Below are 72,089 nucleotides of genomic sequence, written 5' to 3'. Positions count from 1 at the left end.
CATATATTCTCATCTCATCTCTTTTTTAGAATCTAACTTCTTTTTCAGCATTGCCCAGCATGGTTTTCGTAAGTCTTTTTCATGCGAAACTCAGCTTATATGTTTCACACATGACCTTCATTGCATCCTTGACCACGGGTTTCAGGCAGATTGCATAGTTTTGGACTTCTCGAAAGCGTTTGACACTGTTTCACATGAGCTTCTCTTTCTTAAATTAAGCAATCTTAACATAGACCCTAATGTCCTTGCATGGCTACAATGCTTTCTTTCTAACCGTTCACAATTCGTAACAGCGAACAATATAAACTCTCATTCTTTGCCTGGCAGTTCCGGCGTGCCTCAGGGGTCAGTTCTTGGGCCCCTCCTTTTTCTCATCTATATAAATGACTTACCGGCTAACATTTCTTCTTCAATTAATCTTTTTGCCGATGATTGTGTTATTTACCGCGAAATTAAAGATGGTAATGATGTCTCTTGTCTTCAATCCGATATTAACAAGGTTCTTGACTGGTGTTTTACTTGGAACATGCAACTAAACATTAATAAGTGTAAACATGTACGCATTTCTCGTCTCTCTAATGCCCCTTCTTCTTATCACATTAACAACGTGTCATGTTATAAATATCTGGGTGTTTACGTTTCTTGTAACCTGTCTTGGAAAACTCACGTTGAATACATAATAAATAACGCTGATCGCATGCTTGGGTACCTTCGCAGAAATTTCTCACGTTCATCTACTTCAATAAAATTATTACTTTATAAAACATTGGTTCGGTCCAAGTTAGAATATGCTGCATCTGTCTGGAGCCCTGGCATCGATTCACTCGTTTCAGATTTGGAAGCTGTACAGAACCGCGCATGCCGTTTCATTCTTTCTAATTATCACCCAACAAGCAGTGTAACCGCCATGAAATCAAGTTTCTCCCTTCCACTTCTTTCCCACCGCAGATCAATAGCCTCATTGTGTCTCTTTCATAAAATTTACCACAACAGCTTTCTCAATCCTAAGTTACTGTCTAGACCATGTTACATATCAGCACGCGTTGATCACCGTCATAAAGTTGGAATCCCATCTTGTCACACCAAATGTTTTCATGACTCATTCATACCCCGAACTTGTGTCAGCTGGAATCACCTTCCCCACGACATCGCAGGTATTTCCGATAACAATGCATTTCGTAAAGTCCTTAATGCTTCTTTCTGAGTATGTGTCGTTTATTACTGTATAAAAATTGCCTTTTTACTGTCTACACACTGTTTTAATATATCCCCACTGCATTCTAATCTTATTGCCTTCCTGTGTTTTCACTTTTTATGTATTCCTGGTTTATTTTTGTTTTCCATCCTTGTTGTTGCTGTTTAGGCTGAATTTTTATGTATTCCCACTCCCCTCTGTAATGCCTTCGGGCCCTGAGGGTACAATAAATAAATAAATAACTGCTCAAAAAGGACGGGACAAGGGAGAAGAACCACGCGGGACAAAAAGCGTTTGTCCCGTGTGGTTCTTCTCTCTTGTCCCGTCTTTTTGCGCAGTTATTCATTGTTCTCATTATGTCGCACAAACTAGCCCCTCACCGCACTCTTCTTGATTGCAATTTTCAGGCCTTCATTTCGATCTGGGCGTCACCGCAGACTTCAGAGCATCCCTACTGCGCAAGAGCAGATTGAGTAGAGAGAGGGGGAGAAGTGGTAGAGGAATGGCTGGGAGGTTAACGAGTGAAATGTTCCTGTTGGCTACCCTGCACGGGGGAAGAGGGATGAGGGGGGCGTGAATGAATAAGAAAAAGTACAGGAAAGCTGTCCATAGCAAGCACGACTGGCAATGACGCAAGCACTGTAAGTCTCAGGCCGCCGCAACGACCTGACTAGAAGAGATCGAGGGCCCTCCATCACAAGGCAGCGCAGACGTTTCAGTGTCAAGAAAGGCTGCATCCCGTTGCGGCTGTTAATGTTGATGACAACGTACGCATCAGACTTCTCGGAAGGATGTGACTGGAGGATGCGTTGTGCCAGCTATTGGACAGCTGCAATAACTGGATTCAACAAATCCAGCATCTGCAGTGCATTCTGTGCAGCTGGCATGTGCATTCTGGAAAGCAGCACACGCATGGCATTCACGATTGGCTTCTGCATTGCAATCACTTGCTTTTCCGCGACCTGGTCTGATTTTTGACCTACAACCCGACCAGCAGTTGGATCAACGCACTTGGTGCGCGGTGTCTGTTCTATCATTGAGGGTGTGCAATGCTTCGGGAGAGACGGTCAAGTCACTTGCCGGTCCCGGTCTTGGGCCGGAGTTGTGACTTGTGCTTCATTAGCAATAGGCTCGGGACACTGAGTACGCAATACCTGCTTGGTCACTGCGGGTGTGACGGGGTGCGTCATTACCGTTACCTTTAGCGGAACATTAGGAGCCCGTCCACTGCCAGTGCGCGCACTGAGTTGTCCCGATGCGACAGGCTCACGATCAGCTGCCGGGTATGTGGCGCCATCTGGTATCCTCACGCCGATCTGCGCATGCGTGACGACGCGCGGGTTCCCGGTACTCCGGTGGAACGCTACACGTTATGCTGAAGGTTTCTATTGCGCCGCAAAACAAGCGCTCCTTTCAAGGAGCGAGGTAAAAAAACATGGTCTGCGTTTTGTCTACCTTAAGAAAAGGACGCTCGAAGAAAGGTCTCACTAAGGGCTTCTTATTGAGGCGTATTTAAAAGTTCACCGCAAGAAGGCGGACCGCTAATTTGGCACAGTCATTGAAGGAAGGAGGGTTCTATTTTTTGGTTCGTAGTATTAACTCGACAGCGTTAAGGAGGCCTTGTTGCAGAACAGTCGGTGTCATCATCGGCGTTGTTGGGCGTAGGCGAAAAATTTGGGAAAAAATCCTCAGAGAAGCGCCGTAGGTTGCAAGTGGGCCACCTATGTCCCGTGACATTGTTGCGTCATCGCAACCTGCCCAGCGGATTGTGCCCACCATGACAGGTTACAGTTAAATTAATGAGTGGTGGCGAGAAGTTCTTCGGGAAGGGCAACATGCGTCTTGCAAGCCCCATCGGTGACAGGACCTGCCATCGCAGGGCAGTAGCGTATCGCTTAACCGCTGCACCACTGCTCCAGGGGTGCTATGATGACTCATATTGAACTATGAATGCAGATAATACCAATTTCGCCTCTATGGGCATTAATAGATTAACGCTATCGCGTCGTACGCTTTAAGTTGAGGATAAGTGTGTGTGCATTTTTAAAAGAGAAAGAATAACAATATATCCTTGGTTATTTTTGTACACCATCTCCCTGAAGGGAGCACGGGCATGTCCTATTAGGAAATAAGGCAATCAGGGCCAGTTAACAATTATATCAAATGGATGCTTTCTGCGTTCTTTAAGGTCCGCGAAAGCTGCAAAGTGTTCCAATGGTTCCTTGGCGTGAAGAGCCGAAGTCTGCGACGAGAGCCGGACACGCTGCTTTGGCTGCGCCTGCTGAAAACTTTCGCAGTTCTTTTAAGGGTTGATGCTAGGCTGAACTGGCAACCTTTGAAGTACTGCACCAAATGTGATAAAATTTTCGCGGATGGTGTATCTTCTCATTAGACAATATTCTAAATTTCAGCTCCGTCGCTCAAACAGAAAAAAAATGTGTATAGCTGCCATATTGAACAATTAGGTGCGTCAGATTAGAGAAACTATCATTTCAAAAATAATGGCGATATACTAATTGTTTTGAAGCTTGGAAAAAATCCACCTTGGCGCAAATAAATTCACACAGAAAAAACAAAAGAAACAAGGGCGCCTGTCCGTTGTCTACTTGTTTCTTTTGTTTTGTCTGTGTGAATTTATTTGCGCCAAGGTGGATTTTTTTCTAAGCTTCAAAAAATGCTAAACCAACTAGCTCAGCAGCATGCCTTACTGAGATACTAATTGTTCGTGATTAGATATATACTACTAGATGGCTTATAGTGCAGGATAAGCCAGGTCGCATTTTTTTTACCATTTCTGTGAAAATTTCTACACTAAAAAAGAAGTTCAATTTTTTACCGTCATAACTTGTGAGACATGTCAAAATACTGTGTATTACAAAATATTTAGCGACCTGAAAAATACCTTACCTTGTTCCTGAGAAAATTGCAGTCGAGGAACCACCTTGAAAGTAGTTTTTGGCGGTGCTGTTTGAAAATGATAGTTTCCCTGTTTTCTTTTGCCAAAAAGTGCAAACAGAGAAATGAGTGCAAAGAGTTCACAAGTTGCTATTTTATTTTGGGGTAGAAAAAAAATATTTAAAGCGCCCTGCTCGATATGCTGGGTCCTCCTCTTCAATACGATGCTGCTCTGTTGAAAATGCTTCGTGTTTTTCTTTTTTTTTTCAGCTGTAGAGCTGTCCGTCGCCATTGCGTTTGCTCGTGAAATACTTTGATGGGTTGCTTGCTGGACGTGCTTCATTGTCTGGACTTCACGTTCTAGTTACAGCTTATCAAAACTCTCTTGATGCCACGGGTGCCCTCATTATATGCTAGTACAGCCAAGGCTGCCGTAGTCCCCACGGTTCTTATAGAGATGCAGCTTCGGTCTTCGAGTGATGACCCATCATCGCACTTGTTTTAACCACTTGTTTTAATCTCTCAATTTCCAATAAATTGCTTTACCAGGTTTTTAAACCTCAACTTCATCTTATATTCTAGTCATATTTGCTGGGCCTACCAGCCTCGTAGTAACAAGCATATATTACCCTATCATTCTGCACACTCCAAGCTAGTAAAAAGAACCATCGTCAACATGTGTTTTAGATCCCTGAGAAAATCATGTACGCACAGGATAAAGTTTTAAGGAGCACACCAAAAGGCCGACTGATGCTGGGTACCCCGACGATGTCCAGGTGTCTATTGCCGAGTAGCTTCTAAGAAAACTGAATGAAGATCAATGCCAACCGGCCCCGATGCTCACTGAAACGAAGCGCTTTGTTGTATTGCCAAATTTGCATCAGATTTCTCACAATCTGAAAAGAACTGGACAGCGCGCAAACGCAACTGCCGTGTTTTCGGCACCAAAGAAACTTGTCTCATTGTGCAAGATTGAGGGGCCTGCTTCACTGTAATATTCGCAAAGGGCATCCTGCAGTTACATTCAAATCATTTTGGTCACTCTGCGCTTGAGGAGTCCAGCTTACATGTTAGATGTGTCCTCTAAGTCATGACTAAATTTGTAAAACGGCTAAATGCGTGTTCAGCCAAAACCTTTGAAGTACTTGTAAACCTTGGATTCCACAGAATTTGCATACGACGTTACAAGGCTGGGATATGAATTATAAAGTGCACTTTCCTGTTTCTGACAGCAAAATATGTCGCAAAGAAAATGGATGCACATTCCAGGGAGGCTGACATTCAACCACAAATCAGACGTCACCATTTTTAACAAGAGACCTTTTGTGTCAAGAATCTGAAATCTGTTCGCGTCCCATCCTTTCATAGTACTTCTTGATACGTTGTGCGTCAAAGTTATTTCTTGAGGTAACTCATTTTAGTATGCTTGCACTGCCGTGACAACTCAAACGATGGCATAACTTACAGCTACTCGTGTCGCCATTGAACATATACGTGAAGAAACACGCCAGCAATGGTCTGTTTTCACGGATTCAAAGGCAGCACTCCAAGACACAATTTGCTCTTCGTCATGGGTGCCATAAACGACTGGTCGCGGAAATCCGAGAGCGCCGACACACCGCCATCAATAAAGGGAACGATATTGTTTACCAATGGCTGTCAAGACACAGCGGCATCGCAGGCAACCACCGCGCGGACCAGGCCGCGCGAACTGCTCACCATGAGGGCGATTGTGTGTCCATTCTCGTCTCGAGAGCCGACGCAGCGGGTAGTCTTAGACATCTGTCCTGGAACATCACGCTTGCCGCGTGGAATTCAGGCGAATTCTCGCATTCGCGTTTAAAAACCTTGGACCCAGATTTGAAGCTTCGACTTCCATCCGGCCTACCACGTCGTGAAGCAACGTTATTTGTCGCCTGTGGCTTGGTGTAGCTTTCGCCAAACATATATATTTTTTTAATCGGCATGGCGAATCCCTGCATGTGCCATCTGCGGGTGTGATGAGACTATAGCCCACATTCTTTGTAAATGCCCTGCCTACAGCACCGAAAGGCAGTCGCTCTTCCGTGCACTGGACCGTCAAGATACACGCCCACTGACGGAAGTGAAGATTCTCGGCCACTGACCGCGGCTATCGTCGGCGGTGAAGACCTCCAAGGCACTGCTCCGCTTTTTGAAGACTTCTTGTCTGCACGACAGGCTGTGTGTGACCGAACGCTGTGACTTTGCATAGTGACTTCAATTTCCTGCTACTCTCTTTTCTCCTTCATCTTTTTATCCCCTCACTCCTTTCCCCCCGTGCAGGGTAGCAAACCGGTTATTCTTCCGGTTAACCTCCCGCCTTTCCTCCTCTTCCTCTTGCCAGTCAGTGCATCAGTGTATTCACATGCGGCAGGCATGCGGCAGACGGACTTTTATGAATTACAAAACGAACTTGTAGCAAAAAGCAATGCTTTCAGTATTCAGAGCATTTTGAATTTTGTCAGAGCTGTATTTGAACACCGACGAATTATAATAGGTGTCTTCATTACCGCAGCTGTATCTGCGGAACTGCCATACCTTGCCGCAGAAAGTAAAACTGCGCACACAGGACAGGGAATAGAGAACCAAAAACAAACAATCAAAACCAACTCCAAGGGTGCCGTTTTCTTTTTTCGTTTCTTTTCTCCCGTGCTCTGATAGTTTAAGCAGTTTTAATTTCTGTAACCATGAACGAATTTGCCCGCAACAATGTTTTACACTTGTCGGGTGCTTTTCTTTTATGTTCCTCATAACTCTTCTGTTTCTTCGCTGTATGTAAACAGTTTTTACAGACATTTTTTTTAAAGTACGCTTGCCATTAGTAGACTTCACAAGGCGCTAGGACCAGTTTGAACGGAAACAAAGAAATGGTCTAGTTCACAGAGATAGAAGGCCAGTCAACTGCTACTAATTGTAGGATTCAGCATGCACACTAAAAAGTAAACATGTTGACAGATTGGCCTGTCTGGTTGGGTTTGATGACCTCTAATAAACCCTGACGTATCTCCAACGAAAAACTTCAACTTAGAACCCAAAGTTTCGAAGCCGGCTCGGCTCCATTTTCAGGGGTGATTGGGAGTGTGCTAGCGCCTTTAAGTTTGCATGGAGGTAAGCAGGAGGCCCAAAGAAGGAAAACAGTAATGTCAAAGGGGCGGGGGAGTGGGATATGGGGGGGGGGGGGGGGGGGAGGGCGCTCTGTAGCTTAAAGAAAAAAGTCGCTATTGACCGCCTCCGCCTAGTCCGATAACGTGACTCATAGCCTTAAAGGGACACTGAGGAGAACTCTATCATTTTTTTTTCTGTTAGCAAAATCTGATAGTTCGGCATTTCATGGCTTTGTTGCCGCTTGTCCGGGCGCGAAATATGCATTTATTTCAAATAAATTTGGAATCGAAGATGAAAACGTTTTTCCCGCCGCTCTGATTCAAACTCAGGGAAATCTTATGACGCCACGGCAACTCTTATGACGTCTCAGAACAGAGTGACGTGATACGTGACGTAAACGCAGACTCCGTGATTTCTGACGGCTAGTGGTGCGGTGCGCAACCTTCCTTTGCCAGCCTCAGAGATTGGTGCTTTTCATGAAGTAAGGAAAATTCCTCCAAGGTGGCGCCTCTTGTCCTAGGAAGTCATCACGCTTGTACTTGCGAGATTGGTCTGTGGCGGCGACGCCTATATTTTGGTTCTTGCTATTTGCTGCATTACAAGAGCTTTGTTTTCAGTAAATGCATACTGAAGAAGTTGGCGCGGAAAAACGAGGACAAGCGAGACAAACAAAGACGAGCGCCATCTAAAAGCGGCCATCACCAAGTCTTGCTCACATGCTATCAAGGAAAGCGTCGAGTCCCAGGTGAAGAGGCTGAAAGAGAGCGGGTACCCTCAGCATATAATTGTGGAAGCTTGTGGAAGATTGGTAAGGTGGGTCAAGGATGGGTCGCGACCTAAACTCCGGGAAAAAAAGCGTCAAAAAAATTTTGCAGTCATACCATATGTGCACAGATTGGCGCATGGACTGAAAAATGTTGCCGGGCGTTATCAAATTCCGATTGTGTTTTCCGCCCCTCGGAAGTTGGGAGCAATCTGTTCACAGGTGCACAAACGGATGGAAGAAGGAGGCGAAAGAACGGTACGAAAAACAAGAAAAACAAGAAATGAATGCAACATCAAACACAAAGCCCCGTTCGTTACCTGTGCCAGGGGGGTTGTGTACAGATTGCCGTTGTCGTGTGGCGCTCTATACATCGGCCAAACTGGACGATGCGTCAACGAGAGATTAGGAGAGCACCGAAGATTGCTTGGGGGAGATTCTCTTGATAACCTCCCTAAACATTGCCGCACGTGCATTACAAACGACAAGGAAAAGAAAATCCAGTGTAAACCGCTTTTTGAAAAAACGACGATCCTATTCAGGCACAGGGAGCAACTCACGCGGGAGCTCATGGAAGCCTTTCATATGCGCATCAGTGGCGATAAGTGCATTAGTCAGACTTCCGTCCGCTTCTCTGATAGGGAGTATCTGTTCCTAACCAAATCATTGAGATTCACGGAGTAACTTGTGGTGTTCATGACGTTTGTTTGTTTTTGTTCTTGTTGGTTTCAAAGCGCTCGTCTTTGTTTGTCTCGCTTGTCCTCGTTTTTCCGCGCCAACTTCTTCAGTATGCATTTCAACCAACTCGCCCAACTTTCTGCTCTCCTAATTGTTTTCAGTAAGAGTGGCGTTTTTGTGATACGGAGCTGCTATTCTATCGATACAAGCCAACTTCAATTTCTCCTCAGTGTCCCTTTAAGAACTTCAGCCGCCACTCCCCCCTCACCCCCCACCCACCTTTCGCATCATCGCTTTGCTTATTTCGGTCTCCTTATTCCCTCCATGCTTACTTAATGACGCCAGTTACTGCCCCAGTCACCCCTTAAGGAGGAGCCAAGCCGCCTTCCGAACATTGGGTCTCAAACTAGAGTTTTTGGCTCGAGGTGTGTCAGAGCTTATATTAACGTTCATCAGGCGTGCTGACATTTACTATTGCCAGGGGCGCCGATGGTGTGGCTTGCAACTGTAAAAAACGAAGTGTTAGAACGCAAAGCTTTGAAATAAATATTTTGAAGCTTGGGTAGGTGGTCTGCTTGAACCCGCACCCTGGAATACAGTTACTGACACCTGGCACACGCCACAATACGGTATGCAGCCGTTTCGGACTCTTGTGCTGCCGTGAAATCCATGTACTCGTCTTAACTGGCGAACAAACACGTGGCACTAAGGCAAGATGAGGAATAACGAATCAGAATATAAATAAGAGGAACAGAAAGGAAGAGAAGATGGGTGTGAAGCCCATACAAAACAAGAACAAAAAGACGAAGTCGTGGTCATAAGACATGAGAGCTTGTAGCGCGAAGATAGGAATGCTCCTCACGCACGCACGATAAGCATCTGGGAGCGACCTCCACCTCCCAGAGCGCTGTAAGCCTTCCTCGAAGCACCAAGTAAAAAGAAAATGCAAGTTCGTGGCCAACGAAGCTTTCGCTACAAAAAAAATAAAAAGAACAAGAGCTGCTCGAGCTTTAACGGCCGCTGTACTCCCTCATTGCGAAAGTGCGGGGGAATTCTTTGTTTAGACCTCGAGCAGACGTTGCACGACTGGCGGCTGAGAAAAGACACATAGGAGTAACAGTTACTCGGAAATTCGACAAATATACACGCTGTGTATGTTGAGCTGTATCTATTTAGTCTTGAAATCGCCGACCATGGCAGAAGACATTAAAGGGAAGTTCTAAATTCCTCACAAAAATAAACTGAACATTCCGCTGTCTCTACTGTGGGTACTGTAATTATCACAAAATCAAGACAATCACAGTGTAGAGAAGCCTAAAGGGATCTGGCTTTAAGGCAACGAGCGGGAATGTAAATTTTCTATAGCCCTCAAATGTGACCAGCACCAGGAGTCTTTAACAGCAGTTTTTTTTTTTGTGGAAGCAAAACAGTTTATCGTGAGGTGAAAATTTGTTTCGTCAAGAAATTTGCTTCTTAAATTTCACAACCTTGTGATAGGGCATTCTTTCAGCTTTAAGAAAATATAGTGCAGTTGGCTAGTAGTGACTTTAATGCTTTTGATAGTTTTTCGCGGTAACGTCCAGCAGAAAGTAAAATTTTTCAAAATCCTTATCTGCATTTTTCTAAAGAAAGTATTTTAGGACTAAAAAATGACCATTCGTGGGTTGAAATTTTAAACCACTCAAAAAGAAAAATCTAATAAATTTATTTCATGCTCAAAGCGCATAAGTTCAGTCCTGCTTATGTAGCATTACCGTTTCTGCTCCGATACCAAATTTCAGGACTCTGCATCCAGAAAATTTTAAAATGTACAAAAGTGAAATGACAAAAAAGGACCAAAATGAACAATTCGGTTCAAAATTTAAATCTAGTTTTCAGCCCCAAGGCTAGCTGCATTCATCTATATTCTGGAATATTGCTAACACATTTCGTGGTCATAGCTTTTGTTACGCTTCAGGGGGAATCTTGAAAACTTTTTCGAAGCCTCACCTCACCCTTAAGTCGTCTGAGAACTCATGCGTCCATTTATTTCATTATGATATCAAGTTATACGTGCTCATCAAATCAAGCTCACAAAGCAAAACCGATGCAGAAATGCGTCCAGCCTAAATTTGCCGCAGTGTTTATGCTGTGTAATGCGCGAAACTCAGCGGGAACCTTGTGGCGTGATATGCAGGTGCTGCATTTCACGATGCTGTGCATTTTAAAACGCCGCTTTATATTATTCACCGTGCCTTTTTATGTATCACAGGCACTATACATGTTTACATCGAGCTCAACGAGCGGTGTGTTGTAGGTGGTATGGTGAATTTGTCCGTCGCACTGGTGCTGCATGTCAGACGACGTCATCGTAATTTCATCGACTAACATACCATTTAATTTTCTCATCGCGAATCTAAACAATTTGTGTTCTCTGTAACGTTTCTCTTCGTGGTTGTGGATGCTTGACTTGGATGCCGAGTATACCTTGACGCCTTTTAGCGACACCGCATCTTGCTGGTTGTAGCACATGCAAAGGCCGTTTTGAAATCCGACGATCCCGACTCGTTGATCGTGCTGGTCTAGTGGTTGTACAGATCCATTCAAACTCCGTTCAAACAAACGTCTTGCGGTGCGCTGTCCGCCCGCAAGCGAAACCGCCATCTATCGCACGTGCCGCGAACCCCTGTTTCGTGCAGCGCCACTTACGAGGTGTACCGAAAAATTGTGCCTGGCGCAATGGAGGAAAGAAAGATTGGAGAAGAGGCCATGATGTCACTACGTGAAGCAGCCAGGGGCCCGGAAGTTGCTGTCTCGCTATCTCTATGCGACGTCTGCCTTTTTCCCGTGGTCGCGCTGCCACTAGCAACAATGACGCCGTTGCTATTTCTCTATAAATAGGCCTAGGAATTACAGTTGACGTTCGGATGCTTTTTTCAATCCATCTGGCATACATAGCGCCTCTCTACTAACCGAGCCAACCAGCCCACCGCAGCATTGTCCGTTAGTTTAGAGGGGGTGAAGCGACAAGCTTCTACGACCCGCGTGCGAAAGACGAGATTTGGACTGCTGACCAGCGATAGGGGCCACACCTGATTATCCGCTGACCGGAGTCATGAGGCGTATAAAAGTTGGGTAACAACACTTCACTCAGGCAAACATCGACAACGAAATGATACAGAACAAAGCCTAGCAAAATAGTGTCAGTTGGTCAGGCTCAAGCACAAAGCAAAAACTAAATGAGGACGCAAACAAAAGTGCTAACATAAAGAAGGAAACCTCAAAGCGATAACTACACAACAACGTTACAAGATTAAAGAAATACTGCATAAAGACCAAGACAAGAAGCAGCGAGCGACAAGACAAAGAAAACAGTTCAAGAGAGAGGGGAGAAACGGTGGCCTAGCTAAGGAGAAGGAAGGCACGGTCCCAGGGAGCGTCGAGCTGCGGAAGCTCGTTGCGGGGCTGAGGGGGTGTCGCACACACGAGCAAACTTGGGCCTCATGTCTTCGGGGCCGCCGTCACCTCGCTCTACGCGTCAGACCCCCGCCTAGGCTCGCTTTCCGACCACTTCCCCCTGGCTGACCTCAGTCACGGCCGCACGCACCGATTTCTCCAGGCCAACTTCCCGGCTCGCGGTTTCCTCGCCGCCGCGCTGTCGTGGCAAACAAACAAAACAACAAACAAACAAAAAAACTCCTCAGGCCGCGCGTACAAACGAGGCGCCGATATTGAAAGAAAAAAAAAAACACGAAGAAATGGCGAACCCGGATTCTAGCGAGGATCGTATGAGAGCGTCGCGAAGGGTGCCGCGGAATTCAACCCACAGCCCACAGGTCCTATAACGCAAAAGCGCTCTCGTCCGGCCGACAATACGAGGAGGGGTCGCAATGACCTTGACTGATACTCCAGCGTCGCGAGCGGTTAACCGTCCACGCGGGAGGTCAAAACCATCGCTGCCGCGCCGCGACATGTTTGCGAAAAACAGAGTCCCCTTGGCTACCTCGGCCGCAAAAGAAGGGCAGGGCAGGCACGAACTTTGTGACATTCCGCGAACTTACTAATCCCATACGCCCACCCAAATTTATTCCGGCCCCTTATCGCTTCCCTTCCCTTGGATTTCAGTCTCTTACTCTTAAGGACTATCAGTTATCCGGCCTTCGCATTACATGCCCAGCCTAAGCACATTTCTTTCTTTTGATTTTGACTGTGATGTCATTAACAGAATCTTATTCCCTCACCTACTCTATCCTCTTCCTATTTCTTAACCTCACAACTATCATTTTTCTTTCCATAGCTCGCTGCGCTGTCCTTAAGATGAACCCTCTGCATTAGCCTCCACGTTTCTGCCCTATAGATGAGTACCGGTACGGTGCAGCTGTTATGTAGCTTAGAGGTGTTCCATTAAATTTCAAAGAACGAAATTATACCATTGCTTTAATTTTGAAATATGTTATCAATGCAGAAATGCATAGTCAGGCAGGTTGTCTTCTCCCTCCTCTATTTTGTTTTCCTCTCCTCCCGATTCGGCCAGACCACACCAAACATTCCGATTACACGGTGCCTAATTTATTCATATCTATTCACTATTGCGGTGACACCACTCTGCCGTCGGGATGCGGCCTCTCGTCTCGGCATCCACCACCCGTCTCTCCCGTTATTCTCGTACCTCTCTCCTCTCTTCCCGGTCCTCCTTTCCAGCTTGCGCTCTCTCGTCCTTGCTTCCCCGTTGTTCCCTTCGGTCGGCTCCCTGTGAAGGCATCTTGACTGGTTTCCGGAATCCGACGGCTATTACAGAGGCGCCGTCTCTCCCAGGCACAGACCTTTGTCTTATCGGATGATGCCCCCGTAACTGCTGTTCGAGGGGGTGTCTGTCGTCCGTCGCCCCTGAGCGGCAAGCACACACATAGAAACACAACGCGCCAGCCGTTTTTTTCTGGCTGCGTTCGAATGCGATAAGGCCGCGCACCCGACACGCATTCTTAGGCTCCCGCTTCTTATTTCTGAGTACACAAAGCGCTGTATGCGTGAACATGCCGCGCACCGCGGGTGTTCCTAGTGTTCTCAGTGCATTCGCCCTCTTTTCCACCAGCCGCACGTTTGCGGAGAAGCAGCGATGGCTTTGAGGTAGAGCGTCCGCCTCGCGTGCAAGAGGACCCGGGTTCTAATCCTGGAGCCACGCAATTCTCCACTGGGCTAAAAAAAAAAACCGCGTTTCGATGGAATTGCATAGATGCAGGCCTCGGGTGCAGCCTGACCTCGGTGACCAAAACCGACAACGAACTCCCCCACCAGAACAGGATTTCGCCACACTCGTGTAGTACTTGGCCGCAACATTCTATGAACAAACCAATTAACCCTCGGCCCTCAGTCCCCATCGGCTGTGGAGCAACTGGCCACGACAGTGGTCAGACTTGTGAGGCAGCGAAGGGTGCAAAGAATCTCTAGCTTCAGACAGGCCGCCATTGGAATCTGAACCCGGCAACGTTTAATGCTAGAACCTTATCTAGCGAGGCTAGCCTATCAGTGCTGCTCGGAGAACTAGCGGGCTTTATAAATGGCATGTTATAGGGCTTAGTGAAGCTAGGAGGACAGGTGAGGCATATGCGGTACAAAAGAGCGGGCACGTACTGTGCTATCGCGGATTACTAGATAGACGAGAACTAGGTGTGGGATTCCTTATCAATCAGGATATAGCTGGCAACGTATAGGAGCTCTAGAGTATTAACGAAAGGTGGCAGCTATCGCAATTAGGCCTAATAAGAGGTACAAGCTGAAGGTGGTGCAGGCCTACGCGCCTACCTCCAGTTATGATGGCCAGACCGTTGAAAGCTTCTATGAAGACGTAGAATCGCCAATAAACAAAGTAAAATTACAGTACACTGAACTGACGGACGACTTCAGTGCGAAGGTGGCCAAGAAGCAGGCTCGGCACCACGCGGCAGGCGATTATGGGATAGGTTCTAGAAATACCAGGGCAGAGTTATTAGTAGAATTCGCATATAAGAATTATTTACGGATCATGGATAACTTTTTCCGCAGATGACCGAACAGGAAGTGTACCGCGAAGAGCCCCAATGGTAAGACTAAAAATGAAAAAGACATTATACTATGCGCTAAACCTGGCATCATTCAGCATGTGGCCGTCCTCGGAAAAGTGCGTTGTAGCGACCATAGAATGGTAAGGTCTAGAATTAGCCTAAACCTGAAGAGCGAACGGAAGAAGCTAGTGAAGAAGAAGACCATTAACGAGAGGGAAAGCACAGGAGTTTAGGATAGCGCTGCAAAACAGATATTCGGCTTTAACTGAGGAAGACGATCTTCATGCTCATGCACAATAATCTGACATCAGTAATTACGGAGTGCGCAGTAGAAGTAGGCGGTAGGATTGTCCGACAGGATACCGGAAAGCTATCTCAGGTGACGAAAGATCTGTTTAAGAAGCGCCAAAGCATGAGGGCGTCTAACACTACCAACAGAATAGAACTAACAGGGCTATCAAAGTTAATAAATAAGCGCAAGGTAGCCGACATAAGGAAGTTTAATATGGAGAGAATCGAGCATGCTCTAAAGAACGGAGGTAGCCTAAAAGCAGTGAAGAGGAAACTATGCATGGGTAAAAACCAGATGTATGGATTAAGAGACAAGCAGGGCAATGTCATCAGCAATATGGATCAGATAGTTAACGTAGCCGAAGAGGTCTACACTGACCTGTACAGTAGCCAATGTAATCAGAGCGTTAATGAGAAAGACAGCAGTGCACAGCAATGCGTCATACCGCCAGTAACGAAAGATGAAGTAAAGAAAGCCTTAGAAGCAATGAAAAGGGGAAAAGCAGCTGGGGAGGATCAGGTAACAGCAGATCGTTTGAAGGACGAGGGGGGAGTTTGGGCTAGAAAAACTGCCACCCTGTATAACAAATTCCTTATGACCTCGACCGTACCATAAGCTTGGAAGAACGCGAACATTATCTTTGTTTAGAAGAAAGGAGACGCCAAGGATTTGAAAAATTACAGACCGATCAGCTTACTGTCCGTTGCCTACAAGGTATTTACTAAGGTAATCGCTAATGGAGTCAGAGCAACCTTGAACTTTAATCAAACAAAGGATCAGGCAGGCTTTCGTAAAGGATATTCCACCATAGATTATATTCACACTATCAATCAGGCGATAGAGAAATGCGCGGAATATGACCAGCCCCTATATACCGGGTGTTCCAGCTAAGTTGAGCCAAGGGTTAAAAAATAAATTATTTGTGGCAGGCGAGTGAAACCAGTTCCATATTGGTGACGGGCATCTTCCGCACCACAGGCATTTTTGTTTCGCAATTTAATAATAGCGTATTTAAGTTTAAGTATCTAAATTAATAAATGTAGTCTTTAGACAACAAATTGCACTTGAAGAGTGGTCGGGCACCTTCAGAAACCCCCGTTCCATCATTTACGATAACAAACCCCCACGTCTGTCTTTTTTTTTTTGCCAGCGCCAAAGAAAGCCCGCGAAGTGCAAAACAAACCGCACGAATAACGCACTTGCGCGCCAAGATCGTGCTGCTCTGAAGCGTGGTTTGAGCAAACGGAATCACGTGCAGGCTTGACTCGACGGCCTCGCACCAGCGGCAGGCCGATATGTTGGCGGCGGCAACTCGCACCGTCATGTGTGCCACTGGCTGGTGCAGACGAGAAACCACCGCCAACAAATCGGCCTGCCGCTGGTGCAAGGCCGTCGAGTCAAGGCTGCACGTGATTTAGTTTGCTCAAACCACGCTTCAGAGCAGCACGATCTATGCGCGCAAGTGCGTTAGTCGCGTGGTTTGTTTTTCACTTCGCGGGCTTTCTTTGGCGCTGGCAAAAAAAAAAAGAGACACACGTGAGGGTTTGTTATTGTAAATGATGAAGTGGGGGTTTCGAAAGTGCTCGACCACTCTTCAAATGCAATTTGTTGTGTATAGTGAATAGTTCGTCATTTTAATAATTAAACTTAGACTATTAATTAATTGCAAAACAAAAATCGCCTGTAGTGCGCGAGATGGCTGTCACGAATACGCAACTGGTTTCACTAGCTTGTCTTTAAAAATTTATTTTTTAACTCTTGGCTCAAGTTAACTGGTACACCCGGTATACAGCAATGGCACAGCTACCATAGTCGTCCAGAAAGTCAGCAATAAATTTGTGATAAGGAAGGGCATCAAGCAAGGAGACACGGTCTCTGCAATGCAATTCGTCGCTTGTTTACAGGAGGTATTCTGAGGCCTGAATTGGGAACAGTTGGGAGTAAGAGTTAATGGAGAATACCTAAATAATCGGCGATTGGCTGATGACATTGCCTTGCTGAGTCACTCAGGAGGCGTACTGGAAATTATGATCAATGACTTAGACAGGAAGACCAGAACGAGGGGTCTAAAAACAAACATTCAGAAAACCAAGGTAATGCTCAACAGTATAGCATGGGAACGACAGTTCACAATTGGCAGCGAGGTCCTGGCAGTGGTAACGGAATACGTCTACTTAGGGCAGGTAGTGACAGCTGATCCGGATCATGAGAGGGAAATAACTAGAAGAATAGGAATGGGGTGGAACGCATATCGCAGGTTCTCTCATGTCATGAATGGCAGTTTACCAATATCTCTCAAGAGAAAAAGAGTACAACAGCTGTATATTACCGGTATTCGCCTACGAGGAATAAACAGGGAGGCTAACGCAAAGGGTTGAGCTGAAGTTAAGGAAAACGTAGCGAGCTATGCAAATAAAAAGGATATGTGCAACGTTAAGAGACCGGAAGAGGCCAGACCGGGTGAGGGAACAAACGCGTGTTAATGACATCCTAGCCGAAATTAAGTGGAAGAAATGGGCTTGGGCAGGCCCTGTATTGGGAAGGCAAGACAACCGCTAGTCCTTAAGGGTAACGGAGTGGATTCCAAGAGAAGGCAAGCGTAGCAGGAGGCGGCAGAAGGTTAGGTGGGTGGTTGAGATTAGGAAGTATGCAGGCATAGATAGGGTGGGCGCAGCTGGCAAAGGACAGGTTTAATTGGAGAAGCATGGAAGAGGTCTTTGCCCTGCAGTGGCTGTAGTCAGGCTGATGATGATGATGGACATTTTCGAGCTGTTGCCTGCAGTTTACGTGCAGCTGCCCGAGCACGACGCTTCCTCTCGACTACATCGGCGACCGCCTAGCGGTGACACCGCACACGCTACTGGCCGCGCCTGTTCGACGAATTATATTTTTGCGGTCTCTGCCCTTCCGTTTGCAGTCGGGCGTCCACCGCGTAGTTGTGCGGGGCTCGGCATCTTCCTGGTGTCTGAAGCAGTCGCTCGAGGCATTTGCCGTAGTGGCGGACAAAACGACGAAAATTTTCGCGTTCGCGCGCCAATTCCATCTATCTGCGGTCGCGTCGCCACAACGAACGGCGCGCTCCGAAGTACCGAGCAGGAGGAGAAAGAGGCTCGCGCTAGCGCCACGCCTGGGCCTTTGCGCACGCGCGATTTCTTTCGCGCTGTTCTATCCTCGAGCACCACAATGCTGTGTGATGTCAGTGCACGTTGAAGATCCCCAGGGGGTCGAAATTGTTCGAGAGCACTCCACTGCTACACCTCTTTCTTTTTCTTTCTTTCTCTCATTTGTTTGTTTGTTTCTTTTCTTTTTCTTCCCTTCTATTTTTTTTTCATTCTTCCTTTCCTTCTTTCCTTCTCTCTTTATTTCTTACTTTCTTCATTTCTTTGTTACTAAATTTCTCTGTCTCCTTTCACTCCCAGCTTCCTCCTTTCCCTCGGTGTGCTGTTGAGTTGTCCACCAAGAAGTCAGATAATTTATCATCAACATTATGATCACTCTGACTACACCCACTGCATAGAAAAGCCCTCTGCCATATTGCTCCAATTAACCCAATCCTTTGCCAGCGGCACCCAGCTTTTGCTTGCAAACTTCTTTATCTCATCCGCCCACCTAACCTGCCGCCCCCTGCTAGGCTTACTTTACCTTGAAATGCACTCCATTACCCTTAAGCACCAGCGGTTACCTTGCCTTCGCATTACATGCCCTACCCAAACCCATTTCTCCCTCTTGATTTCGACTAGGATGTCATTAACTCGCGTTTGTTTCCTCACACACTCTGCCCGCTTCCGGTCTCTTAACGTTACCTCTATCATTTTTATTTCCATGGCTCACTGCGCTTTCCTTAACTTAAGCTGAACCCTATTCGTCAGCCTCCACGTTTCTGCCCCGTACGCAGTAGCGGTAAGATGCAGCTGTTGTACACTTTTCTCTTGAGGGATATTGATCAGATAATTACTGCACTTCAAATTCTTTTTAACCAATCACTCAATCGATTGCAGGATACCCTTTCCGGAGGATTCGCAGAGCACCACTTGACCCAAGTCTGAGAAGTACTTGTTTACTTTGCTTTGAGTTTGAGCAAGGGAGAGGCAACAAAATGATGTGGAGAAAGGTTCAAGTTTCAAGATGTTTAGGAGGAAACGGGTTATTTACCGGATGAGGTGGAAACGCCTCATCAAAAACAAACACCACCTAGCAAAATTGCACAAAAATGTAATGAGAGGAAGGAAAGACCTGTTGTGTGGGACGTCATTGCGTGCGGTATATTACCGACGCCTGCATTCATCTCATTCTGTTTCAATGTTTTTGTCCGCCTAGCCGACTAACTGATGCTGGTGTTAGCGGGAGCCTGGCGAAGCGTAACGTAGGGATGGGGTCAAGAACCAATAGAATCGGAATTGTGGAAATGGATTATCTTACGGTGGTTGTTTAGAAAATAACAATAATAATTTGTTTTTTGTGGGAAGGATATGGCGCAGTATCGGTCTCACATAGGCGGACACCTGAACCGCGCCGTAAGGAAAGGGATAAAGGAGGGAGTGAAAGCAGAAAGGAGCAAAGAGGTGCCGTAGTGGAGGGCTACGGAATAATTTAGATCACCTGGGGATCTTTAACGTGCACTGACATCGCACAGCACACGGGCGCCTTAGCGTTTTTCCTCCATAAAAACGCAGCCGCCCGGTCGAGTTCGAACCCGGTTAATAATAATAATAATTGGTTTTGGGGGGAAAGGAAATGGCGCAGTATCTGTCTCATATATCGTTGGACACCTGAACCGCGCCGTAAGGGAAGGGATAAAGGAGGGAGTGAAAGAAGAAAGGAAGAAGGAGGTGCCGTAGTGGAGGGCTCCGGAATAATTTCGACCACCTGGGGATCTTTAACATGCACTGACATCGCACAGCACACGGGCGCCTTCGGATGAGTATTCAAGACAAATCGCTTTCTGCGGCATAGTGACGCCGGTACCAGTGTGCGTCCGAAAACAGATGAATAATGCCTAACAGATAAGTTAATCCGGCAGCATGCCTTAGCTTAGCTTTCAAAGTTAAACTCTAAGGTACAAATTAAGTACTTCTCGCTTCGAATTAGTAGTCGTAGCACCAGTTTTTAGATTTTTGAACCGCGATTCTTCTCGACGCTTCTACTAAGTAAAGGCTTCCCCTTCCGCATCGTTAACCCGAAGCGAGCGTAATTCGGCGACGCAGCCTGCGTGTCAGGTGACCTTTGTGTAAGTGGGGCTGGAGCGGACAGCTGTGGTGTGGCAGGTACTGAAGTTTTAGTAATGGTCAGCTATTGTAAAACCGATGTGTGTTACATGGATGCCGGCGCTTTGGAGGTATCGGGGCAACAATGCGGAAAAAAAAATAAAACTTAAGACACAGAGTGCTGGGTTTTTTTTTTTATGAATAAAGCTCCAAGGCATTTTTCAAAGAATCAGCAATTATTGAATGATCGGCTGTTTTTGGTTTATGGTTTGTGGGCATTTAATAACCCCAAAGCAACTCAGGCTATGAGGGACGCCGTAGTGAAGGGTTCTGGAAATTTTGAGCAACTGGAATTATTTAACGTGCACTGACATCGCATAGTACACGGGCCTCTAGGATTTCGCCTCCATCAAAATTAGACCGCCGCAGCTGGGATCAAACTCACGTCTTTCTGGTCAGCAACCCAGAGCCATAACCACTGAGCCACCGCGGCGGCTGTTACTGTCAGCTGTTATTGTACCGCTTATAGTTGCGGCCAAATTTTAAGTACTGCGCAAGCGTTGGTGGTTTTACTTAGTGGTTTCACACTGGTCCTCACATAAAGCCGCTACAGTTGTTTGTACGAGCAACAAGAGTTGTTCTATCGACGCGGAAGAACCACCGTCTTTAACACAGCTTCGCGGAATGAGAGGTATACGCGACTCCATTCCGAACGGGCCCGTGTAAGGCATAACAAGAGCGTGGCGTAGGTAACTTCGGGGCCATGCAACGTGCGCGCTGAAGCGGCATGCCGTACACGCCCATCCCTCACGGTCAGAAGATTTATGGAGCGGACGCCGCAGAGAGAGAGGGAAGTGACGGAAAGTTGGGGTGCCTCCTCGCACTCTCGTGCAAGTTTCGGACAGCGAGGTGGTGGTGATAAACTTTATTATTGGGGAGCCCCTATGTTTCACAATTTAATAGGTGAGCTGGCTCCAGGTCGTGGGTGGTGGCCGGCAGCCCCTGTCTGCCGGCGACCTTCCCCGCCGACTACACCGGCCTCAGTTGCGAGGCCGGGTAGGAGCTAGACTCCACGACCTCCCACCCCTCCGAGTCCTCGAGGACCCATTGGGCCGCTGGTTGCAGTTGTCGGCAGATGAACATGATGCGGTCGAATGTGGCTCTCGGGGCCCCACAGAGGGAACATTCGGGGGTGTGAGTAGTGAGTAGGAGGTAAGAAAAGCGCAAGTAGCTCTGGGGAGGGAAAGGTGCGAGCCTAGAGTTTTAGCTAGGTCGTCTGTTGCTGCTTTGTCAGCGATGTGCGTGGCAGGAAGTAAAGCAGACGTTCTTCGCGGTAGTGTTGCGTTATGTGATATGTGATCAGCTGGTCTCTCGCACTGCCTGTGTCTTCGGTACACGCCGCTCGGTTGACGTACGCTCGACCAGCGGAATGGGCCGCTTCGTTACCGGGACTGCCCGAATGGGCAGGCACCCGGACTATTTGGATGCGGCGAGGTGGTTGGGGGTTTGAGGTGAGATTTTTATAGGCGGCAGAATGTATCTGCGGGCGGGCAAAATTTTGAATGGTGGTTTTGAAATCGCTCAGGATAAAAGTAGCAGTGGAAGACGATATCGCTAGCGCGATGGGTGCTTCTTCGGCTTCTATCAAGGTGTTTGCCCTAATCGAGCCTGATGTCTTGTGTTTTAGGTAGTTCACGTGTACGCAGAGGGCGTAAGCTAAGGGTTGGGAGTACTCTGCGGCGTCTCCGTAGAATATGTCCCGTTCATTTTCATCGGCTTAATGCAAGGCGCGGGCTGCCCGTAGAGCCTGATGGTGGACTGGATGTATGTTTATAGGTAGGAGGTCAATAGTGAGATGGTGCCTGACATAATGAGCAACCATGTGGGAGTTAATAGGATGAGGACCAATTGGTCGGAGCTGGAGTGAGGCTAGAAATTGGCGTCCAGTGGTAGTGGAAGACAGTTTGTCTATCTGGCCTGTGCGGTGTGCTTCCGTCAGCTAACATAGCGTGTTGTGGACTACCATGCTTAAGAGATGAAAGATGGGGGTGCGTTTGGGCAGACTTAAGGCCGCCTTGTAAGGTCCTTGTAGGTATGTCTGATTAGTGCATCTACCTTTTCTGTCTCCGTTTTGGTAAGGTAGAGGTAGGGCAGGGAGTATAGCATCCGGCTTATCACGAATGCCCGTGTCAGTCTTTGGAGGTCGTGTTTGCGCATGCTGCCGTCCTTATTGGCTATGCGTTTGATATCGAATGACCTGATGCGTGGTGGCAGTGAGTTTGGCAAGCGTGATGCCCCGCGAAAGTGGTCTTAGCCCACCCGCTGCGTCGGCTCTCGAGATGGGGATAGACACACAATCACCCTCACGGTAAGCAGTTCGCGCGGTGATTGCCTGCGATGCCGCTGTGCCCTGGTAGCTATTGGTAAAAAATATCGTGCCCTTTGTTGATGGCTGTGTCGTGGAGCTCTAGGATTTCCGCGACAATCTGTTCATGGGACCCATGACGAAGATCAGATTGTAACGCTTGGAGGGCTCGCTTTGAATCAGTGAAAACAGACCATTGTTGGGGTGTTTCTTTACTGATAAGCTCAATGGCGACATGAATAGCAGGAATTTCTGCACCAGTCGATGAAGCCCGGTGAGATGTTTTCACTTTCTTAACTATGGTCCTTACGGGGATGACTACGGAGCCCGAGGAACTCGAAGGTGTCACTGACCCTTCGGTGTATACGTGCAATCGGTGTCCGTGTTTCTCATGCAAATATTCGAGTGGTCTGTTTTAGTGCTGTCGTCAAAAAAGCAGCCTTCTTTTTGATGCCCGGTATGGAAAGAAGCACACGAGGTTGGTGTCGACTTCATAATAGAGAAGGCGGTCAAGGGGCTGGTGCAAATTGCGTTGGTAGGGAGTGGCGATGGGCATCAATAATTTTCGCAAACGATGTACTCGGCCCGTTAGCGGGAAGACTGGCAAGATGGTGCGCGGGAATCCGAGAGAGGTGACGAATATGCGCTCTCAAGGCTTCGATTGTGACATAGGCAGTCACTGGATTCTCCTGAACGGTGAGTACTGTTGCGGCTGTAGACGCGCATTTTGGCAGTCCTAGGCACATCCGCGGAGCTTGAGCCTGAACTCTCTTTAGACACCTTATGTTTGTTGTGCTCAAGTTTCCTAGTGCAGGGATACTGTACCGAAGGAATCCCATGAATAATGCGGTGTACAGCTGCAGCATCGACGGCACTGATGCTCCCCACGACTTCCCTCTGAGAATGGAGAGAACCTAAGCGATTGATGTCACTTGTTTGGAGATAGACATCGCATTAAGCCCGTTGTCTTGCAGAAACATGCCTAGTACGCGAAGCTTGTCCACTTCTGGCACCAGCTGCCCATCTATAGTGATGAGCATGGAGGGGGTTATTCTTTTTACATGGGGTTGGGTGGAATAACAGGAGTTCGGACTTCACTGAGGAGCAAGACAGGCCTGTGGAGGCCGCGCACTCAGCCATCACGTTCGTTCCTGCCTCAAGAGCTTCTTCCGTGCTTCCCACATTGCCTGTGGTAGCCCACAGGGTAATGTCGTCTGCGTAGAAAGAATGGGAGAGTCTCGGAATTTGTGAAAGTTTGTGGGTCATCGGGATGAGTGTGATGTTAAAAACAAAGGAAGATAGTACCGACCCTTGAGGCGTTCTTCGATTGCCCAGAGGGAAAGCGGTGGATCTTAGGGGGCCGACCCGGATCGCTGCTGTGCGATCCTGCAGGAAGGCGGCGATGTAGGAGTGCCTTGGACGCCCAACACCGAGATTGTACAGAGCGTCTAATATGGCAGTGTGGCATACTTTAATAATAATAATTGGTTCTTGTTTTTTTTTTTGGGGGGGGGGAGTAAGTAACGCAGTATCTGTCTCATATATCGTTGGACACCTGAACCGCGCCGTAAGGGAAGGGATAAAGTAGGGAGTGAAAGAAGAAAGGAAGAAAGAGGTGCCGTAGTGGTGGGCTCCGGAATAATTTCGACCACCTGGGGATCTTTAACGTGCGCTGACATCGCACAGCACACGGGCGCCTTAGCGTTTTTCCTCCATAAAAACGCAGCCGCCGCGGTCGCATTCTGCGTTTTTATGGAGGAAAAACGCTAATTCACCCCTGTGCTGTGCGATGTCAGGGCACGTTAAAGATACCCAGGTGGTCTAAATTATTCCGGAGCCCTCCAAGCGCGTTTTCTTTACGCGGCAGTGAATTCATGCATTTTGAATATCGCGCTCTAGTCAAACAGCTCTGTAGGAACTCTAAAATGCTGTAGTTGGCTGTGTGCTTTGTTGGCGCTAACGTCCAAGCTCTATGCGTTCGTTTCGGGGAAACAACACGGCATGTAAAGATCATTGCTCCATAAACCTGAAACACGAGCGGACTTGAAAAGAGAACGGCCGTGAACTTGGTGTCTCTGCGTCCTCATTTCTAGGCAGCCTAAACGCATGCAAGCGAGAGCGCTCGCGTGCAATGAGCCAGCGGAATAAGTAAAAATTTCTTCTTTTAAACAGTGATACAGGTTTTATGTATGCGTGTCTATTCAATTTCACGCAGTGTTTCTACGTATATGCATAACTAGCAGTTTGTTTCATGCTTTGGGGGCAGAAATTCCTGGCGGGGTACGTGCTTGTGGAAAAAAGACAAACGCCCTGCGCTGTCTGATCGTCCTTTTCCTCTAACCGTTCTAGTCTCTTCGAGCATATTTGAAATGATTTGGGTGCAGGGAAGAGTGATGTCATGAACATTATTTCCCGGGAGAAAATATCGCGGGCACGTAGGGTCAACAAACGGCTTTCTCGTCACAGCTGTCACTGGAATGTTGATATAAGAGTTGGACTCAAAAGCTCCGTTCTTCCACAGGTGGCCTGAGGTTGCAAGCTGTAATTGAACTCTGCAAAAGCGCACCCCTTGCACGCAGTCTCCGCTGAATCGGGCCTACACGGCCAGCAAGAAGGGAGGATATTCCTGTTGCACTCTCCCTCGAACCTCAGGCAATTCGTTCTGTTTGTACGCGTATTTCACGCGTGCGACTGGTGCGACCGGTGGTGTTCTCGGCGTCGGAGTAGCGACTGCCTTGACTCATGGTGGTGAGTGAGGTTTAGTGTTTACCTTCTCCTTTCAACGGTCGCCGCGCTCGTTTTGTGTCCCAACCGGTCCGGTCTGACGACGGCGACCTCCGATACAAATGCGACGCTTTCTATTTTCTCCTCGTTTGCCAAGGTCGGCGAAGCTTTTCTACCTTTGGGGGTTCAATTGCGCCAGTAGTTCTTCGTGCGGCAGTCTATGAGGAGGTCGTTTCTCGTGGTTACGCTATTCCCGCAGCTTAGGAGAATACTCGACGTTAGTCGGCGCAAAACTTTAGGATCAGCGGGGATCTTTGGAAGCAGTTTAAGGTGCGTATTCCTCTCCGCATTCCCTTCATCAGGACTTCAATCGATGAATTCATGTCTACGCTTGCTCTATAACGCTTGTTCTATCAGGTTTTGTAACAAGTTTGAAGGAAAGAGGCTTCAGGCAACGAAGTCTGCCCTGAGAAGGCACTCTGCCATTTGGACGGGATTGTGAGTATGTATGCACATATACTTGTGTGCGCGTGTCTGTGGGTGTTTTGCGGCGTTTGACTGCTAAATACTATATGCGTCTACACTTCGGCCCTCCAATGACGCCACGCGTCACCGTGGTTGGCGTTATCAGAGCAGTTAATTTCGATTAATTCTAGTTTCGATATTTCGAGCTTAATTCGAGCTTAATACTCGTATTAGTATGCCTTAGCGTTTGGAAAGCGAGAGTGACCGATGACTCTCTCCCTCTGCGGCTAGCGTGGGAAAAACCGTGAAACGCTATTCACGCGCACAACCTGGACACATTTCTTATTGTGTAAATAGTTTGTACATATTACTTCTCCCCCTATCCTCTCTTCCTGACCCCTCACCTCTTTCATTTCATTGCTCCATTCTGCCTGCTATCCTCAATTTCCGCTGCTCCAGCTCAGGTGCTTCAGTTTCGATGGCAGATGCCGGGACTAGCAAAAATCTTTTCCTTCCTTTTTATTATTATTTTTAATAAAACCACTACCACCACCACCCACTACGCTTTGCCGTCGTACGGTGTCGAAGACATCGCGGCGAGCTTTGATACCTGTGCCTGTGGCTCCACGGGACAGTGCACAGTGCTTAACTGCTGTCGCAAGGAATGCTGCATACGAGCGAAGGCAATGCACTTAGACGCTAAGTGGGAGTAACGTCGGAAGACATACAGCCGCATGGGCTCTGAGGGGCCGTTTTCAATTAGTTCCAGTCCTTGTCACCGGTTTGATAAATGGAATTGAAAATTGTTTTTTTCAGGAAAGGAAATGGCACAGTAATTGTCTCACATATCTCGGTGGACAACTGAACCGTGCCGTAAGGTAAGGGAGGAAGGTGGGAGTGAAAGAAGAAAGAGAGAAAGACGTGTCGTAGTGGAGGGCTCCGGAATAATTTCAACCACCTGGCCACGGGATCTTTAACATGCACTGAATCTCACAGCGCACGGCAGGTTTCACCTCCATTGAATCGCTGCCGCTGCGATCGGGTTCGAACCCTGGTACTCCGGCTCAGTAGCCGCCCGCCCTAACCACTGAGCCACCGCGGTGGGTATGGTTTTATAAACAATGAAACGAAATGGCAGTCGCGTTAATAGGATACTTTTTCTCACCCGTAGTCAGTGGTTAGGGCGCTCGGCTACTGATCCGGGGTTCCCGGGTTTGAACCCGACGCGGCGGCTGATATTTTATGGAGGCAAAACGCTAAAAGCGCCCTGTGCTGTGCGATGTCAGTACACGTTAAAAATCCCCAGGTGGTCGAAATTATTCCGGAGCCCTCCACTACGGCACCTCTCTCTGCGTTTCTTCTTTCACTCCCTCCTTTATCCCTTCCCATACGGCGCGGTTCAGGTGTCTAACTATATATGAGACAGATACTGCGCCATTTCCTTTCCCCAAAAACCTATTATTATTATTATTATTATTATTTTATATTAATATTATTATTATTATTATTATTATTATTATTATTATTATTATTATTATTATTATTATTATTATTATTATTATTATTATTATTATTATTATTATTATTATTATTGCTCACTGGTAGGCCCCTAGAGTTTAAAGTATGGGCCGCCGCACCGAATCTGTGGGTCGTTCATAAACGCATAGATTCGGTGCTTACCATAAGTTGGCTGCGTTTCAGCAAAAACATCCTGTGGTGGTGGCTCTCGACCCATATTGGCCCGAAGGTGGTACCACTGGCAGTTTTGCGATGATTTAAGCTTCCAGCATGCAATCGGTCTGGCCGTCACTGACTTTCTGCGACAAATGGACTTTTATTTAAAATGCTCATTAGGCAGCTGGGATGCGCATGTATTTCAAAATTAACTTGGATTAGCTGTGCTAATCCAGGATATACAAAGCGAAAGATGTCGGCGTTCACTGTGTTCATCGACGTTGGCGTATACAATGTTATAGACGGCGATGGCTTTCAGCAAAGGAAGGGCGCATCCCTGGATATGCGGATGCCTCATTCGTCCTTTGATACATGTGGCGGTGGTCAGAGAGAGATGTGGCCTGTATGAATTAGCGGTGAGAGTTTTGTGGCTGTCATGCGGCACTGCAGCAATAGCTAGGCCGCAGCGTTCATTTGATGATAAATCTCTCGCGATCAACCGTTAACTGCATGCCACCTCCCAGGGTGGCAAGGACGGCGCGCACCCTATCAGTGTGCGGAACGCAATCAAAGCAGGCTCTTGCAGTTGGGTACCAACGCCACGTTCGTGAAAGTGAGATTGAGGTCTCCATTGACCCAAGGAGCCAGTTGTGCCCCTTTCCTTTCGTGAAAATGAACGGCCTTTGCAAAGTTGTCAGCGCCAATGGACTCTATGAACGCCGTCGGCCCACTTGTTTTGTTTGGTTTTTGAGGAAAGTAAATGGCACAGTAACCATCTCACATGTCTCGGTGGACACCCGAAATGCGCCTTAAAGGAAGAAATAAAGAAGGGAGGGAAAGAAGAATAAATAATAATTGGTTTTTGAGGAAAGGAAATGGCGCAGTATCTGTCTCATATATCGTTGGACACCTGAACCGCGCCGTAAGGGAGGGGATAAAGGAGGGAGCGAAAGAAGAAGGGAAGAAGAGATGCCGTAGTGGAGGGCTGCGGAATACTTTAGACCACCTGGGGATCTTTAACGTGCACTGACATCGCACAGCACACGGGCGCCTTAGCGTTTTTCCTCCATAAAAACGCATCCGCCGCGGTTGGGTTCGAACCCGGGAACTCCGGATGAGTAGTCCAGAGCCCTAACCACTGAGCCACCGCGGCGGGGCGTCTTCATGTTCAGCACTGCGATGTGGTACAATCGTGCGGCGTTCATAATGCACAAACGCATGGCCTGCAAGACTCGGCGACGGGCGGGTGAAAGAAGAAAGAGAAAATGAAAATTTAAATTTGAATTTTGAGAAAAGGTGCGGCGCAGCGCAGCGGCAGAACCCCTGTGGCTCAGTGCTACTAGTGGCGTGTGCGCAGTAGTGACTAGGGAGCGAAAGAGAGTGAGAGAGAGAAATATTCGCGGCGAGGCGCGCGTTGTGACGTCATGTTCCTCCTCGGAGCAGCGCCACTGCGAAATCGTAAGCGTATGCTTATAATCTCCAACGCACCAGCTATTTCAAGTGAACGATCGTTTATCATGAAACTCTGCAACAGCGGGTTTCAAGATGTGGTGTCATTATGGTGTTTCACTTTTAGACAACCAACTCGTCCATGTAGCGTGCAGTAACTATGGTGCCAAGAGTATTTCAGATTCATTCTATTCTGAATCAATGGCTGGAACCTCGAATTTTGGATGTGAGTTCTCTGAAGGCAATACGACAGAATTCGTCGACATGTGCTTTCATTTACCTGCTGGTATTGTGAACGTGAGGTCAAAATTGCTGCTTTCTTTCGCGTCCGCCCATAAGAACCTTCTGAAACAAGAAATAATAAGCGAGTTTTTCCGGAACGCTAAGAAAACTCTTGCGAGTACATGTTTCAAAACAGCTGTACAAAAAGAGCCGTTTTCTGGCAACAAGCTTACCCCCGCCTTTGATGATTTCAGTGGCGAGCATATTCATGAAATGTGTAATTGAGAATATATCTCCTTATAACTGGAAGGAATGTAGTCGCGGTATCCTATACGCAGAAAGGAAATCATTGTCTAAAAATATAGAATACGCGTAGGCGTGGAAATATTTTTCCAACTCTAAACAAGCTTCTAATCATCTGATCCAAAGTTTACAAGAAAGCCAACATGGCTGTGGGCAGACGCATTGTGATGAATATGTTCATTGCGTCAATGTAATTGTCGTTACTGTAGCATTGCCATGATAGGGTACATATATCGAACAAACAGGAAAGGTTATTAATGTTAGGCTTAGTGGCCACTGTAACAATGCCAGAATCGATGTAAAGTCTGGGCATATCGAGAGCCACCTAAAGAAATCAGGGTGCATCCTGTGCCTTATGAAGTGTCTCAAACAAAAAGTGCAGGATAGATTACCGACGACAGTAAAAGAAGCCAAGGAAATTAATTGTGAAAAAGAATATTGCATTAGCGCGCGTTGCTTCTTTTTTGCTTATCACGGAATGAGCTCTAGATCCAGGGAACAGTTCAGAGTGCCCAGTGAGTATGGCTATTTTCCTCGTGGCATGCGCGTATTTCATGTTTCATATTGATAATCTACTTCCAGCACCTCATTGCCAATTGTGATCTGCTGTTCCGTTGCCAGACTGTTGAACATTACTTTGGTTTTCTCCATGTTGATTTTTAGACCCACCGTTCTGCTCTGCCTGTCTAACTCATTGATCATGATTTGCAGTTCATCTCCTGAGTGACTCAGCAAGGCAATGTTATCAGCGAATCGCAGATTATTTAGGTATTCTCCATTAACTCTTATCCCCAGCTGTTCCCAATTCAGGCCTCGGTATATCTCCTGTAAACAGGCGGTGAATAGCATTGGCGAGATTGTGCCTCCTTGCCTGACGCATTTTCTTATCGGAATTTCATTGCTGACTTTATGGAGGACTATGGTAGCTGTACAGTTCCTTTATATATCTTCCAGTATTTTGACATAAGGCACAACTACACCCTGATTCCGCAATGCCTCTATGATTGCCGAGATTTCCACAGTCAAATGCTCTCTCGTAATCAATGAAGGGTATATATAAGAGTTGGCTATATTCTGCGCATTTCTCTATCACCTGATTGATAGTGTGAATATGATCTCTTGTGGAATATCCTTTACGAAAGCTTGCTTGTTCATTTGGTTGATTGAAGTCAAGGTTGTCTTGACTCTATTAGATATGACCTTAGTAAATACCTTGTAGGCATCAGACAGTAAGCTGATCGCCCTGTAATTTTTCAAGTCTTTGACATCTCCTTTCTTATGAACTAAGATAATGCTAGCGTTCTTCCGAGCTTCTGGTACGGTATAAGTCATAAGGCATTGCGTATACAGGGTGTCTAGTTTTTGAAGCACAATCTCCCCTCCATCTTTCAACAGATCTGCTGTTACCTGATCCTCACCATCTGCTTTTCCCCTTTGCATTGCTCCTAACGCTTGCTTTATTTCCTAGCTTTATGTCCTACTGGAGGGATGACGCACAGCTGTGCACTACTGTCTCCATCATTAACGTCTTGATTGCATCGGCTACTGTATAGATTTGTGTACAAATCTTCGGCTACTTTAACAATCTTATCCATATTGCTAATGACATGGTCCTGTTTGTCTGTTAAAGCATGCATCTCGTTTTTCCCATACCCGGTTTCTTCTTCACCGCTTTTAGGCTACCTTCGTTCTTTAGAGAATGCTCGATTCTCTCCATATCCATACGTCGGCTACCTTGTGTTTTTTTTACTAACGTCGATAGCTCTGTTAGTTCTATTCTGTCTGTAAGATTAGACGCGGTCATGTTTGCGTTTCTTAATCATATCTTTCGTCTCCTGAGATAGCTTGCCAGTATCTTGTCGAGCCGTCCTACCGCCTACTTCTGCTGCGCACTCCGTAATGATAGCTGTCAAATTATCTTTCATTGTATCAACATTAAGATCGCCTTCCTCAGTTAAAGCTGAATATCTGTTCTGCAGCGATTACCTGAATTCCTCTATTTTTCCTTTTACCGCTAGCTCGTTAATAGACTTCCCTTTACTGGCTTCTTCCGTTCCCTATTCAAGTCTAAGCTAATTCGAGAACTTACCATTTTGTGGTCGCTACAACGCACCTTTCCTAGGACCTCCACATCCTGCACGATACCAGGGTGAGCACATAGTATGAAGTCAATTTCATTCCGACCTCACCATTAGGGCTCTTCCAGGTCCACTTCCTGTTCTCTCGTTCGCGGAAGAAGGTATTCATGATGCGTAAATTGTTTCTATCTGCGAACTCTACTAATAGCTCTCCCCTGCTGTTCCAGGAACCTATCCCATAGTCGCCTACCGCCTGGTCGCCAGCCTGCTTCTTGCCCACTTTCGCATTGAAGTCGCCCATCTGTACAGTGTACTTTGTTTTTAATTTCTTCATTGCCGATTCCATATCTTCATAGAAGCTTTCAACAGTTTGTTATTTATGACTAGATGTAGTTGCGTGGGCCTGCACCCCCTTTAGCTTGTACCTCTGATTAAGCCTAATTACGATAGCTGCCATTATTTAGTAAATATTATAGAACTCCTCAACGTAGCCCGCTATATCCTCATTAATGAGGAAATCCACACCAAGTTCTCGTCTATCCGCTAATCCGCGATAGCACAGTATGTGTCCGTCCTTTAGTACTGTATCCCATTTAATTCCCGCTAGTTCCTCCAACAGCACTGCTAGGCTAGCCTCACTATATAAGGTTCTTGCTTTAAACGTTGCCAGGTTCCGATTCCAATGGCGGCCTGTCCGGAGCCAGAGATTCTTAACACCCTCCGCTATATCACAGGTCTGACCGCCGCCTTGGTCAGTTGCTTCGCAGCCGCTGGAGAATGAGGGCCGACGGTTAATTGGTTTGTTTATGGAAGGTTGTGGCCAAGTTCTGCACCAGGGTGGCCAAATCCTGTTCTGGTGAGGGAGTGCGTTGTCGGTTCTGATTACCGAGATCAGGCAAAGGAATTCCTCTACATAGGGCAGGCAGTGACAGCTGATCCGGTTCATGAGAGGGAAATAACTACAAGGATAAGAATTGGATGGAGTGCATACGGCAGGTTCTCTCAAATTATGAATAGCAGGTTACCAATATTCCTGAAGAGAAAAGTGTACAATAGCTGTATCTTACCGGTACGCACCTACAGGGCAGAAACGTGGAGGGTGGCGAAAAGGGTTCAGCTTAAGTTAAGGACAACTTAGCGAGCCATGGAAAGGAAAATGATAGGTGTAACTTTAAGAGACCGGAAGCGGCCAGAGTGGGTGAGAGAACAAATGCGTGTTAATTACATCCTAGTCGAAATCAAGAGGAAGAAATGGGGCAGGGCATGTACTCTGAAGGCAAGATAACCGCTTGTCCTTAGGTTAACAGAGTGGATTCGAAGAGAAGGCAAGCGTAGCTGAGGGCGGCAGAAGGTTAGGTGGGCGGTTGAGATTAGGAAGGTTGCAGGTATAGGGTGGGCGCAGCTGGCAAAGGACAGGGTTAATTGGAGAGACATGAGAGAGGCCGTTCCCCTACAGTGGGTGTAGTCAGGCTGATGATGATGATAATTGATAATGTGGTATTTTCATTCGTGGTAAGGTGGTCTCGTCACACTTCAGAAATCCTAATGACGTTAAAGGGTTTTGTTTGTTTGGACCTTCTGCAGAGATTCTACGTTTCCTCTACTTTTACCTTGCCCCATTGCCCACGTTTCGGGTTTTTAGAGCCTTGTAACTTTTCTTCTCACATTTTGTATGGCTTTGATAATGATTCTTTACACCTGTCCGATCTCAGTGTTTAATTAACCCATAATTTTTCTTTGACGATTATTAAAAGCTGAAATTGGAGCTTGGAATATTTCTGGTTTTTTTCCACCCGCCTTATATTTGCTGCTTATATATTTCCTTGCCCATCGTAATAAATTTCACTTGGCAGCTGGGCTTCATGGAATTTCCTGCTCTGCGTCCCTGCTGCATTTGAGCACAAGTCAAGCGATTTGCCAGGCGTAATACGAGTTGTAAACTGTAACTCAATTTTTTATATCACCGTCATCATTTTCTTTATCCACCCAGTTACGTCCAATGCACCCACTGATCTCCGGTAAACCTGTCCTGCACCTGCTGAAGCCGATTATCCCTGTAAACTTTCTAAAGTCATCAGTCCATCTGACCGTCTGCCACCCCAACTACTTTTGACTTTCCATACCTACAGTGCCACGAACGGGACATAGAAGAAAGGAACATGTAGGCACACAAATTGAATTTGTATTGGCTTACCAGCCGGATAATGTACCCAGCTTGCGGCCAGAAAAGGAAAGTGATGCACACAAGTCATGCGTAAAAAAAATTGTGAAAGTACACACGTCAACATTTGCAACCTAGATAACAAATTTCTTCTGACAATGCTATAGAGGGTACACTAATACATTCTTCCGGAAGTCTTGCTAGCATAAGCGCTTCTATAATTGCCCTTGCGAGAGACACATGGTTCCTGCCTAGTCATGGAATATCGTCCCAAACTCGCCCACCAACTTGGCCTCTCGGACATTTTTCTTCCCTTCATTACCACGGCCGACCACAATTTATCTGCTAAGATGTCATAAACCGACGTCTATTTCTTAGTACAGTGTGCTGTCTTCCTGTTTCTTAACGCTATTCCTAACACTTTCCTCTCGATAGTTCGCCGCGCTGTCTTCAATTTAATTTCAGGCCCTTTGCTCAGCTTGCAGGTAAGCAGCGAGAGGTTACACCGTTTACAAAATTTCTACTTTCCTAAAGGGAATAATGGCGCAGCATCAAGTGACGAGGACAGCAGGAGAGCACACAAACGCACAATCGCTGACGTCAGCCGAGAAGGCGCAGATCTTTCTGCGACCGTGCGTTTGCTGTCCTCTTCGCTTGATGCTGTGCCATTATTCCCTTTAGCTTGCGTGACCAACTTGCCCAATCCTATATGCTTCTGCTTTTCTGTTGCGGCATAATGGTAAGCTTCTATTCATGACCTGACAATAGTGGCCCAAAGCACTCCACTCTATTTTTTATTTTCCTAAACTAATGATCATGGGCTTTGGTACGTATTTAGATGCAACTAGCCATGGGTAAGGAGGGCTAACCACTGAGACACTGCTGTGGACAGTATCGGTGTTTCAGACGATCGACGTTGTTCAACTAGCCTTGCGCGCTTCTCCTGCCGCTGAGTCTCAAGAAAGCACACGGGGCAGGTAATAAAAGACACGCACAAAATGGCATCTACGCAGCTCTGGTCCGTGGCTTGCGAAAAATTCCGCCCACATGAGCAGACGCTGCAGCAAATACGGGTGTCATTTTGCGCACAAAGCCCCCATTCGGTACGTGCGCGCGTCGCTGAGCGTTCGGCACTCGTCTTGTTGGCAGCCTGCATTCCAGTGATATATTTTTCGCCGGCGTGTTATGTTTTTTTCGTTTTCTACTGACCACGGAGTGGCGTGTTGTGCGTCGGACATCATTTCTCTGCAAGTAGAAAAAAAATGACACGTTGTTCAGGCTGTGTCGTTTAGCGCAGCAGACTCTGGCGTCCTTGGACGTTCGCCGTTCACTTGTTTCGGCATTCTGCGCGCAGTATGTAGTTGCGCCGACGGTTGCCCCGTATTTATGCTGTTGCCAAGTGCTGCACTGTTCGGAGAAGTTTCCAGGGTCGTTCTGTTGAACGCTGTAACGTAGTTCAATGCAGTGGTACTTGCGTGTTGCCCTTCGTGCACGTGCGTTCGGATCTCGACGGCGTTTCAATGCGAAAACATTTTATGGGTCATCGGCAAAGAAACCAGGTGCCGTCGTCGTTGAGCGCAAAAGTGGTCACAAAAATCCCTGGCGACGTCACCCAGGTAGAGAACAAAAATGAAAAGTTGTGGAAGTTGCGGGGAGGAGAACCCATTACTTCAGAGTGGCAGATGGGCACGCAAGCCATACGCGACAAATCCACGTTGCTTTTTGGCGGCCAAAGGTGAAACTAGTATATGCGTTTCCTTACGACTTGTGGGGTTTGCATTGGGGAGATAATTACGTTCTCCCCATTCAATCGCGGCTGACACGGTTCAAAGCCGCCCGGACCCCACCCCGTGATCGCGTACGCTACCGAGCTCTCGCCGACCACGCGGGCCTTGCTCTGGGGGAACAAAGGAACGACACATTGGCTGACACAAACGCATTTATTGCTACAGAAACAATAACGCCAGCTAGCAACAAGGTACGCTAATGAATCGAGGCCGTCCGACTCACCAGCAAGGTTCCAAGCGAATGTTCGCCCGCGCTAGGGCAAGGGATATAAACTGCGCAGGCCGGACGGGACGAGTACGGGAGCCTGTCTCCCCGTCGCTGCGAAGAGCGGAGCCGCGAGCGACACGTCCGCTCAGGCTGACCGCATTCCCTTGTCAGTTACATTAACTGGCAAGAGAGGGCGCCAGCATCGCTGCGAGGGAGACTGCCAAAGCCAGCGCGCGGGAGAGAGGGTTGGGCTGGGATTGTCGGCACCGGGCGGACGTGTCGCTCGCGGCTCCGCTGTTCGCCGGCGGGGCGAAGAAGCGACGGGGAGACAGGCTCCTGTACTCGTTCCGTCCGGCCTGCGGAGTTTATATCCCTTGCCCTAGCGCGGGCGAACATTCGCTCGGAACCTTGCTGGTGAGTCGGACGACCTCGATTCATTAGCGTACCTTGTTGCTAGCTGGCATTATTGTTTCTGTAGCAATAAATGCCTGTTTGTGTCAGCCAATGTGTCGTTCCTTTGTTCCCTCAGAGCAAGGCCCGCCGTGGTTGGCGTGCGCTCGGTAGCGTACGCGATCATGGGGTGGGGTCCGGGCGGCTTTGAACCGTGTCAGCCGCGATTGAGTGGGGAGAACGTGCTTATCTCCCCAATTCAACCCCCACAGACTGTATGAGCATTTTTGTCATTAGAAAGTAAGAAAGTTAATTAAAAATACATTCAAACGAAAATTATAAATTAAATTAAAATAACAGCAATGCTTTCGGATTCAAAACGCGTTACTATTCTGAAGTGCCATCCGTAATTTTTATTCATACATTTGCTCAAGCAACGGCCCAGGTAGTAGTAGTGGCTGGTGTTAGATTTTCGTTTTCTTCTAGAGACTAGATGTTGCGGCAGGGGTCTCTTACGATTCCCATAAAGAACACCGACATAGGACTTTGCATGCTAGCAGCCTGGCATTGTGTATAGATAGCGAAGGAAGATTTCTCAGCTGCCAGAGATATGAAGTGAGTAACCATACAGGCTCCGATATGATTAATGAGTTGAGTTGAGCACAGTTTTTATCTAGTGGTGCGGTTGACCTAGCAATTATTTGTCTGGCAATTGATCCACCGTGGCGATACTTCAATATTGTTTGCCAAAGTTTTGGCACAGACCTGCTACTTCGCATAGCCATACCACCAGGCGGACTGACAACAACAATTCTAATAAATTGCTGCGGTCACCATTTTAGTACAATTCAGTGTCCTCAAGAAATTTTAGAAGAAGGCAGGACGCCTTCTTCCTATATCACCGTTTTCCTCGCTCGTCAACAATGTCTTGAAGTGAACCGTGTGGCACTCCTGCCCTCAGACCGGCGAAAAGTGCCTCCTTAGCACCTGGCATCAAGAGCTCCACCTTCATATCAGGATCGGCGCGTCGAAAAAGGCGCTTCATTTCTTCTACGCATGCAGTCACTGTCTCACTGGAATGTTGGATTCGTGACTGCAAAGCATCTGCACTCTTTCTTTCTGGACAACGCTTGTGAATGTCTTCAGGAACTCGTGCCTGAACAGTACCCATGTCGCCCGAGAAGCGACGCGGTTTTCGTACGAAATTCAGGCTGGGCCTTAAAGGGCGCAGAAAACATGCCTTACTTTCGTCTCGTCATCCTAAATGTTGAACGTGGCCACATGCTCCAAGCGCCTCCAGCCTTTCTTCGGAATACTCTTCTGGTGAGCCATTGAAAATGGGCGGAATTCGGGGCTGTCGCTCAATAATCGCGTCTAGTGTCGTAGTGATGTTTTGACTTCGACGCTGAGTCGTTCTGCACTCGGCTGCGGTCCGGTAGTAGTCCGTGTACAGGAGGCAGCCTTTTGAGATGGCAGCTGCTTTGCAGTTCATCTTCGGTGGGGGCGACTTTCCTAACTCTCCCGGCGTCCACTTTTCCTGGACAGCTCGGGCTGCCGTGGCGGCTTCCAGGCACGCGGGCGAAGGACATTCGTCACCCAGCAGATCCTCCAGAAATTGTGTAATGGTGACAAAGCCGGGGACAATGGACTAGCAGGGTAAAGGGTTTCTAAATGAGCGCATTATTGGGCTAACTTGAGCACACAAATGAATGAACAACTCGGAAGTACCGAAAGCATCACATGCTCGGCGTAAGTCGATCAAGTGCCGCATGAACATATATTACCAGAATAAGAAGCACTAAATGAAAAATGCGGGAAATATGCATTGTTTTTTACCGATGGTTCAAAATCAGCACAATATGTCGGAAGTGCCGTAATACAAAACGATTGGGAAGAAACAGTACGGCTACCACAGTGTACACCTATTTCCACTGCTTAATGTCACGTAAATATAATAACTGAAAACATTAAGAACCGTATCAAGTTACACAGGTTATCTGAGCGCACTCATCTCAGTCCACCATAGCAATGCAGTTGCACCAGTAATTGGTGACATCATACACAACATTACAAGAGCCACAACACAAGGCCACTCTATAAAACCTTGCTGGGTTCCAAGCCAAGTCGGAATCAGTGTTAATGAAAAAGCTGACGGATGTGCTACGCAAGCTCGACACAAAGAACAAAGAAATAAAAAAGGGTAACATTCTTTGCAAAGATGTAATCATGTTGATCCTGATGATGTATTTTTATGGCGCATGGACATCTGTATCCAAAGAGCGCCATGGCACACAGTTTTTCTCGTCTACTCAAGGTAGGGTTAACGATCCGTTTCCCAAGCAGTTCACTCTGAATAAGACGAGCGCCAAACCAGGAGAAAGCGTGTACTCATTGCATCACCGGTGGGTGCCTAGCGGCACCGGGGATTGAACCCCGCACCTACCGCATGCGATGCGGATGCTCAGACCACTAGCCCACCGCTGCGGTCATGTAATTATGTTAGTAAAGTCTAAGGTGAGAGCCAAATGGCAGTCTAAATTAAATACTGATGCAAATAAGCTACACCTAGAAAAACCTATCACAGCAGAATTTAAGTGATGCTCATATCAAGAGCGATTGATCGAAGTTATTTTATGTCGCCTTCGCATTTGACACACACACCTTACACATCCTTTTATTCGTTCAAAAGAAGAAACATCGACATGAGAGCTGTGCGGAGAAGTGATCACAAAAACCCATATTTGATGTTCATGTACGCGGCTTGATATACTATAAGGAAAAAGAATTTCCTACTATTTTTTGAACATATATCCCATTCCATCATAGGTTACTCTCAGGAGAAAATTCAGACAACATTTCCTGCGTTGTGTCGCTCTTTAGGAAGCTACAAAAGACTTCACACAGATTCATGAAACGATAGAGAAAGCAACGCGCACTTGGTTTAAATTTTCCCTAAGCACAAAACAAAATGGAATTGCCTACTAAGCAGCTACGCAGCGCAATTAAGCCTTACGCTGCGCAAGCTGTAAGCTCATTCAGAAGGCAAGAACATTTTATTATCGTTCCTATGGACGAAGAGTTCCTCTGTATTTTGTGTTCTAATAAACATGAACTGAATGGGAGTTTTAAGAAAGCTACAAATCTATGTTCGTTTTCTTTACATCATTACAACACTATCTTTATGGGAAAAGTCAGACTGTCCGCACATGTCCCTGCTGCACTTATACATGTTCAGCGGGATGTGAAAGACCGGTGGCAAGTAGGCTTTGCACACATGCTGCTGGAATTGGTGGCAGGTCACCGCTCGGCGATTGTACGCAATGGTACTGTTAATAATGAACTGTTGGATCGTATGTTTCATCATCTGTGGTAATGAAACGAAATAACGAAATAACTTACCTTGCCATCGAGATTTGGCGTAAGGATAGAGTGTAGAAATAATAGAGGAAAATCCCGATAGGCTCACAAGCAATGCCTGCCGCATTGAGGTATACATCGCGTTCGTTTCTTTTTCTTCGTGCTGCCGGCTTCGCCCGCTTCTGCGGTGCATCCTGGTCAGTGCGCTGAGCGCTAATCTCTGAAATCGCTGCCTAAATGAATGGAGACGCCAAATTTTATTAGTGTTTTCTTCCTTTATAACGTTGCGTAGCACTATCAGGAAACACAAAAAGGAATGTCGGCTGTGCGAACAAGCGATAAATAATTTATGTCTGGATTTTTTATCTTTCATGCTGCTTCGGTTTCAGTTTCAACAGCCAAACGATGGCTCTGACTTACATTCGGCGAAAACTTTAACTGGCGTGATTTTAGCATTCCTAATTGCACCTTCAAGAAGGCTTCTCTCGGCTTAGTCGGTTGCATATTCATGCTATAACTTGACGCGTGTGGTGGCATTTGGTGGTCCATTTTTTTTATGTAATGCTTGAGTGGTACTTGTCTGACTGTGTCAACATTACTAGAAATCCGCATTGTCTGCAGCTATGGCAAACCAAAATAAGCGGCACACACAGCAGTGGCTCTGGTTAATCTCACTTCCTCCTCTGGGTAAACTACCTCTCCATCCATGATATACAACCGCGCTTGCGCCACCAGAAGCATTGCTACGTATCCCCCTTGTTCTGGCTCTTCGTAGCCGCAGACGATGAAGACAATAGTTTTTATTTAACCTGGTAATCATTCTACCTAAGCATAGTGTGAAAAAAATTAACCACCAAATGCTACCACACACATGAAATTGCAGTATGAATATGGTAGCGGTTTAGCCGAGAGAAGCCTTTTATGAGGTGCAATTAGGGATGCAAAAATCATGCCAGTTAAACATCTGTACAACACGCGTGAAGGCCACGTGAGGCATAGAAAAACAGTGCTTTTCGCTGTTTTTCCGTTTTAATTCCCATCAAATCTTGTACGATCCTGCTCAAAAGTTGTAATGACAAAAAATAAACAACCAGCGATTATATCGCACTTTTTTGCAAGCCGAGAGGGACCTGAACGCGTCTTGTACGTCACTGTCACCGTTCGGCTTTGAAATCGAAACCGAAGTAGCATGAAAGCAAAATAATTCAAATATAAATTTTTCAGCTGCTGAACGTGAGCTCCACCTTGTTTCTCATGCACACAATAAGTCATCGCAGTACTTCAAAGAAAAAAAAATTGGCAGTGGCTTAGCTTGGCTAAGTCTGGAATTCAGCGAAAAGCAAGCGCGCTTGCTAAGCGTCTGAGGCTCCTCCATGGCAGCTCCGGTACACGCTCGCGACAGCCGTTCCATTATACCCACACGACCACGTCGCTACGACGTAGTATCACATGGTCTTAACAACAACACAATCGGATGTCATCACGTGGCCTCACACCACCCCATCGGATGTTCATAAGGTCAAAGGATAACCCGAAGTCACCCAATGTCAAAGGTCAGAAGTCAAGTGAATGTTAGAGGTCAAATATTAGCTAAAGGTCATGGGTCAAGATCAGGGGTCAAGGGTTCGACACCATAACTGTACCAGATATGGTCATACACGGCTAACATAGTTGGGCTGAAGGTCGTTCAAGGTAATTCTCCGGCCTACGCCAAGGCTGCTTTAGCATAGCTTAGTGAAGCTTTTCGCTAAGATATATGCATCCAAAGAATTTGTTGTCTCCACTCCGTCCACGTCCCGTAGTGTTCACCCACTACTCTTCGGCGCGAGCCTTGGTCCATAATTCACATTCATTCTTTCTTGGCTGCACAAATGCGGGACTTGCCGACATAGGACAGCCTTTCTGGTACCTTATGGCATTCCGTCTCCGCTGCCTGGCGACAGTTCCACTATTACTCCCGGTAGCATAGAAAGAAGGATATAAGGTTGACGACAGGGAAGACCACTTAGTTGTTAGCGAGTGCTGCACACTAGTGATAGCACTTATCAGGAGAGATTTTGACGAACTCTGAGGGGCCAGAGGTGTTGAGAAACGAAGGTGCTCTATTCGCGCCGATGTTGGTTCCATTCCCGCCAGGGGCGATACTGATAGGAAGAAGTTCGAACTTCAGTTGGTGCTCCAAGGTGGCATGAGTTCCGGATTGAGTTCCGGATTGATGGTTCTCTTACAATGTTAACCTCGATTTCGCAAAACCGGAAATACTATTTCATGCATAGAAATTCGTTGCATTCTGGACACATTGCAAAATAAAAGCCGTCTTGTTGTCTAATTCATCATGCAACATCAGCGGCACAGTGCTGGACTTTTTTCTCAAAGACAAATTTCTGTGGCTGAAAATTCATGTTCGATTTTAAATGTTTCATAAATGACATCCACGACCATGCCTTCACACGCTTCTTAAGAGTACAGCACGCCTACATTGCTTCTTGAAGTCATTTGATAATGTTTTCCAACAATACCTTGTTTAACCACCAACATTTTTCAACAACAATGACATAGGGCGCGGAATCTACGCGCCAGTCCCCGAGTTATGAACTTTGTCATGACATTCAGCCTAACTACACCCACTGCACGACAAAGCTCCCTCCTGTATGCCTCGAATCAATCCTTTCCTCTGCCTTTATGCCCACAAATATCCTAGCCTCGTCTACTCACGCGACCATCTGCAGACCCCGCGCTACGCTTGCCTTCTCTTGGAATCCATTCTGTTACCCTTAACGACCATCGGTTATCTTTCCTTTGCATTACATGCCCTGCCCATTAACATTTCTTCTCGATTTCGACAAGAACATCAATATCTCGCGTTTGTCAACGTGTTTTACTTTGTACTTTTCCTGTTTCCTTCCCTCAAGTTAGGTTCCACCCTTTTCGTTAACCTCCACGTTTCTGCCCAATAGGTGAGTGATGGGAAGACACGGCGGTTACATAATTTCCTCTTGAAAGATACTAATAAACTACCATTACTGATCTCAGAGTACCTACCAAATGCATTACACCCAATTCTTAATCTCCTATTTGCTTTAGACTCACGGTCCGGATCTGAGGACACTACCTGCCCTAAGAAGGCACGTGTATTGCCACTTCCGATGCTTCGCTTCCTATTTGCAAACTGCTCTTACCTTTCGAAACGGGCCAACATTACTAAAGTACGTTGCTGGGCGAATAGGCGACTTAAAAGTGGGAAAGAACACAACGCAATTAACGGGATAGGAGAACCGACACACGCGAGAGCTGACAGGCGGCTGAATGCATTCGTTGCGCGAGCGCTCAAATTCCGCTGAAGAAGGCTTGTGCACATGCAGAAAAAAGAGGGCAACAGCACCAAAAGCAGTGGCACAAAGGCTCGTCAGTCAAGAAATACAATACGTCACCTCGTGGCAGGAAAAGAAACTGAAGGTTTTCGGATTCATGATGCTCCGTTGCGTGCAATAGCATGGATTTTATAGATTTCCGTTGTCCGTCAATCGGATTACTTCCTAAAGATAAAGTACAGCTCAAAAAGAACAAAACACAATTTGCAGTTTAATACAGAGCACCAGTTTGCTCTTGGGGGCCGCGACATCCGAACGAGGCGATGCATCGATGATTGCCTTACAGAATATACTTCGTCCCTGGATGCCGCTGCCCCAATATGTACCTGGCGCTCTAGAAGTAACGGTTTCGTTTACCCGAAAACGCCACCTCATTTTCACCGCTCAGTGACATCACCGAGCGTCCAGTCCAACCGCGTAACCCCTTCATGCGCATCAGACGCCTCATGCATGGATGGCAATTTACATAATATGCGATTTTAGCGTGGACATTTCCAAAGCACAAAACCAGTGGTCAGTGAATGCACGAAGAACGCCTATAATCTGACAATGAACACAAAAGACAGTGACAGAAACATCACAGGGCAATGTCATCAACCTCTTCTTTAATAGGACGGTCGACCTAAAGACTACCAAACACGTTTCCTATACCTCAGTATGCACAGGCTCTTAGCCTGAACACTGAAACCGAACAGAATGGCAGCAACAACATCGAGGACATTTATTTAATTTTTATTGATTACATTGCCCTCATGGTTCATGGGCATTACTGAGAGGGTGGGCGCCATGTTTAACAAATGGAACAATTCAAAACGAAGTCCAAAGAATTAACAAAGGTAACAACCAAATAATAAAAAAACAAAACTCGCAAGGAGAAACGTAGAGCACACTCCAAATTAAGAATATGAAAATTTTTACAAAAAATGGCCACTGACAGTTTATCTGTACAGTAATGTTTCTTCGATAGATATGATCGATGGGGGAAGGCCGTTCCACTGTGCGCTAGTCTTAAGTAAACAGGAGTTTTAAAGTACAATAGTTCGACCGCATGGAATCTTTACGGGATGATAAGTATGAGGGTTGAGGTATCGGTTCGCTCTTCAAGGACGGATTATGTAAGAAAGAGAGATAATTTTTTTTCGTTTCTATATTGATTAGACTGAGGTTAAACTTAACGAGTGAAACATTAGGTGTACACGGATAATTAGACACTATAAAATGAGGAGACCTCTTTTGAATGGCGTCGATCGCATTAATAGGGATATGCTGTGTTGGGTTCCACATTGTTGAGGCATTTTCAAGCTTTGCACGTACACGATGGTTATATAAAAATAGTTTAGGTTATAACAGAGATAGGGAAAGATTGCGACGTAAGTATTTATGGTTTATGGGTGGTTTAACGTCCAAAATCGACTCAGGCTGAGAGACGCCGTAGGGAAGGGCTCCGGACATTTCGACCACCTGGGGTTCTTTAACGTGCACTGACATCGCACAGTACACGGGCCTCTAGAATTTCGCTTCCATCGAAATTCGACCGCCGTGGCCAGGATCGAACCCGAGTCTTTCGGGCCAGCAGCCGAGCGCCATAAACACTCAGCCACCGCGGCCGCCGCGACGTAAGCAGTCACAGTTCTATTTGCATTGTTAATAATGTATTATCAAGGGTGCTGCAAGAGAAGCTAATAATTATGTGAAGTCTTAGATACTTACATGAATTAACATGTTCTAAATGACTGTTATTAATTTTAGTGTGATATTTCAGTAGAAATTACGATGCGAAATCGTGACGTGCTTATATTTGTATATGTTAAAGGTCATCAGCCATGTGCTGCACTAATTAGAAATATTATCTAGGTCGGACTGGAAAGCATGACTGTGACTTGGCTTGGTTCTTATGATAAATAACGCAGTCGTAAGCAAATATTTTAATAGGAGAGTTAACGCATGCAGGAAGATCATTTATATAGAATAAAAATATGAACATAACAGTGCCCTGAGGGACACCGTATTTTACTAAACCAGGTGCTAAGGCCATCTCATTGGCTAGCACGTAATGACAACGGTTAGTTATGGAACATTCAATCAATTTTAGTATTCGAGGATCAATATATATGTGCTGATCTTTAGTAATAGTAAGTGATGACTAACCGTATCAAATGCCTTGACGAAGTCGAGAGAAGTGCACTCAATGAGTCAATTACAGTGAAGGTCTGAAGCTATGTCATAAGTAAAAGAAAAAAAGTTGGACTGCACACAAGTAGTACTTCATAAAAACTGTGATGAGAGGCGCAAAAGAATGACATAGATTCGGGAAAGGAGACAAGATTTGATTGGATTATGTATTTTAAAAGCTTACAGGGTATACTAGCTAATGAGATCTGTCTGTAATTAGATGGGAATGTGCACAGTCTTATTTATATAGAGGGACCACATTCTCCACTTTCTAATCAAGAGGCAAAGTGGAACACTGGACTGACTGCGTGTGAATGGGCGATAACAGTATAGATGAGAAGAAACTTCGGTATTTTTCGCAAACTTGGAATTAGTTTCGTCACTAACAGAACGAATTAATGTTTACTTAGCAAATGAAATCCATTATTCCGACAGAGTCGATGGCATTGGAATCCATAGAGAAAAATTCGCGATTACACAAAGGGTAGTTCAACAGACATTCAGGAATCAGCGAATGCGTTTGCATATACAGTTTTTAATACAAAACAGCAGACTTCATTGCGCGTGGGTGTGTTATATTAATCAACAAGTGATATGACGGTTTTCACTGAGCGTTTCCCAACGCTCCAAAACTGTAGTTTTCGATACTCTGGGAGTAATTCGGTGCGATATGGAACTCTTTATTTTGAAATGCAAGAAGCAATGGTCGCTTAAACCAGGAAAATTTCTTATCGAATGCATAATGTCTGGTTCTGTGGTGAGAAGTCTAGAACATTAGCTGAAATAGGGCCCGACCTGGTAGGTTTGTCAACTAGCTGCGTGGTGTTAAACTCACTGCGTAAATAATTGAGGGATAAACTTTGAGGTGATGGTTCAATGACAGTCGGGCAGTCCGTTGCTCAGATTATTTTGGAAAAGTTAAAATCGCCTTATAATATTACCGGGGTGTGCGGTAACCTCAAATTTAGTGTTCAACACGTCACGAAAATAATCTTTAAGTGTGGATTCAGAACTAGATGTGATCGGTAGCATGCATACACCAATAAATTCTTATGGTTGTGTTCTATCTTCACACAAATGAGTTCCAAGGGAGTGCTTATTACGACCATGTTTGATACAAATTTATCAGCTACGCCGATTAATACGCCTCCTCCGGAACTGATATCCCGATCAGAGAAGTAATTATTTTCAAAGGTAAATATGTATCGATCAATGAAGAAAACTAAAAATCAAACTGCGTCGTTGTATTCGATTCACAGGCCTCGTCAGTGTATTCCGGAATGCGCTTGCAATTCATAGATAGCGAGTGTAGTTGATTCTGCATCATTTTTATTTTTGATATCAAAATTTGTTCCCTAGTCAGCGAAAGCGGGGTCTGTCTAGGATACTATAAAAATACTATAAGCGGCGGCAGGTGGCGTGTGCAGAGCTGCGCTCAAATCTCGCATTACTGACTATCATAATCGTGTGTAAATTTTTCGATTGAAAGTACAGAAGTTTTCTGGAAGCTACGTTTCCAGAAAATTTCTGTGTTTTTCTTGTCTGTTTTGAAATTTTTTCTGCTTTTTAACATGTTTTCCGCTATGACTTATAGAAAATGTTTGCGAAAAGTCTTTTTTCTGTTGCCACTTTTAATTTTTTCCAGACTTTGTTTATGGCTTAATGATGATTGGTGTAATTTTTTGTCTGATATTTTCATTATCTCGTCCTTTCAACGCGAGTTATGCCATATATTTGGTTTGCGCAAAATCATGCTTATTAGCAGAGAACAGCCGAGTAAATAGTGGAAACATGAAGTTTGAAATGCGACTATTAGAACTGGAGCTCCCGGTGCCAGGCCCTGTAGATCCTTGTGGGCTCCTCCTTGGTGCAGCTGCCCCAAATTCATAACTGTTATGGCTCTGCTAGAAGGAAACGACAGGCTTAAGATTAGCGTAGCAAAATTATCTAAAACATTTAATCAAGGTAGTGAAACCTTAGCAAATATAATACAGTTATGATAGAATGTGGTTCAAAGCCCGACAGTCACACTTTAATCGTAGGCGGCTCTTTCAATATGCATAAATAAAACTCTCTAGTGATGTCAAACCGCTATCTGAAGTACCCAGATTAGGTACCAAATAACGACATTCTAAATTTAAATCTTACAACCAACTTTTAAGGCACATTTCGTTAACTAGATCACCCCAGGTTCAGAGTTTGCGCGATTTTTGTGCATCCGTCGGCAGGCGTCAAGCTCTGGCACTCTGGGGCCCTTCGAAATAGCGTCGTCATCACGTGTATGTTTGAAAACCGCAAGAAACATTTCATAAAATAGCGACCACGATGTCTAGCGTGCACGCGTACACTGCTGTTAGTGTCCGGCGACAACCAATTGAGTCGAGCAGGATCATGTGTTGTCTGCACAATAACCGTACCAGCTGGCAACAAGCCACTAAAAAAGAAAATATAGCACATTATTCATACCAAACATGAGAAATTTCCAGCGCTTACGTTCTTTCGCATATAGTCTGATCTGTAAAATAATGCAGAAAACGCATGTGCTGTGCGGATAGTACGACACGGAACATCTTGAATAATGGAGGACTAAAGTGAACTAGATAGCTGGTCTGTAGCAAAGCAAGGGACTGCAGAGTACAAATTGCATAATAATTCGTGCGGAAAATTGTCTGTGCTCGCTGTTTTAGCGTAGGCTAGTACAAACTGATTTATAGTGAGTTGCATGCCTTTCAAAGCACTTTTTCTAAAACGGACGGCCACGTGACTGGTACTGCGAGTGCAGCTGCTGTAAGAACAGAAACTGTCTGTTTTATTCATGAACAACTTTCTGTCTTGTGTGTATGACAGATATTTTCCGTGTGGCAATGAGTTTTATATAAAGTGCCTGTAATTTCACACACATTTTTTTACAATGCATGGTAGGATCACCTTACGTGCATAGCTTCTCGGGGGTCTTTTGAAAAACTGCTCTTTTGACCGCCTTGATGCTCTTAAGCTCGACGCTTACTCAGCTGGTCTTGTTCCGTGGCCGTGGAAAGGCCTTTATATTTGCACACTAACAACAGGCAGTAGATCATTACATTAAGGCGAAAGCGTTTAATGGCTCATACTCGCGCGTCCGGTGTAACGCTGTCTTCCACGAATAACGCGGCCACTAATCATGATAACAGAAAACTAATGGCAGCATTAGATATAGGGGCCAACATGTAACCCGCACCCCAGGTCTGATAACTGTAGAGCGATTAGTTAATTAATTATAGCCAATTATAGAGAAAAAACAAAGAAAACAACCAAATGCGTCGATATAGCGCGGACGTCGATATAGCAGAGGGAGAGGGGGACGTGACACCCGAGGTCGTCATGGTAACGGCTTACGTGCTGGTGGCGCCACCTGCGTGCCACCAGAAGAGAAGCCAGAAATCAAAGAAGAAAAGAAGACGAAGAAGTCCAGAGAAGCAGACCGCAAGCGCCAACAACGTCGTCTAATTTGAACGTGCGGAAAGGTAGAAGCCTTTGGGAGTGCCACTGATATGGGAACCTGCGAAGCTAGAATCGCAGTCGGCAAGGCCAAAGGTTTTCGCCTTTCTGCACCTTAGATTGGCAAAGTGCTCCCATAAATTTCATTGAACATTTGTCAAATTCTATGCGGGCGAATCTGGAATATCAAAACTCATCATGGCTGCTATTTTCGCGGAGCCTTTAAGTCTCCTTATTGGTTCTACTGTATACTAAAAACAGTAAAAGATGATGATGATGTTTTTTATGACGCAAAGGCATCTGAGGCCAAAGAGCGCAGCTGCACAAGGTTGTTTCTTTAGTAAGGGTGAGATAAAAGACCTATTTCCCAAGCATTTCACTATATAAAAGCCGAGCACTACGCAGGGGAAAGCTTGTACCCATTGTATCACCGGTGTGTACCCGGCGGCACTGGGGGCCGAACCACACCTTCCGCATGCGAGGCAGATGGTAAAAGGGCTAGGCCAGCGCTGCGGTATTACTAAAAACTGTAAAGGCACATATTGTGCAAGATGCGTAGTGCAGCCAGCACTTGCCAGTTTTTGTGGCGCCACATAAAATCTCTATTCTTATTTCAAAGCGGACGTGAGGATTACACAGAAAGAGTCTGTTCATTCAAAAGCTGCAGTATGTGCACTGCTGCGCGCTTTCTAATGGTGAAAAATGTGCCCCACTGTTCTCGCAGGTCAAGCAAGCCCTCTACGAAATGGATCTGAGTACACCTAGCGTGCTGGGCGCTCTCCTAACCGTCATGGTCATCGGTGTCGTGGCTTGGATCCGAGAAAGAGGCCGACAACAGCGCCTCTTTCAGCGCTTTGGGATTCCGGGACCCAAATCTAGCAGCATATTATTCGGTAACTGGAAAGACTTTCGAAGAGACCCTCTTGAGGTAGGAGCACCTGATGAAAACAATAATGCGGAATGTGCTAGGTTCAATACTAAAACTGAAAACAGCTAGTTCGCAGAAGCAAAGCCGACTTTACTAAGCCATCTCAGAAGCGAAAGAAACTTGCTGTTTCAGAGTAGAGAATGAGGATAATAGCCATTTAGGCGTTCACAAAGGTAAATTTCCTGTGCATGACTTGCAGAATTAGCACTCCTGGCATTTATCATTTGTGCTAATACATATAGCCTGGTTTTAACGAAACAACTGAGTATGTATATTCATACTGTATGTGTATTCATTTTAAACGCCCTGGCGGCTGCCGAGCGATTTCCGTGTTGCGTTCAATGCAACGTATTGTAAGCAAGCATGGCGCAAAACATCGGCTTTGAAATGGTTGAGAAAATCTCTGTGCTGTTTACCAACGGGCGAATATATGTTCACATTTAACGCTATTGTATACGAAGACAAAAAATCGAGACACAAATTTAGTAATCATAAGGAACTAGCTAAGCTGTGAGGCTTTTGCGGCGACTTCAATCCATTACAACTATCAACCTCTTAATGGTCGCAAGAGAAACTGCAGTAAGCGTTCAGTGTAATTGTTTCCACACAGCTAGCACGTAGCCTCGCACTTCGGTCTCATCGTTCAAACTGTAGGAAAGACGTAGGATAGAAGCCACTGCTTTTGGCCACCCCTGTCAAGAGCTACTTTCTCATGCCAACACAGTCCATGCAAGCGATGTGCTTGGTGATTGGTGGAGCACTCGTACATATGGGACTCTCTGGGCCGTCTACGGGCTAGTATTTACTCGAGGTTGTAACAATCGTACTATCAGAACCGCCTTGACATCACGGCCTGTGCATTTCTTTTGCGACCAAAAATCGCATTTCTGACTAGTATTTCGCCCCAGTTGACTCTGGCTCCCCTAAGAAGCAGGCGCATTGGTTGCGCTCCACCACGTTGCCATTATCGCTTTTAGACCCCTCCACAACCATCAGAGCAAACGGGTTTTGGGCTGTTAGTTGAACGTGGTGTAGCTTGATCCCCAACAATTTCTTATGCTACGAGCCCAGCTCAGTGTCCTATATGGCCTCCCTTCGACCTGATATTGAAAAGGTCTATAGGTTTGGCAAAAGTCTGTGATCTCGGCAACTTTTAGGTGCCTGAGCAAAAAGGACAAACTGATTCATAACTATGTCTTTCAATCTTCATTGTTGTCTTACTGCAGGTTATAAGCGAGTGGATCCAAAAATACGGGAATTTTTTTGGCTTCTACATTGGTGAACTGCCGTACATCGTATTGTCGGACCTGGAAATGATCAAGCACTGCTTTGTCAGAGAAGCTCATATTTTTCGTGACAGGATGCCTATGATACTGGAAGTGGAAACCTTCAAGACCAGTCTGGTGGGACTGAAAGGTACGCTGATTATTGTACTAGCATGTTGGTAGCATTATTTACGCGGTAGCGTTAAGACTTCCGTTGAACTAAAAACCCGGTGGCGTGCGAGAAAATTCGGATTGGTCGAAAATGTATTGACATCAGACGCGGGGCGGAGAATCTTAAAATTGATTAAAACACCGCATAAATTGTGAATATAAGGTCGCAACATTACTCAAACGTCAATATGACATGTATAAATGCAAAGTAAGCTAATTGCACTCAAAATAAAATTGGAGCCAGATGGGAACAGAATCTGTGCCCCTTGTATACCGAGTGATACAAGATACCCCTGGGCGATTAAGGCACGGTCAACTTGGCTTAAGGGAGGCCTGTGAGTCTTGTTCGACAGTGTCCGTGTCTGCAAAGTGAATATGCAAAGAGCACTTCAAGCTGCTGAAGGGAGCCATTAACGCTATCGCGTCATTCCTTTAGGGCGGAACTTAAGTGCGGCCGAATTTTTTCGTCCTTGAATGCCCGATAATGCCTTTGTGTTTTATTTGATGGATCTACAAGCACCATACCCACTTGAGTTTTCAAATATTAGGCAGTTTACAAAACACTGCAGATTCGAAACAATGAACTTACGTCTTAATGAAATGTGAGATCTCGTGAAGTTTGTGGAAAAGCCATTGAACGGAAGAAAGCACATAACTCGCGGGTATATCGGGAAAGTGAAGCCGCAAATTCGTGCTAATTCACTCTTGTTACAAACACACATGCATAGAGATACAAGTTTAAATACGCGTCTTCAAGAAGTATCCCGGGTATTCCGGCGTGGGTTTTCGAAAATGAGTTTACATAGGGTGGTTGAAATCGGGAGAAAAATTTATCTTGCACAAACTGTTAGATACGGCGGGCGTTAGTTAATTTGAAATTCTTCTAATTATTAAGATAATTATCTAACGTTTACTTAATAACTTTTCAATTGGCACAGTCTGGCTGTTAGGGCCAAAAGGGGTGTTCGTAGCCGCAGAGAAGGCGGTTCTCTACAAGCATTTCAAAAGAAGAGAAAGTCGTCAGCGCGACGAAATCGAGCGCTACTTGTGCGCAAAAAATCGAAACTGATCCGTGAGTCACGCAGGAAGTTCAGTGCAAATGCAATGCCCGCTAGTGATAAGTTGGATCCGGTATGACGCCAGATTCGAATTACCGGCGGCGTCTTGCCATGAAATGCACTCCATGTTGCTCCGTCGCTTGGTGAAAGAGCAAGGATGGCAATTGTCAAATAAGAGGCCCTCAAGATTGAGTGCGCTTTTTCATTGTATTGTACTCCGGAGAGAACGGTAGCAAAGAGCTGAGATGTTTTAACTGGTAAGCCGGTTAACTGTGCATTACTTAACTTTTTGAGTATCAGATGTAGACGCCTCATTGATTTAAGTGCTTGTAGCTCGCCGTGAATTATGTCCATATCTGTTTTTAGACTCTCGAGCGGCTCTCATCGGCGTTACCGCGCTTGAAATTTTTCGCCAGGTCAGGCCTCCAATCGCAGAAGCTGAGTTTAAGGAGCTCACTTGTAAAATCTTCCGCCGCCCATTTCCTAAAACAGGCGCAAGGATGCGAGAGCGAATCCGAAATACCAAAACACCCGTGCGCAGTGAGGTGCCCGTTAGAGAACTCCAGTTTACCTGAATTAGTCCGCAGCCGTCTATTCCAGAGTCTCTCAACCAATCTGTCGTTTTGGGGCGTTAACCGTTTAAGGAGCTTTGTACACAAATGTGCACATTGTGAGTTGCCAGACTTTTCTCAGGGCGCGTCCAAGATCGAAATTATTTTTTTTTTCAACCAGTTTTAGTATCCTTCATATTGCAAATAGGGTGGTTTTATATACGAACTAGAGAAGGCTGCTAATAATGCTTCTCCAAAACAATAACAGTAGTTGCCCCTCCTACGCTATTTTACTGAGGACTGTTTATTTACTGAAAACGGAATGTTATTCTCAACTTTTTTTCCTGATCTAGCGCCATGCGCACCTTCGAAAAAGGAAATAAATCTACAACTACTAGCGTGTTATGATCACAAATCCTGGAATTTTGATACTGCAGTTTCCAACTGTTTTGAAAGTTTGTAATAAATTTTGCAAATGAGTGTAAAGAATTACCTATCTGTGTGTTTGTTTGGAAAAGTCGGAAATTGGTTTTCTTGTGGCTTGGGTAAATATTTAGAAGGCAATATATACTTTTTATTGCAAATGTAAAACGGCACCTTAAAGGGTTAGGTCGCACATAACACAGCATAACTTAACATAATATAACATAACATGCATAACATTTCCTACCACGCCACACATTTGGGCGCTCACTAAGGTAACTAGGTCGAAGACGAAACGACGATGCCCACTTCTCTCGCGCAGGAGACCAATGGAAGAAAGTGCGCAGCGTGATGAACCCGAGTTTCTCGGGCGCCAAGATGAAGTTCATGTCGGAAATAATGAACGGCTGCGTGAACGACATGCTGGAAGTGCTCGACGAAGGGCTGGCGCAGAATGAGACCTGTGTGGACGTGTCACTCATGGCACAGGGGCTCACTATGGACGCCATCGCAAAATGTGTTCTGGCCTGGGAGGTGCGTTGTTTGAAGCAGTCCATTCTCAGTCATTACTCGCTTTTGCTTTCCAGAAAAAAACGCCTCTATGCTGCATGACTATATCTGACAAATTAAGACGAAAACGCAGGGGGCGCTGGTTTTGAATGATCGGTGAAAGGTAGGTTTTATATTCAGCATTCGCGCCTTTGCTGACACATGATGATTGGCGCTTAATTGCTGTTTCTGCTGGAAAGTTTTAAAAATAAAAGGTACGTTTTCCATTGCTGAAGTATACAAACAGGAGTGAAGGAAGTTGATCTGTCCTTTGTATAAGAGAAAGGTCTCGTCACGCATTCAGCCTGATGAAATGATCCACCTCTTAAAATGTCTGCTAAGGAGGTGCATTAATAAATTAACGGGTCGCTCATTCAGGAAAATGGCACCGCTATACATTCCACGCAGTACAGATCAATTCGCGTTGGCCGTAAGATCCTCATTGGTATTGAGGATTCCGTTTGCGCAGAGCGTTAGCACATGACTCTGCTGCGGAGTGGTGTTTTTTAAACAAAAGGGGTAGGAGGCAGTGAAAATTTCTGGTAGTTCACAAGGTGAAATAAAGAATCGTGATTAAATCTCCCTTCTTTCGTTAACGCGGCAACACTTTTGGGTTGGTAATGCAGAAGGCAAATTTGTAGCGCATTCCGGGGTTAGACCGTCCGCACCTTGTGAGCTACTTTTTAATTTCTTGGCTGAATAGCGTGTAATCTCAAGGCAACTTCATGAATGTGGCAGATATAAATTTGAGAAGAAGCGACGAAGAACCGGTGTGAAATCGATACATTCTTACCAGCACCTAAGCGATTTTTCTACTTTTCTGGAGCAATGACGACCGTTGGTTTCCGGAACAGAAGCTTAGCCAGGGGAAAGACAAAATGCGCGGCGAAGTAGCGATGTGCAGATTTCAGAGACTAAATGTCAAGTCATGTGCAGCAAGGATATGAAGACTACCATTTTCAAGCCCCGCTTTCATGATCTGCTCCGCTGTAAGTCACAAGCTTTCATATCTGCTGCTTATTAAATTGTGACTGTTCGCAAATGAAGTCCGCGAGAGTAGGCAACAAATAAAAATAAGGAGGCGTGCTTGTTCGTGAACAAGAACACCATCGCTATCCGTGCGCAGCCGAACACTGCTGCCTCAAGAAAGGCTAGTGGCTGCGGAGCGATCGGCAGATGAGCATGCGGCGGTATGTACCTACACGACGCTTTTCGAAACGTACATGAGTGTGAGTTGAGGTTTGCACGAAAAAAGTATGCGCCATTTCATTTCATTTCATAGCTGTAAGTACACGGTTGCTACAGTTGGGCAGCGAAGCGGGGCTCTAAAGTGGCAAGCGGCCAGTCCTCGTCGCGGCGCCATGCACTCGACGGCGCCGCGAGCAGCGAGTACAGAAATTCCACCGCTGTGGTCGTCGTAAAGACACCACCCACCCGCGGCCGCAGATGCGAGGAAAGAAGATCGCGCAGGTATGACGCCGAAAGGCAGAGTGCAGTGTGGCAGGATCACGACACCGGCTGCAAATCACTGTGCGTCAATACACGGCAGTTATCGGCCACCACGGTGCAGATCTAAAGCTATGATTTCGAAGTGCATTTCATTTGGACCATGGCGGCGGTATTTACTTTTCTATATTAGGGGCAACGAATCGGATTAAACGTGAGTGTCGCATCGCTAGTTAATTACTTTCTGTCGGCGCTTCGAGATGTAGGCGCTATCTTTGCGAAAGCAAAATCCACAGCGGTGCAGATAATCGCCCTGATATCGTAAATGTATTGGCAAAGGCCGGTCCTACAAAAAAAGCACCAAAGTGAAACCATCCATTACCGATAATAGTCTGATACCTGTGCTCCTTGGGACAGGTCTGATGCTTCCACCGCCGGGTGTTCTTTGCCGTGCAATACAAGGGTGACGACGCAGAAGTGCAAGCGAAACTATTGCAGCGACGCCGTTCTCGTGTTTATCGCCTGTTGTTCATATCGAGTCGATGCGTCGGATTGGCTGCAAAGGGGCTAAAAAATTTTCTCCTTGTCACGAACGCAGCGCGACATGTTCGAATGCCGAGAGTTCGACAGCGCGAGCGCAACACCAATCGCAAATACAGCGACGCCGGGGGAGGGAGTCACAGAACACTATTTCTCCCCCTCAGATGAAGAGTCAATGCGGACATCACGCGACAAACACGCAATCAGAAAGCCAAAGAGCAGTTGCAAGAACATCACGCATAGTCTAACACCTTAATTGGCCATATGATGGCGGGTAGAGAAGCTGATACCCTTGGGGCGTTTACTCCCTGACATTATATCACATTAGTTTTCCGTCTGGTGCTCGTGAGCACAGAGAGACTTGCGCAAGCGCCGAAAACTAGCTTTAATAGATCGATCGTTCTGCATAGGAGGTTACGAAGTATTTAGCGGAAGCGTCAACATATGCCAGCTGCTCCGCCACAACAGCTACTTCGCCAGCGTTACCGGCGCGGAGGATCCGAATTCACGCATTAGCACACAGCTTAGGACAAAGCACTGCAAGACTGCAGCGAAAAAGAATTATTCCAGAATAAAAGCGAACATGTCGGATTCTGATCAAGTTTATATATTGCCAATTTCCAAGGAATGAAACGAAAATTCAAAAATCAGCGCTTCAGAAGTCACGCAGATGCCTGAAAGAGCCGCTCAGAGCTCACGTGAAATTACGCGCACGGTATTGTACACCAGGAAGCCGAAAAGTACAGAGAAGCACACGGAGCTAAACTGTATATGGCAGCCACCACCGTGCGTTACTTTTCGAAAAACAGCAGTTTTCGGTAAACTAACGCATCATGCTGGGGGTACTGTACAACAGCGGCATTTGAAGAGCGAAAAGGGAAGGGACACGCCGCACAGCTTTTTCCCAGCTTTCGTTATTCAAGGTGGTGGTGGTGGTAGTGGTTTTATTAAAAAAAATAATAGTAAAAAAGGAAGGAAAAGATTTTTGCTAGCCCCGGCATCTGCCATCGATACTGAAGCACCTGAGCTGGGGCAGCGGAAATAAAGGACAGCAGGCAGAATGGAGAAATGAAATGAAAGACGTGAGGGGACAGGAATAGAGGACAGGGGGAGAAGTAATATGTACAAACTATTTACACAATAAGAAATGTATCCAGGTTGTGCGCGTGATTAGTTCATTTTAGAGGAATTAAATCACACACGCGCACAGCACTGTGTTGGTTACAACTGGAGTGGGGCGTCCAGTTATTAATCGTTCAAGGTAGAACTCGCGGAGCGTTCGGTCACTGCGTGTAACTACCTGACGGAGAACAGACGGATCTCACGCCTTCTGAGCGCGCACCCTCGAAGCTGGCACGCGCCGAGGCGCGCCAGCGATGTCGGCGCCGCGACAGGAGAGAGCAATCGCCCATGACTCGGTCGGAGCGGCCTAGGAACTTTTGACCACCCCTGTACTACCCATGTACCTATTCCATACTGCTATTGTATATTGTATTGTATTGTATTCCGGGGGATGAAGCAGCTGTAGCGGTGGTCTAGTGGATAGCACGCTCGTCTCGCAATCTTCGAGGCAGCGGCTGGATTGCTACTGCCGGCACGCTGTTTTTTCTTCGTTCATCTGTTGAACTCTTCGGCTGAACGGTTCAACCCTTTCCTTGCTCCCTCCTGACGAGAAGTTGAGAGCCCTTGGAATGATTCCCGTCTAGACTAACTGTCAGGCTATCTGCATTTAGTCGCGAGACGGACTAATGGTTGCGGCAACTCAGTCTCCCGAAAGAACGAACTTTTGACCCACAAGAACGAAAGGAAGCCAAGAGTGTACCACCTATTTTGAGGAATCACTTTCCGTTCTTTCTGTTAGCAGCTGTGGAAATCATTTCTCGCTCGGGACCTTCAAGGTCTGAGAACAGTTTTCGTGTCTTGCTTGTTGGCAACGTACAGCACGGGCAGCGGCCATCAACTCAGAAAGGGCTGAAGAAGAAAGGGAGGTATCGCAGATTTACTCTCGCTGGAGCTTTTCATAAGCAGTAATGCTTCTTTAAACGAAAGAAAAGCAGGGAAAGAAGGAATGCGCTGAATATTCCGTCCGCTTACTGAGGGAGGCCAGCTGACGACCGTAGTTTGGCTTGGTTTATGGTGGTTTAACGTCGCAAAGCGACTGTGGCTCTGAGGGAAGTGCAATGAAGGGCTCCGGAAATTTCGACCGTCTGGGGTTCTTTAACGCGCACTGATATCGCACAGCACACAGGTTCCATTGAATTTCGCCTGCATCGCGCGGCCGGGGTCGAACCCGGCCGCGTCGAAAACGAAAGCGCGATTAGCCTCGCCGTTGTTGCTGGACAAAATTTGACTGCATCGTGCGAAAATACGTGAGCTTTCGAAAGCATGCAGGCAAATCAACTCCTCAAGTGCACGTAACTAGTCGAAAATCCAACTTTTGTCGAGGCACTGCACCAAGAGCACTCGCGTTTTCAAAATTCTAAAAACTGATACGGCTATTACGAATGACCGGCTGCAAATCTATAAATGCAACTTGACACCTAACTAGTTTAGTTAAAAAGTTAATTAAATATGAGTTAACCAGCTTGCTACTTAAGACGATACACCGGTTTTCTGGTGTCGGCCAACGCTGGTAATACTACGCCGCAAAAGCTACATTTTTACCACAAAAACTTTTTTTTAATTTTTTGAAAGTGTTTGCTGAAAAACCTCATATTATCTTGACCTAGTACAGGCATTCAGACACTCCGGCAGCACGGAACAGTCAAATAATGGTTGCTATAATGGTTATCCACTTGTAGATGAACAGTGCCCAAGCAGCACAGGTCATGGGCCCAATATTGCAACAGGATGGTCCCATCCTGGTCCTTTGTAGGACCAGCTTTGCCAATACAGTTCCAATGTTGGGCTAATAACTTGTGCTGCTTGGGTGAACCAATGTGCAACAACATTTCTAGCTATAGTACACAAGAGTTTCGTACAGAAATTAGAGCAATCGATTTAGGTCGGCGCTGTCGTTAAGCACAGGATATGGACGCAGTAAGGAAAGGCGCAACTCATCCACAAGCGTACACATATCAATTGTGTATTCTTAACGCTTGGCTATCGTTTTTTTAACTTCAAAATAAGAAAAATAAAATCGTTTTCATTACCGCAATGAGAACAGAAACGAGTATCCACCGGAAACATCACAGTAAAGTTTAATGTTTTCTGGTAATATTATACCGGAAGTCACGCGAATTGCTCCAAATGCTTCTTAGCTACTATATGCGTGCGTTCCACAGATTCAAACGAACCGCTTTCACTCGGAGTGCTTCCACATGACGACGCGTTTTGCCAAGCAACGTGGGTGAGCGATTAAAAAAAAAAAAGGACGACCTCAACCTGCTTTGTCCTACCGGCGCTGCAGTTGTTCCAATGCGCTCCTAAAAACTGTTGCCGTCAGCCCCTTTGGCCGTAACCAACGCGAGGTCACATTATTGACGATTAGGGGCACGTGTTTGGTTGATAGAACTCGTTGCCTAGATGCTTTCGTCTTAGCCTAGTCAGCACAAGCAAAGTTCTTCGTTCAGCCGTTGCTGCGAGACACGACTTCTTTCCCGAAATTGTTGCCTTTCTTGGCTAGACGCGACTTCGATCTATACGATGAATTCAGGGAACGCGACAGGACCTTTACAGTGTTCCGCTCCGTTCTCAACCATCCCTGCAGCTTATCTGATATCTCTGAGTCACGTTGAAACAGAGCGGCCGACAGTATCGAGGTTTGTCGCGCCAACGTGAGCATCGCTTCCGCATGCGACGAGATTTATTGCTGCTTTTCACGGCGAGAATGCTAGGATAAACGAGGTTTTCAAGGTTGTCTGCCTTCTCCCTATCTGTAACATGAGCAGTCCCGGGGAGCCACATTTGCTTATTCATTTAAAACGCCTCAGACTACATTCTGTTGCCACCGCCGTGTAGTAGTTTCAATTAAGCGTTCTTGCATTGGTATTTCCTGCATTATTTTGTATGTGGATTTAATAAGCTGTACTTTTCTTCCGTTCATCCTTTACACTACAGAGCTCTGTTTACTGCTGCTATTGATTACATGTTTACTGCCCCTTTGTAACACCTAATTGAGGGCCTCATTTCTGTCTGTGACTCTGCCACTCTTCTCTGTACTATTTTATTGGCTGCATGTTATATTAAATGATGTGAGTAACCTTAAACTGAAACGCCTGTAAAATTATAGGGGACACCTAAGCTTCATCTTAAGGGTATATGACGCGATAGCTTTAATGGGTTAATGCCCATATATGCGGAATCGGTCATTTTCTGCTTTACGCTCATAGGTGCCTGTGAGTCCTCATAATTGTCCTGGCGCAGTGGTGCCGCGGTTACGCGATGCGCCACTGCCCTGCGATGACAACTACTGCATATCACCGGTCAGACTCGTGCGACCCTGGTTGCACCCCCAGAGCAACCTCTCGCGACCTAGTTATTAATTTAACTGCCACCTGCCACGGGGTCAGTTTGCTCACAATTTAGGTGGGCAGGTTGTGATGACGCCACAAGGTCACGTGGCCTAAATGGCCCACCTGCTCCGGCTGTGAAGCTTCAAAGGCCACCAACGCCGACGCCGGACATTTTTGTGAGATGGGGTGCAGGCGCTCTGGCTTTAGGTCAAAGTCCTCTCTTGTGACGTACTTCCCACGATACGGTTGACAGGACACCAGGCTCGCTAACATGAAAGCTATACGTGTCATGTTGAAAGAACTTTTTAGTGCGCTAGCGTGAAGACCCCAACTCATCGATTTTGCCACTGTCTGTCAGAGCTGTTTACTGCTGCTTTTGTTTACATGTCTAGTGCCACTTTGTAACACCTACCTAAGGGCCCTATTTCTGCCTGTGACTCTGGGACTCTTCTCTGTACTATTTTATTGGCTGCATGTTATATTAAATGATGTGAAAAACCGCTGCACCACGGGGGTACTATGACGGCTTCCAGTGATCTATGATTGTAAAGCATATTTATTTATTTATTTTGCTTATTTATTATACATACTTTCAAGTCCAGCAGACACAACCGCAGTGTATGGTGAAACTATTACAATAATTGCAGTAAAGAAAAAAACAAGTTAATAAACTATACGACACTTTTAACGGCAAGCTTGAAATTTATGATGTCCCAAATGGACACAGTGGAGGCGGCAAGGCTGTTTCATTCAGTGGCTGTTCTTCGTACAAAGGAAGTATGGTACATATTAGTACGGCTAGATGCCACTTCAACTTTTTGTGGATGGTCGATGCGAGATGAGATGTAACTCGGTGTGGTGAAAAGACTTTCTTTCAGGATTAAGGTAGGATACTTTATGAAAAAGGCAGAAGCGAGAGTATTTACGATGATAGGTTAGGCAGATATAGTGTTTCTTTCATGTACGTCACGTTAGAATTACGCGAATAATTAGAGAGAATAAAACGGGCGGCGCGGTTCTGAATGTTTTCAAGGGAAATAGTGAGATTGGAATGAGTGGGAGAACCATATTGCGCAAGCATATTCTAATTTTGAACGGACGAGTGCTTTTTACATATTTATTGGTCTTTCATTACATATAATGGAGGAGATAAGGCAAAAAGCTGCGTACGCAGCTTGACTAAGGCCTTATCCCCTCAAAGGCAAAACAGTAGTGAACACAGACCGAACACCGATCAGAAACTAGTAACAAAGAATAATGAAGACAATAGTTACAAATGTAAAATAGATTCAAGTATCTGCGCAAAAGAAAAAAAAATTTCGGTTAGGAGCAAACACAAAATGCAGTGATAGGCCAAGTCGACAATGTACACAATGAAGAAATTATGGGTACGGAAGGAGCATGAGTAGCACAGCATATTATGACGTGAAGCAATGAAGGCACATAAAAATGTCTAGCACATCATTTGACATAGGAAAACAAAGGAAAAAACGGTTAGGTTCTTACTCGCTGAGCATTAAAAATAGCGATAAGGACACAAAAGTATGGTACAGCTGCACATTGCTTAAGATATAAAACTATAAGGACATTACAAAAATAGTGTCGTGAATTATCATGAAGGAAAAAAAAGTTGTTTTAAATGATTGAGGTGAATGTTAAGAATGTCTATATTTTCTTGAAGAAAATTGTTGAGAAGAGTTGGTATTTGATATTTTAGAGATTGTGTTGCATAATTAGTTCGATAATGCTCTACTTTCCAGTATAAGGGATTTCGCGTATTATAACCCGATGGCTCTTTGATTTCCAACTCACCAAGGTTAATAAGATAATTATTGTGCTGTAGTTTGCCACGAATCAAACATTTACAAAGCTGGTATCTATGTATATCATTAACGCTTAGCAAATTCAGGTTATGGAGCAAGGGTGCAATTGGATGATCATAGGCAGACCGGGTCATAACACGGATTGCCTTATTTTGGAGCCGGGACAGTTTTAACTTGTTTTAACCCCATACAAGAATGCAATAATTTATGTGCGACATGAACAGAGAGTTGTATAGGATTAATGCTATTTTCTGAGGAAGGTAGTCTCTATGGCGATACCATGTTTCCTACCATGTTTCCTAACTTGGAAGCTATGTGGTCCACATGGGCGTCCCAAGACAAGGTTTCTGTAAATAATACGCCTAGCGTTTTAAAACTAGGTACTATCTCTACTGTGCAATTATTGAGGGTAAGTGTTGTGTTTTGCGGAACAGATCGAGACATTGCGCGATAAATGATGGCTTTAGTTTTTGTTTCATTAATTACTAGACCATTTGCCCTTGCCCAGTTACTAACTTTATGTAGAATTGAGTTACCGGTATCAAGAAGTTCTGTGCACGTGTCTGATGAGAGTAATATGGTGTTGTCGTCTGCATATATTACAAATTCTGCTCGTGCATCAATAGTGTAAGTAGTATGGCGTAAGCTTGAGTGAGGCAGGCGCTGGTACAAAGTTGCGTCGGAGATAGCTTAACGTTCGGTTAGCATTGTTATTGACACATTCAACATGCATATTAAATAAAAATTGCTAGTAATATATAGGCCAAGGCACTTACAGGTGTGAACAACCGACAGAGCGGCATCATGAATAGAATATGACGGCATATTAGAAGGGGTAGAGCGGAGAAAGACCTGCATACTTTTGCATTTTGTAGTGTTAAGCTGTACTAGCCATTTCTTCCATCAATCGGATGCACTATTCAGATCATCTTGAGGCTTCCTGGAAAAACCGAGGTTAGTTATTTTGTGATAGGTGACAGAGTGTTCGCGAACAGCCTAATGTTTGAATTATGGTTTGGTTTATGGAATATTGAGGTTTACCGTCCCGAAGCCAATCGGGCTATGAGAGACGCCGCAGTGAATTGCTCCGGAAATTTCGACCATCTGGCGTTCTTTACCGTGCACTGACATCGCACAGTACACGGGCTACTAGAATTTCACCTCCATCGAAATTGCACTCCGCGGCCGGAATCGAACCCGCTTCCTTCGGGTCAGCAGTTCAGCGCCATAACCACTGAGCCACCGCTGCAGCAAGATGTTTGTAAACGAGAGGAATTGAGTTTCGCATGAAAAAAATTTTTAAAGCCATGCTTTGCGTTCTCAAGGAAATTACCAAGATGTGAATAAATTATGTGCTCAAAAATTTTACTTGGAATGGGTGTTAATGAAGCTGGTCGGTAATTAGTAGTGGAATCAGTGCCACCTGATTTTTGAACCGGACCTACCTTTCCCACCATCTAGTCTTTGATCAAGGCAGAATGCTGCAAGGACTGGCCAAAAACCTGTCATAGAATTATGGTTTTAAATACTTCTGTACATTTCAACATTTTTTGTTAATAACGTCGATGCCATAGAACGAAGAAATTTTTAGATTGCCAATATGTTTCCTAACGGCAATCCAGTAAAAAAAAATATGATTCATAGGCGGGAAACTTGTGTATGATAAGATTGGTAAAGCTGCTGATATGGGTTGCAGAAACGGCAGAAAGGTGTTCTTAAATATTTCGCAGCACTCGTGATGCGGAATTCGCACGTCGGACTGAATGAAGTGCAGAACATTCTTTGTAGTTACTGTGATAACAGACGAAAACTTCGGTGGTTTAGAAACAAGAAACGATGGGAGAGCGTTATTCAGAAATGGATTTTTTGGCATTAGCGACTGCCGAACACAATTCACCGGCATTGCGGTGATATAGGAACCAGTGATCGGGATGGTTTCAAACTTTAAGGCGACGAAGCAGCCGTTTCTTTTTGTTGCGCCGGCGCTTTAGCGAACTGTTAAATCATGGTGAACGGGGAAAATGAAGGCAGCCTTTTTCTAGGCACGTAGTGTTCAATTAACAACAGAACATCGTTTTTATGCAGAGACCAGTTTTCATGTATTGTTGGTTGTGAAATGGTCACGAAGTAGTCAGTAATAAAAGACTCAAACTCGACTGTTATTGACGAAACATAGGCTCTGTTGTAATCTGGTCAAATTTTCAGAATTGTTTTAGTGCCAACATGCGTAATAAGGGTGAAGTTGAGCGATTCCGCATATATGGGTATCAACCCATTAACGCTATCGCGTCACAAACTTACGGCGGAGGTCACGTGTGCCCTCCCTTTTTAGTGCACTAATACTAAGGCACCTACTCACCGATTTCGCCGAGCTGTGTCTGGTTCATTTTACCGACCACCCGATAGCTGAGAAACTTTCGTAATTGATCTGCATGCCAGCCTCCCAGATATAAGGAATCACTTCCCAAAGATTACATGTATTTATTCGGTGACTTCAACTATCCGAGGATCATTTGGCATGTTTTAACTGTATCGGCTCATGGCTCGGCTAATTTCGTTGAACTAACCTTACAAACCTTGGATTTTTCTTTAGCCAAAATATTTTATCAGCTTGCGCGTGGCCTAAACATGTTAGATCTTGTTCTCATATTCGCTCTCGACAATGTAAGCCCGATCACCGTCACGCACGGCTTCGGTGATTCCTAACTACTCCATTTCAACATGATATTGCCATCAGGCCAACACAGCTTGACACCCAAACACATCTTGCACTGTAACCGTTCAAATTACGATGCAATTAACTTTAGTTTACGAAAATTTTGCGATTCCTTTCTGCCTTAATTTTCCAACCGATCAGTTAGCGAAAACTAGCGTCAGTTTAAAGAGAAAATAACTGAATTAATGACCACCTATATCCTTGAATATATTTCCGTGTGTACTCACCTAAGCCATGGTGCCACAGAAACCTTTTTAAGCTGATGAAATAAAAAAGCCGCTTTTCGAAACCGCTAAATGGCTGGGAACGGCAGCACCATGGGCAAAACAGAAACACGGTTATAAAGGGTATTGTACGGCCCTTTTAAATGCAAGATATAAGTTAATTTCTCATGATCTTGAATTCCTCCTTAAACACAGCCCTGAAAAAATTGGAAAATAAAGTTCACCTTCTGAAGCTTCAGCGCAGTTTTCGCCTGTTAATGAGGCTGGGGATGCCTTCGCTGTAGAAGAACAGACTCAAACTTCAATAACTTTTTCACCATTGTGTTCATGCCGAAAGACTCTTCCAGTATTTTATCTGCACCAGATGACGACCGATTACATCAGCCCCAAAGTCGTTACTGTCGATGGCATTGCATCATTAATTATCTAAAAACCCCAACTTTATGTGGTATCGACGGCATTAGATCAAAAATTTTGCCACATACCGTTTCTCATTCCAGCGCCAAACTCTGCCATATCTTTCAACGATCACTTTCCGCAGACAGATATCGTACGAGTGGAAAACTCAAATTTTTGCATCGCAGTTTTTAAATTCGGTAACCGAACAAACCTTGCCGAATATCCCTCAGTATTGCTGACATGTGCATCATGCAAACTTCTCGAACGCATCGTAGGATCTAACACAGCACTACATTTAGAAGGAAAATGTTTGTTCTTGTGAAAACAACGTGGGTTTAGGAAAGAGGAATCATGTGAGACAACTACTGGTGTTAAGCTCCTTCATGGAATGAACGGAAGTCTTCAAATAGACTGCATGTTCCTCGACTTTGCTAAGCTTTTGATCGTGTTGTAAAATGTCCTCTAATAGCGAAACTATCACCCTAGCGCCTTGATTCTTTAATAGTTTTTTTTAATAAGGAACTTTTTGTCATTGAGAAAACAGTTCACTTCTGTTGATCTACCACTAAACATTACCTCTGGAGTCAGATTGTTCGTATACAACTGCATAATTTATGTCACAGTCCACTCTGTTAACGACCACAAGAGTCTTCAGGAAAATCTCGACTTTATAGTAACTGGTGTTCTTGATGGCAAATGTCCCTTAGCGCGCATAAGTGTCGATTGAAGACATTTCGTTGCAAACTATCCAATACCCTATTAACTTATTCGCTTGATAACAATCAAGTCATCGTCGTGTCATTGTGTAAGTACCTCGGCGTTCGTTGTTTGTCTGTTCTCATGGACAACAAAAAGCTACTGCCAAAGCTAACCATGCATTTTGTTATCTAAACCGGAACCTCTAAACCCCTAACCCGCCTATAAAATTTTGTTGTCCCTAAACTTGAATACGCATCTTCTATCTGGTCCCCTTGTCAAGATTGCTTAGTTAGTCCTCCAGAGCGCAGACGAAATCGTGTCGCTCGTTTTATTGCTCGAAACTACAGCCTACATTGCCGCATAACAAAAATTTCGGCATCGCTATCGCGCCCGTTCTGAGAACCTTGCACAGGAATTACACTTGTTTTTCCCTACCATACAATTGTTTACAGCCATAACTTTTTCACCTTCTCTTTTAAAAACTGAGTCGCACATCAAACCAATTGCATAACCACATGTTTCAAACGCCTTTCAGGAAGAACCGCCGCTGTCACCTGATCAGCAGTGAAACGTGCAGGTATTTAATGAAATGGTGTTCCAGACAACGTTGTTAACATCTGTGACTGTCCGTCTGTCCGTCTGTAAGTCTGTCAGTCTGTCGGTCTTCAGCAAACACTGGAGGAAGTAAAAGATGAATATTAGCATTTTATTTTAAGCGCAGAGCACTTGTAGATGGAGTTTTTGAAGAATACTCGTCCTTTGTACTGCACAAAACCTGCGACTCAGCAGCACATTTCAACTCCCACTGTGTTTATGCAGTTTTTGACAGCTTTTGACTTTCATGTGCCTAGGAGGAATACCACTTTTGGCTATGAAACGTCGTTCTCCGATTCAGACGATTAAATTTTATCCTTCTGTAGCGAGAGCTACATTACCCCAGCATTTCAAACCTTCAACGTGGCGGCGGCGCCACGTGTTCACGTGGTTGATCACGTGGTGCGGAGCAGCTGGGGGGGGGGGGGGGGGGTAGCGGAGAAAGAGTAAATCACGTCCAGGGACGAAGATGAAGAAGGAATGCTCAGCGAAACAGAGCGGCGAAAGACTGGCTTTGCAATTCGACTGAGCGAGTTGCACTCGGCCAGCTGTAGCTATCGCGTCATTCCAGGCTTAACCAGAGCTAAACCACAGCCATTTTTCTTCTTATCATTCTTACTGGGCGCATGATAGTAAATGACAGTTTAAAACGAATCCTCGAAAGCGTTTTTTGGAATAAATCTTGGAAGTCAGCGCTTTGTGTGTGTACGTGTTTTCGTGTCTTTGTCCCCGTTTCTTTCGCGCAGTGTAATCATGAACGAGAAGCACCAACTAGCCCGCCAGAAAACCCTTCTTTAGTAAATGATGGTTTTGATGGACGTTTGCAAACGTCGTTCATGAATGCGAAATAAAAAAATGACGGACGATTTAGAGTGGGTACGCCGAATGAGAAAAGGTTCTCTAGCACTTCGGTTCTGACTTCGCATTCAGTTCGAGGCATGGTTTATTATATTTTGTTATACCTCACAAGCTCGACCTAGAGTATTGTGTGAGGGGCTTACGTAAGAAGCTTGGGTGAGAATGGAAGCAAACCGGACGTCGTTATTTGGGCATTGTTTTATAGTAGTAAATAATTAAACCAACCAAATGAAAAAAAAAATTGGAGGGGACACTTAAGTTCGGCCATAAGCTCCGCGATAGCTTTAATGGGTTAATGCCTATATGTGCAGAATTGGGCGCTCTCTACTTAAGGTTCAAACATCCCTGGGAGTCCTCGTATCACTCCTGGCGTTGTGGCGCAGCGGGTAAGCAAAGCCCCCCTGCCCTGCGATGGCAGGTTCTACCACCGGTCGGGCTTGTGAGACAGAGGTTGCTCTTCCCGGCCAACCTCTCGAGACCATTCATTAATTTAACTGCCACCTGCCGTGGTGCGCAGTTTGGTCAAAATCCGGCGGTCAAGTTGTCATGACGCCACAAGATTACGTGACATAGGTGGCCTACCTGCCTCCAGAGATTGCTTGTTTGGGGAATTTTCGTTGAGTTTTCGCTCACGATCAAGGACGCCGAAAGCGACGCTGGATTTTCGACGACAAAAGCTCCTTAACGCTGTCTAGCTAAATGCGACAAAGAGAAAACACCTGAAACAAAATGCTGCAGACATTTCTTTCCGTCCGTCCGTCCATCAGCCAGAAGGAAAGGTGTATGCATGCATGCATGCATGCATGCATGCATGTATGTATGTATGTATGTATGTATGTATGTATGTATGTATGTATGTATGTATGTATGTATGTATGTATGTATGTATGTATGTATGTGTGTATGTATGTATGTATGTATGTATGTATGTATGTATGTATGTATGTATGTATGTATGTACGTACGTACGTACGTACGTACGTACGTATGTATGTATGTATGTATGTATGTATGTGTGTGTGTATGTATGTATGTATGTATGTATGTATGTATGTGTGTGTGTATGTATGTATGTATGTATGTATGTATGTATGTATGTATGTATGTATGTATGTATGTATGTATGTATGTATGTATGTATGTATGTATGTATGTATGTATGTATGTATGTATGTATGTATGTATGTATGTATGTATGTATGTATGTATGTATGTATGTATGTATGTATGTATGTATGTATGTATGTATGTATGTATACATGGTTGTATGTACGTATGTATGTATGCATGCATGCATGCATCCATGTATGTATGTATGTATGTATGTATGCATGTATGTATGTACACATTAAAGCAAATGACAAGTGACATCGTCTCTACGCCATGATCGAGGTAGAACTTGGCACAGGCAGTACGTCTTGCACAGCGAAACAGCGGAATGGGCTAAAGAATCCGCGCCGCAAACGCGCTCGCTTCTATCGCCACTCGCAGCAGCTGCGAATGCACGCGGATGCGCGCCTGCTTTTGTCGTCAAAGATCCAAGAAAATTTAGTGCCGCTAGAAAATACATTCAGTAAAAAATTGACCTAATTTTGGCAAATTATTGTGTGCAGTACAAATAAAACCGTGATGCAGTAGACATAGTAATCAGACGTTTCTAAACTTAAGATCTTGTCCAGTCACCTGGCGCATCGAACTAGTCGAAACAGAAATTAACTGGAGTCGCCTACAGTTCGCCCAGTTAATTAACGAACGACACGTGTAACACCGAGCGCGCAAGTTAGTGTCTTAGAAGCGTCATCAGGTGGTGTTGAAAAGGGCTACGGTACGGCTTAAAAATGTTTTCTTCCTACGCTAGGCTGTGTTATGGCGCTGCGATCGACTGAGCAAATTTCAGCGCAGGTTGGTTATAAAGGGCGACGATGGCACGAAATTTCATCGCGCGGTCGATTGTGCCAACATCTGTCACAAGAAAAAAAACGAGCGCTACAGGCATATCGGCTGAATATAGTATAAGGCGATGTGTGCTATGTTGCATTAGTCGAGTAGAATTTGCCAATCAATGCACCCGTGTCTGGTCAATTTTTTTCAAACACAGTAGCTTTCACTTGTTTTAACAAAGCGGCTGCATACTGCATTTTACTAAGGCGTGAGAGAAAATTCAGAAGTGCATTTCCCATATGTAGCTACTTAAAATGGAGAATGGCACACGTTTCGGGCGGAGATGCTAGTGTTTCAAGAAATGAACCTCGGTCTAACGAAAATTGAATTCTCGGCAAACGTTTTAAAGAGAAAAGAGTGACTTCTTAACTGTCCTCAAAGAATTCATGGTTTACCCAAAATAAAAATTATGTCTGATTCACGTTCCTTTTCTTTTACCACTGCAACAGCCTGACTCTCAAAGGAACCCGGACGACCCGTTTATCAGTAGCCTGAGGAAGACGCTGACGGAAGCCGACACGCTAATTTTCAACGCTGCCGTCGCATTCCCACCATTCCGATACGTGGTTCCGTGGGTGTTCCCCTACGTCACGTATGGCAAACTCTTCGCGCGAATCTGCTGCCGAGTTCACGACGTCATACGAGCGCGAAGATCTCAGCCTGAAGCACGGCACGTGGACATGCTGCAGCTCATGATGGACGAACAGGCCAAGAGCCAAGACACCGGCGAAGGCTGCGAAGCTTCGGGACGGGAAGGCGATGGCAACAGTGGGTTTGCGATCACCGACGAGCACATCGTGTCAAACTGTTTTATAACGCTCGCTGCTGGCTTCGAGACAACGGCAGTGACATTAGCTCTAGTCCTGGATGAGCTGGCCAGAAACCCAATGGAACAAGAGAAGTTGTACGCTGAGCTGGCCTCGGCGTTTCCGGCACGCGTGGCTGAAGACATTAGCTGCGATCAGCTGAAAAGCTTAAAGAGGCTGGACATGATCGTTAGTGAGGGTCTGCGCAAGAACCCACCGCTTGTGTTTTTCACGGCGAGGATGTGCTACGAGGAGATGACGATCATGGGTCGCACCATACCCGCCGGATCTCGCCTGGTGTTTCCTGTGTGGAACATTCACCATGATCCTAAACTCTGGCCGCACCCCGAAAAGTTCGACCCGGAGAGATTCAGTGGTGACAATGGGAATAAAAGGCACCCGATGGCGTATGCTCCGTTCGGCATCGGACCCCGGCAATGCCTGGGTCAGAAGTTCGCCCTGCTTGAGCTCAAAACCGCTCTCTGCAAGCTGATTCGTAAATACGAGTTCTCCTTGTGTCAGGGCAGCGAAGCCACCGTAAAGCTCACAGTTCCTTTCATAACCATCTGTCCAGTGAAGAACATTGCGCTAAGTGTGAAGTTAAGGAATATTTCTACATAAACGCTCGTCTTACTTTTTGTATGCAACATTTTAATAAAGTTGAATTTTCTAAAATTGGAGTAATTATGTTTTGTGTTTCATTGTGTTTCATTAACTAGCCCTGTATGTAAATCAGTCCGAGATCATTCTCTCTGGGTCAGGTCAGAGAGCTTTGCGAGGAAAGCAGGATCATTATAGTCGACAAGGGTGGAATGTTGAGCGAGTCGGTATTGATCCATGAGAAAAGGAGTGCGATAACAAGACGACGGAAGAAGGCAGAACACACAGCACGAGCGCTAACTTCCGACTAAAGGAAAAACACAAAACCGCGTCGCCCGGGGCCTGAGCCTTGCGATCGAGCTCATGCGCCAAGGCTGGGAAGCGGAAAAAAATTCTACGGAAATAATTCAAAGAAAAAAAGCATAAGAAGTTAAAGGTTATTGCAAACCTAGGAATCTCGATTCACGTTTCGATAAGAATATAGAAGGCTCGCTGACAAACAGATCACGCAGAGTAGCTATCTGTGTAGCTCCAAAGATTTCTCTTGTCAATTTTTATCTGCTCCTGGCAACGACAGAGCATTTATTCAGAAATGGCACGCACCCGCACTTGCACGGCCATGTTGCTGCCCGTTAACGACTTCATGTTGTTGTTCTGTTCACGAAGCCTTTCGTTGAGGCACCTACCGGACTGTCCCACGTACTGCTTCCCACAGGACAGCGGGAGGCTGTACACGATGCCCTCATTGCATTTAACAAATTTTTTCCGGTGATGAATGTTACACTGCGGATAATGGGGACGCTGTTCGGCGGGCAGAGTTCTTTTGCAAATGGCACTTAGCTTATCTGGGGCTGTAAGAACCATATGAACATTTGCCTTCTTTCCTATTTTCTTAAAGTTGTGCGCAGACAATGGATATAGGGGATGACAGCTGTCATGCCTTGCGTTTCATATGTCACTCTTCCTTGTTTCTGAAGTTTCTTCTTAAGCAAATTTTCAGCCACTGAAACGCAGATATCATTTGGATACACTGCTTCAAGGAATCTTCTAAGTTGTACTTGAAAGCTGTAGCCGCTAAGGTGAGGGCATGAATTTTCGAGAGCATTTAGCATGCGTAGGTTAATGATGCCTCGTTTTACGATTTTTGAATGAGCTGGTTTGTAAGGCAGAAGGGGTTTGTTAGCGCGGGGTGAATAGCACCCTTAAACGTGATTGTCCATGAACTTAAGGCGGATGTCAAGAAACTGGATCTCTGAGTCAGTGGGAATTTCACTTGTCAACGTTAGCGGGAGAAAGCACCCTTGTACAATGGCAAAAAGGTCCGCTGAGACTTACTCAAGGAGCGAAGGTGTACAGTCAATAAGGAATAAAAAATCGTCAGCATATCTAAACACTTTTACCGCACATGAAGTGGCAAGTCAATCTTGAAGAATCCAATCCAAGTGTGCAAGGTAAAGGTCGCTGAGTACAGGGGCCAAGCAGGACCCAATACACAGTCCCTGTTTTTGAATATGAGGAGTGCCCTGACAATAAATTAAGGTGGAGTGGAGATAGAACAAAATCAATTCCAAAAATCTCTCAACAGACAGGCCAGATTCATTTTGAAAAGCAACCGCACCGTGATGAAGGGTGGATTCTTCAACAATGCTGAGTAGGTTATCATGGGGC

General features: G+C 45.6%; 1 protein-coding gene across 4 annotated transcripts; it reads left to right on the top strand.

Annotated features, from left to right (window-relative positions):
* Positions 1-25,114: 25,114 nt before the first annotated feature.
* Positions 25,115-70,494, top strand: LOC144122003 (cytochrome P450 3A24-like). Of its 4 annotated transcripts, XM_077655500.1 has the most exons (6): positions 25,465-25,592; positions 25,680-25,760; positions 49,101-49,304; positions 50,531-50,720; positions 53,095-53,306; positions 69,465-70,494. In XM_077655500.1, the coding sequence occupies exons 3-6, from the start codon at positions 49,122-49,124 to the stop codon at positions 70,440-70,442; spliced, it is 1,563 nt and encodes a 520-aa protein (XP_077511626.1). In that variant the 5' UTR covers positions 25,465-25,592; positions 25,680-25,760; positions 49,101-49,121; the 3' UTR covers positions 70,443-70,494. The 4 variants fall into 4 exon arrangements, with proteins under 4 accessions (XP_077511624.1, XP_077511625.1, XP_077511626.1 ...); XM_077655498.1 differs by lacking the exons at positions 25,465-25,592; positions 25,680-25,760 and adding an exon at positions 25,115-25,286; XM_077655499.1 differs by lacking the exon at positions 25,680-25,760 and having other exon boundaries at positions 25,445-25,592.
* The last annotated feature ends 1,595 nt before the right edge of the window (positions 70,495-72,089 follow it).

The sequence above is a fragment of the Amblyomma americanum genome, chromosome 2, assembly GCF_052857255.1.
Source record: "Amblyomma americanum isolate KBUSLIRL-KWMA chromosome 2, ASM5285725v1, whole genome shotgun sequence".
Classification (NCBI taxonomy): domain Eukaryota; kingdom Metazoa; phylum Arthropoda; class Arachnida; order Ixodida; family Ixodidae; genus Amblyomma; species Amblyomma americanum.
The sequence above is the reverse complement of the archived record's forward strand: the minus strand, read 5'-3'. Positions and strand labels throughout refer to the sequence as shown.

Coding starts and splice junctions, on each gene's coding strand:
- LOC144122003 (XM_077655498.1), top strand. Junction 49,305..50,530: donor TTCGAAGAGACCCTCTTGAG/GTAGGAGCACCT, acceptor GTCTTACTGCAG/GTTATAAGCGAGTGGATCCA. Junction 50,721..53,094: donor CAGTCTGGTGGGACTGAAAG/GTACGCTGATTA, acceptor TCTCTCGCGCAG/GAGACCAATGGAAGAAAGTG.